The sequence below is a fragment of the Homarus americanus genome, unplaced genomic scaffold, assembly GCF_018991925.1.
Source record: "Homarus americanus isolate GMGI-L3 unplaced genomic scaffold, GMGI_Hamer_2.0 scaffold6317, whole genome shotgun sequence".
Taxonomy (NCBI): domain Eukaryota; kingdom Metazoa; phylum Arthropoda; class Malacostraca; order Decapoda; family Nephropidae; genus Homarus; species Homarus americanus.
This window is the reverse complement of record NW_024730668.1, coordinates 1,192,290-1,253,237: the sequence shown is the minus strand read 5'-3', so window position 1 is coordinate 1,253,237 and position 60,948 is coordinate 1,192,290. Positions and strand designations below refer to the sequence as shown.

General features: G+C 39.4%; 2 protein-coding genes and 1 long non-coding RNA gene across 4 annotated transcripts in view; 1 reads left to right on the top strand and 2 right to left on the bottom strand.

The window, feature by feature from the left end:
- Positions 1-12,484: 12,484 nt before the first annotated feature.
- LOC121867164 (tubulin alpha chain-like) lies at positions 12,485-24,667 on the top strand. Its single transcript, XM_042366929.1, has 9 exons — positions 12,485-12,727; positions 17,967-18,189; positions 18,652-18,824; positions 19,093-19,221; positions 19,847-20,046; positions 22,314-22,440; positions 22,644-22,844; positions 23,655-23,818; positions 24,536-24,667. The coding sequence occupies exons 1-9, from the start codon at positions 12,725-12,727 to the stop codon at positions 24,663-24,665; spliced, it is 1,350 nt and encodes a 449-aa protein (XP_042222863.1). The 5' UTR covers positions 12,485-12,724; the 3' UTR covers positions 24,666-24,667.
- Positions 24,668-26,982: 2,315 nt separating this feature from the next.
- LOC121867165 lies at positions 26,983-27,465 on the bottom strand. Its single transcript, XR_006089094.1, has 3 exons — positions 27,428-27,465; positions 27,053-27,090; positions 26,983-27,012 (listed from the first exon to the last, which is right to left on the bottom strand). It is a non-coding gene; the product is annotated as an uncharacterized LOC121867165 (long non-coding RNA).
- A 17,085-nt stretch (positions 27,466-44,550) lies between these two features.
- The window catches only part of LOC121867162 (serine/threonine-protein kinase grp-like), a 47,375-nt gene continuing 30,977 nt past the window's right edge, over positions 44,551-60,948 (bottom strand). For both annotated transcript variants that reach the window (XM_042366926.1, XM_042366927.1), the window contains exons 7-11: positions 55,929-56,056; positions 52,523-52,610; positions 49,391-49,539; positions 45,782-46,015; positions 44,551-45,369 (exon numbers count right to left, since the gene is read on the bottom strand). In XM_042366926.1, coding sequence (XP_042222860.1) covers positions 45,148-45,369; positions 45,782-46,015; positions 49,391-49,539; positions 52,523-52,610; positions 55,929-56,056 — 821 coding nt within the window. In that variant the 3' untranslated portion in view covers positions 44,551-45,147. The remainder of the gene's footprint in view (positions 45,370-45,781; positions 46,016-49,390; positions 49,540-52,522; positions 52,611-55,928; positions 56,057-60,948) is intronic.

Here is a 60,948-nt window from a genome sequence, read left to right as displayed (position 1 = left end):
TTTCCTTTACCAAGTGATGTTTCAACTGCTTTGTGCCATAATTTCGTTAGTTTTAGCTCAATAGTTCGACATTGATTAATCACAGGTGGTTTGAATAGTGCATTAGCTTTTGTCCATTGATGCAGAAGAGGGACTATCATGTCATTTATGAGTTCTTTATCTGTATAGTTCCTTCTGTCCTTTGCATTTTTTTCTCGAAGGAGTAACCCTAATCTTAGCATGTCTCTCACTGTTGGAAGTTCTGATACAGGAAGCTCCTTCCCTTTACCAACTAGCAGGCTCAAGTGGGTTGACAACTGACTTCTTGTCTTCAATTTTGACATCTTCACACTATCTGACAAATAGAAAAATATTTCAATGTTTCATAATTCAATTGTTGTTTCAAAAAATATCAATTTGTTTATCAAAAATGCTGTAACAGAAATAACATAATAATTTCTTAGAACATAATGTTTTATACAATGATATAAGTAACTGCGACAATCAATATGCCCTACTTACAATAATTAAAATGTAGAATTCGTCTGGTAGAGTAGGTGCAAGTGCAATGAGAGCAAACCACCGTCTATGATATCTAGAAGGAGAGTGAGCCGGGCGCCTTATCCTCACGCTTGGTACAAGTCAAAACAAGAATTAAACTGTCCCACACGGAGAGCCTGTTCATGTTCATGTTCTGACATGCATATTGTACACAAGCTATAGAACCATAAAATACTCCATAATCCATATGCTTACATGAGATTAGTTAATATCAAGTGAATAATTCTAATCAAGTCTCATTAATTTGTTGAAATACTGATATTTGAAACTTTAAGGTATAATTGATGTAGGTGAGGGTTATTTCAATTCATTTTTGTTTGCTAATCTCAAGTTTAGACATAAAGAGGCACAATATTTTGACTACCAAATTTGATTTTTAACATGTTGACAAAATTGACACACCCTACTATAGGGGTGTGGTAAGGTGGGGGGAGGAGTGCTGAGACGGATCATTGGACAATGTACAATGGAGGTAGTCAATGATAATGTGAGGGCAGCTGCGGGGAACCTGCATGTATGTGTTGGCCACCATTCATACCGTGAGAAAGATATTTAAGGACCATGGCTGTGAGGCTGTACTCCTGATAGACTCCTCCAATGTTTTTAATGTGCTCACCCGGAAGGCAGCAGTACACCTCTAATCTTCTTTCACCCCTCCTTTCTCTACACACACACAAAAAATACATAAAAATTGTTACCCTCCTTCCCTACTTCACGGCATGTGTGTAGTAGGGCTTCCCCGACGAGTAACCAGCGGAACTAGATGTTAGACAGACATTTCGGTTCTAGGTATCTGAGGTTGGTTAGGTAAAGTTATTAGATTAAGTAAATAGGTTAAGTGATTAGGTTAAATTAAGTTATTAAGGTAAGTCATTAAGACAGATTAGGAAAATTTGTTAAGTTGGTTTAATAGGTTACTTTATGCTTTCAGGTTCGTTTAGGCTAGATCGAGTTAGAGAATTTGGTTACAGTAAGACACGTCCTGAACTTCCTTAAAGAGCCATAACATCTCCAAAGTTTTTTTTTTCCTACAGAAAGAAATAGAACAGTGCTTCATCTCCCTTTATATCTGACCTCGTAATTCACAACTCTTTCCCAATGAAGACTTCAAAACTGTTCCACGAATGTTGTTTACATACGAAGAGTTGGCGGGTGTCTGGCGTTCCGTACGGAGTTATTCCTAAGGTGTTTCTGCTCGACTCAGGGTAGAAAGTTCGTGTTTCTGGTTTGAGTAAATTATGGTGACAGAGTCCTTTTCGTGTACAGTCAACAACAACAACAACAAAATTCTGCACCTTTATGGGGTTATACAATATGACACACCGGACCAAGAATTCTGAAAACACTCATTTACGTGGGTGATTCCTGTTAATTTCTCTGTATTAATTACAAGTGATATAAAAAAATCATCATACTGGTTATACAATGCATCACACAACCAGAAATACCAACCTTACCAAATTAACATGGCCTCAGTCAGTGATCGTTGCAGAGGCCATCAGACCAAGGGGTGCAGAATAATTTTTTGCTGACTACTCACGTCCCCAGCGGGAGATTATGACAGGTGTTCAGAGGCTTCGTGGGGGTAGTCGATCAATACTTAAGAGTGTTTTTAAATAAATTGCATTGATAAATGTTTATTGCTGGTTTTCTTCATCTATCTATCTATCTATCTATCTATCTATCTATCTATCTATCTATCTATCATCCATCCATCCATCCATCCATCCATCATTATTTATTTACTCGTAATTATTAAGGTGAATCAACAAAATGGCAGTACATCTCCCACATATGCCTTATGAAACCATTTGGTCACGTCGCCAATATGTGCCTCCCTCAGTACATACACACCCCCACTCCCTCACCACCACCCCCCGTTTGGACTCAGTAGCTGACGTGCACAGTATTAACTCCTGTTCTCCTCACAATTTATACAATAGTGATAAGAAATTATAATAAACAATTGGCTATCACTCTACACTGATGTATCATCATCATCTTCACCATCAAGTCCTTCCTGATTGTGAAGCCAGAATACCATGACCGGGCTATAGAGGTGTTCAACGGGAGTGCGTTCAAAATAACAAAGGACGGCCAAAGACACCTAGGTGCGTTAATCAGCATGACTGAGTTCAAGATCGAGTACATAACGGGAAAGGTAAATGAGTGGGTGAAGGGAATCCAAGCTCTGTCGGATGCTGCTAAAACTGAGCCACAGGAGGCGTTTGCAGCATTCACCCATGGCGTCAAGCTTTGCTGAAATTACCTGATGGCACTGCCCTCGATATTGGAACCTTCCTCCACCCTCTGAAAGAAGCCATCAAGGTCGCATTTATACCAACACTAGTGAAAAGCCTTCAATTAACCCCAGCAGAAAGAGACTGGGAGGAATGGAAATGGCTAATCCAGAAGTGCTTGCTGTCACCGAACATCAGAACTCTGTCAAGCTCATGCCAGCCCTCACTGAGCACAAAGTACCTCAGAATGAAGCAAGCGAGGTAGATACTAATGATTTAAACAATATTCGACGTTCCATTACGACATACCGGTAGCCCACATAAAGTGATAAGCTTCAACAACTGATGCAGCAACTGTCAGCGAACTTGAAAAAAGTAGCTATAGCACAGGAGGTGGGCACCTCGAACTGGCTAACAACAGTACCAATAAGGGCAAAAGGCTTCAGCCTTAACAAACAAGAACTTGCAGATGCCATTGCTCAAAGGTATAATTGGCCAATAGAAGGTTTGTCCACCCAATGAGTGTGGCTCATCATGCGACATCAAGCACACCATGGTGTGCAAGAAAGGGGGCTTCGTATGCATGAAGCATGACGAAGTAAGGGATCTCACAGCAAATATACTGACGGAAATCTGCCACGACGTCACGGTGGAACCGTTCATCCTTCAATTGGACGGTGAGAATCTCCTCACAGGATTTCCACCATATCCAATGAAGCCCATATAGACGTTAGCACTCGAGGATTCTGGACACGGGGACAGCGAGCCTTCTTTGACCCTCAGGATATTTGGTTCCATGGCCGCATGTCACTGTAACCTGTCTCTCCATGCTGCACACAAGAGGAGCAAGAACGACAAGAACAGAGCGTAAGCTAGGATAATTCAGAATGTGGATCAAGGCAGCTTTACTCCTCTGGCAGGATGGGACCAAGTGCAAGACGTTTCTATGCAAGACTGGCCGAGGTGTTATCCGAACAGAAGCAGCAGCCGAGAAGCTACGTTGCAGTCTGGTTGAGGTGTCGACTGTCCTCTCTGCTTAGGTCTGCATTGCTTTGCCTCAGGGTAACGAGATCTTCGGCCTCAAAGTGAATAAGTGTCGCAGATATTGACAATGAGGCAGGTCACCGAATTCCACATAGATCTGCAGCTCAACTAGCTCAGCTAGGGTAGCTACATTTGTATTAGGATATTTAATATTAAGGTAATAAAATGGTGGCGAAGGTGTGGCTATTGGGGGAGGCTGGAGGCCACGTATAAAAAAAAAGTAGTAGTAATAGTAGTAGTAGTAGTAGTAGTAGTAGTAGTAGTAGTAGTAGTAGTAGTAGTAGGAGGAGGAGGAGGAGGAGGAGGAGGAGGAGGAGGAGGAGGAGGAGCTCTGAGTGAACGCCAGTGCTTGAGGATTCTGGACGCGGGGACAGAGAACCTTCTTTGATACCAGGATATTCGATCTCATGGGCGCATGTCACCGTGACCTGTCTCTCGAGGCTGCACACAGAGAAACGAGAACGACAGAACAGGGTGTATTAAAAGAGAAATCAGAGCATGGGTCAAGGTATAGTACTTTCACCTTTTAGGGACAGGTCCAAGCACTGTGTGAAATGGTACAACACTTTATCTCTAAATACGATTTTTTTCAGATTGGCTAGCTGTGACATATAAATTAATTATTTTTTCCCTTCAGAGTGTGTTCAAGATAAAAGTAAATATAAATGACATGAGTATTAATAAAAACTAATTTGTTACCAATTGTCATGGTTTTTGGTATATCGTTGGTAGTATGAGTGGATTATATTATATAAAGATAATAATTTGTCGTATTTCATATTTCTTACCGTAGAGTTCGATACCTTCACACTGATTACTTACAGGAGATTATGGTGTATCTACGTAGAAGTTCACTCCACCACTCGACATTCCATGATTTATACTTGATAAATGATGATTTAATGAATTCCATTAAATTTCCAACATCCATCTAAGTTATTGGTTATACTTTGTCATAACCAATCAGTCATTACCTTGAGTAATAATAAGATGGGATCACAGATACGGGCAGATAATTGCACTTACATTTATTTGTCAAGCTTCCATACAATGATTTACAATTTGCATGGATATATGAATCACTCACGTTCACGCTGTAATAAAATTAATCTTCTAAAAGAGAATTTTCAACTTGGGGACACATGTGATTACTCTACTATGGGTATAACTTAACAGAGCCTTAATTCTTCAAGTGACACATTTACTGCCAACCTGGATTGCTCTTGTTGCAACCAGGCTTCCGCACAAGAACTTCTTTCCACGGGCCATAACAACAAAAAGTACTCTTGGGTTACCACACATAATCTCGCGTCACTGACAGTCACTGTAGACGTTTGTGGCGGCAAGGAGAACTGGTAAGCGTGACTTGAATTAACCATTTAGGTGCAATAGACCAGCCTGGATTGCTTTTGCCCAAACCAGGCTTCCACACGTGATATTTCCACGGGGATAACAAACCTAGGTTAACACACTTAGTATCGTGTCGATCACGGTCACTGTAGGCGGGTGTCGTGCAGGAGAACTCTAAGCGTGAATTGATTAACCATTTACTGTAGGTTTGATAGGCCAGCCTGGATTGCTCTTGTTGCAGCCAGGCATCCACACGTGATATTTCCAAGGGGATAACAACCTAGGTTAACACGCTTAATCTCGTGTCGACGACGGCCCACAGGACGGAGTGGCGGTGGAGGACTCTGTGTGGTGTGGTGTCCCGCTCCCTTTCAGGAGGGAGAGGATGGGGACGTTTTGGCTAACCCATGGCCAATGGGTACTACTTAAAAATGAGGTTTTTGGGTGTGAGGTGATGAACAGTTTAACACTGTCTACTGCCCCCCTAAAGGCTGGCTAACATACCACTAATGGAAAATATATGTCCCAGTTATGCCTCGCCGGGTGCCTTATCTCTAGTAAAACAAACTTTGGAGTTGGTTGCATGGGTAAGCCTAACGCAACCCATGACACCAATTACCGAAAATAATTAGTTACTGGTAGACTAAACAGCAACTATTAAGACTGCCCCGATCCCCAAGCTGGGGGATCAACATTACCCAACACCAAGGTCTATTATAGACAGAAACCAACACCAGGAACAATGGCCGCACTTCCTATTGTCAAGTCATAATAACCCCACCTTACCATCCTGACGATATCTGACATATTTTTTTTAGGAAATACGACAAATACAACGATCAAATACAAATAAAATTCAGATCCTCATTATTTAGGATTCTTAATAATTGCCGATTAGCGATAACTCCTATGTATTTAGCCTTATTGGAAACTTCTAACTGGCAATAAACGATCCAAAAATACATGTATATATATATGGAAGTTTAAACGAAACCTAACCTATAACCTAACCTAACCTTACCCAACCTAACCTACTTTAAGTATATGTTTATTTGGTGATAGTAAACGACTCCTTACATGGCGCATCAAATTTTAATATGTGCAACTTAATTTCCATTGATTTAGAATAAAAACAAAACGTTATCCCTATTCGGCAAAAACCTCACTTGCTTTTTAAGTTTTTAAGGCTTACGCGACAGTTTTCTCAATATGTGTGTGTGTGTGTGTGTGTGTGTAGAATGATGTGGCCTTACCGCATACTAAGTGGAACTTGGCAGCACATACACAGTTATGTTTTGGCAGACAAAGGCGGTCACAAAATACCCGAGCCTTGGCAGCGTGGGTGAGGGGCAGCGCGTCACACCAACAGTGTTGTTCCCCACTTTTCTGAATGAATGATTCACCCACACATGCCTTCCTCGTGGGTGTCACCAGTTTTGCCATCTGCCGTTAATACACTAATTCTGAATTTGATTTACTCATCAGTACAAATACAGATTTCAGTATAACATACACGTAACGTAACCTTTATGTGACGGCAGTGATATAGATATGATACCTTAACCCAAATCTTATTACACTTGGCTGTAATCTTCAGCGTCACTTAACCAGTTTTAGCAACAACCACCCACAAAATATTTTCTCAAAAGTCGATCACGTAGACAACAAGAGAACTCGTCATAACAGCGTGAGACAACAGACTATGTGGACCCAGTCAGGATAGGTGACCTACAGCCGCCAGAAACACCACACACTTGCACTACCAGTTGGCTGGTAGTCAGCGGTCTTGAGGCACAACACAGACACGCTGACATGGATCACGTACACTCTGTCAATAGTAAGGTGCAGATGTATACACTACCTGCTCTGCTGCTACGTCAGGAGTCAGGTGTTGTGTGTGACTATGTTACACCACCACTAGGTGCGTCAATACTGTCCGGCGGCAGGTTGTGTCTACTGTCAGTGGTCGCCTCAGTACACCAATACGTATATAGTATTTCTAGCACTTAACATTTTGTGTGTGTGTGTGTGTGTGTGTGTGTATGTAGGTGCGCGTGATCCAAGTATATGCTGATAACCACAAGGAAGCAAGAAAACACGAAGTTCCCAAGCGCTTTCGTGTAATTCACACGAAAGCGCTTGGGAACTTCGTGTTTTCTTGTGGTTATTAGAATATATATATATATATATATATATATATATATATATATATATATATATATATATATATATATATATATATATATACCTTAGCTTTCGTCTTTATTCAAGACGAAAGCCAAGGTCTTCCCTTTCCCGTGTGATTTTATCAAGAATTATCCAATTATGGATATATATATATATATATATATATATATATATATATATATATATATATATATATATATATATATATATATATATATATATATATATATATATAAAGTTGATTAGTATTTTCTGTGCATTGAAGTTAATTGGATAATTTCATTTATAATGTTATTCCAAATTCTAGTCTACGTTAGTTTATATTCATGAATTATGTATATTTGAGATTCCTCCAAGTGGGATGTTGTAATCCCTTCTTGTAAATAGTGAAGTCCATTTCTTTCAAAGGGAAGTGGAAAAACTCTCAGACACGGGAGAGAGCGAGAGAGTTGTGCAAGTTATAAGAAGTTGCTCATATTGCTACTTTTATACTGTTGATCCCTCACCCCAACCCCCCTCGGCCTCTATATTAAATTGGGTTATTGTTGCTGATTACCGGCAACTTCAAATTTTTTTTTTACTTATAACTGGACATAGACGACCATGTAGATAATTATAATGCATCTAAAATTCAAAATGAAGAGCTGCATATTTAGCCTAACTGAACCTGACCTGATCTGAGCTTACCTAACCTAAACTATTTTAATTATAATTTGTCTATCGTATGGTGGTAAATGACGTTTTAAATTATTTTTTTCTATAAATTAATTAATTCATTTAAGTTATAGCAATAAAATAAAAGTTATCCCTAAATGGCAAAATTGTCATTTGAGTTTTTAAAGCTCAGTGAGCGATTATTTCAATTTACCTTCAAATGAGCAGTGATTCGTTTACCAGCACCAGAAATATCTATGTGTCACAGACGAGGACACTGTCACTGGGAACTAAAAACTGCAGAGCCTTTGATTGTCCCGAACCCAACTTAGCATAGTATAAGCAGTACTCAAGAGCTAGTAATGTTGCATCATATCTACTCATCTGTGCTATACTGGCCCGCCCTTATCCAAACATTGTTTTATATCCCTGACAACACTGAATGACTCAAGAGGCGACTGGCACGATATATCATCATCAGCCCCCCACACACGTCTTTCCTAAGCCTTTTGGGAACCACGCATTTATTCCGTTCTCTTTAGTACTCATTATTATTTTTGCTCTCCCTAGTACAGCCGTGCCTATGTTAATATTTTCTTTTCTTCCCTTAATACTACATCTCTTCTCCTCGTCTGCTTTATATTATCTGTTTACTAATCAAATTCCAATATCACCTTCGCTTTTTATTTTCTAAGTTTTCGTCACGGGTTTGGTTTTATGTCCGTAGTACCACGGCAAAGCAGTTTGACCATCCGCTTTACCATCATTGTCCAGTTTCTCTACGTCACATCCTCCTACTCAGTTCACAGGACGTTTAACTTACAATCACTGCGTCACGTCATGGTGTGTATGGAACATTGGTAAGCATCACACACGAGATTAGTGATTATATATCCTATTTCCCACAACACATAGTTTCGATATATGGCTCACAGCGGGGTTGTAGCTCTGTGTTTAATCTCGATCGTGAGACTTTCTTGCTCCTCTCTCCCAGTATTACTACCCCAGGCTTTCTCAAAATCAAGATCTGAGCTTGTCAATGATTTGTATGATAAATTTTCCCTGTAACTGGATGGTGAGAATGCTTCTATTTAAGTTGCTACCCAAAGACGACGTTAAGAAATTGCATCAAAATTCTATTATATCTACCCCTAAAATCAAGGAATTACATTTACTCTCTGAACGTCTTCTATTTAGTGCACCAGAATAACTTTTGGTCATCATATTTATTTTTCGTATTATTTTACCATGTGATTAAAATAAAGTTATCATTAATTAATTTTCTTTTACCTTATTATAAATGTTTTCCACGTGACACGTGGTGTGTGAGAGGCTGGTATAACAACTTGATAGTAACAACGTCTTTAAACAGAAAAGATTGGAGACAATCTAATTCATAAGTTTTTGTAACAACCGAAATACCCGTGTTGTCATTGTGCTAACATTTAACATTGCACCACCTCGTCATTTTTGCTGCGTTTTGCAGCAGTGGTTTATCATGTGGATCTTATCGCATGTTGATCAAACCAACGAAGTTTTGTACAAATCTGCATACCTCGAGTTACTTAAGTGATACAAACACAATACTCTACCCCACCGTACGGGCTGGCCAAATAATAATATTACTAATAATAATAATAATAATAATAATAATAATAATAATAATAATAATAATAATAATAATAATAATAATAATAATAATAATAATAATAATAATAATAATAATAATAATAATAACAATAATAATAATGAGTCAGCTGATCAGGAACATGACAAATGACTGCTGAGTGACAGTAATATATCTGATCGCAATATAGCATGACAGGCCACAGCTAATTTGCCAGGAGACATCTGGTTGTTGATCTGCCCTAAAAGACGAATGTTCGGAGGCTGGCAGATATCCGTCGGTGCCTTGGCATGAGAAATGTTATCGGGGTGATCGGGAAACGCAGATGTCCATTCACTGGCCAAACGTAATGGGCATTAGAAGCTTTAAACCTGATGACGGACTCTCTAAACGGGTCAATAGAGATGGGTCAATAAAGATGGGTCAATAAAGATGAGTCAATCAATCAAAGAATCGTCGTCATATCTGTGGGTTGGTGACCACGGTACTCCACTGTAAACGTTTTTGGGCTATTATTACCAATCATCCGTAATTTTGCAGCCGTCGCAAGGAATCTCGTAAACTATTCTGTTCTTGTTCTTCTTTCTAGTCTTCCTCATTATCACCAGGTCGCCTTTCTTTACACCTAACGTTGTAAAGGTCTCCATTGATATTTGTCTTATTTGTTGTCTATTATAGGTGCGTGTCTGAAGTTGAGGACCATCATATATATACCCCTTTGATGTTTTCGACTCACTTGAAATTTTATGGGATTAGCTATTGTAATTAAGTACGTCCAGAAGAACACAAAAAACACCAGATAATCACTCCGGAAACTAAACGTTGACGAGTACATGTAATTAGCATTGGGAAAAAATGTCATTAATATCTCTCAACCGTTATTCCGACCACAAATTACCCCCCAATCGAACTGTCAACCATAGAGTCGTAATCAGCATGCTCAGGAGTACGGTATTCCGAGTACCTATGAAACTTTAACAAAATCTACGTCATGACCCGAAACGCAAGGTATTAGGTCAGGCGTTTTCAGGGCGACTAACTGCTTTCTTTATTTTTATTTTTTAAGTGAAAACTAACGTGCATAAGCGTAAAGTTAGTTTATTCTTGAGAAAATATATATAAGTAGAATTTAAAACTTACAGGCACAGCGTAATTGAAGTATTAAATATTCCAAAGGTGTTTATTTCTGGCAAGGGTCATTAATTAACACTAATTACTTACAATTTTCAATTATGAACAGATCCTTCAACAGCATGTAAAACAGTTTACATCCATCAAATCGTTAATGGTCCGATATCATAACGTTATCTTCTACCATACGAAATGATTAGCATTACGATACAGGAAAAGTCATGTTGTTAACGTTAATATATCAATAATTAACTATGAAACATCGCCACTAACCTCCAAAAATCGAAACGTTGTCCTTTGTTCTGTGTAATGATACTGCTCGGTGTCACGTGCTCATTCCTCGAATGGTGAAGGAGTCGCGTGACCTATCTGACGAAGGATCAACGAGAGAGATCTAGCCTTGATCAAGTTCCCTCCTCGCCTCAATTAACCTGGAAAACACGTCGTCACTTAGTACTTCCTTGATAAGCTTTACACCTCACACACACACACACACACACACACACACACACACACACACACACACGGCAGTAGTGTAAGTGTATTTCTGTTAACAGATAATGATATGGAACATAATTGCTCCTCTGTTCAACAAATTTTCCTACTCATAACTTGTTCAGTCTGTTCTGTATTTTGTTAGTATTAGTATTAATATTAATATTAGTATTAGTATAAGTATTAGTATTCGTAGTAGTTCATTATAACAAAATTATAGTTTCAAATTTCTGCAAAACTATCTTTTGTTACCTGTTTTACCTACACCTGTAATCTGAACCCCTCCCTTCATCCCCTCTCCACCCATCCCCTCTAACCTCCTCCTCATCCCACTTCCCTCCTCATTCATCCTCTCCCCTTTTACTTCTCCCCTCATTCCCCTTCACACCTTCCCTGTCCCCTCCACCTCCCCCGTCCCCCCTACCTCCTCCCCATCCCCTTTCCCTCCCCTCCATCTCCCCCAACCCTCCCAAATCCCATCGACCCCCCCCCCTTCCTCCTCCCTCGCCTCTGAAATAATAATGTCAAACAGAGATAGTAACAGGTGGGTTAATGGCTATTACAGGTAATTAGGTCATCTTAGCTACCGCAATGCATATGTATTTCTAGTCAAGAATTTCTGTATGTTTGTACCTCCAGAGAAGCTTCTAATTTGTATTCGAATCGAGAAAAAAGACAGAGAGAAGACCAGGAAGACAGATGAGAGACAGAGAGAGAGAGAGAGACCTAGAGGAAGATGGAGATAGAAACAGACACACAGAGAAGAAAAGAGACACAGGGAGAGAGAAAGAGAAACGGGGAGTGAGAAAAAGAGACAGAAATCGACAGAGAAAGAGGAAAAGAGAATCACAGAGAAAGAGAGACAGGGAAGGTTCAAATGAGTGACCAAAGATAGAGAATTACTCTTCAATAAACAATGACAAAGATGGTCAACAGAAACAAATGGTCTTGGCTTGACTTTGTTAGTGTGGTGGAGCGTCGTCAGAACCACTCTAGCAGATGATACGAAAATACTTGGTACTGTAGAACTGTAACAGATGGTACTTAAATACTCAGTACCATGACTGAGAATGGATATTTAAAATTCTCCCCCGTGTTTTGATAGTATTTTCGAGTGATTATTAACATCTAGAGAACTGTACCTGGGTGGGTTTTAGTGGAGGGAGTGACAGGTGAAGAGGATAGTTCCCTCGGCTACTCAGAAGTTGCCATAACCACAGGTGGCGTGAGGCAGCAGGTGGCGGCGGGTCGATGTGTGGCAACAAGGGCAGGTGGCCACTGTTGGACCGGGCGTCGAGAGAGCACCATCACCTAGCTCCCGCGACCTCTGCCATCCTGTTCCTACCTCTTCGCCGTCCCTCCCGCCTACCATTCACCTGACACTTGCCTGCCATCCACGTGTCACCTTCCCCTCACACTGTCTGCCACCGAGTGAGGTCATCGTCTGCAGCCCAAAATGGTATTTTCTGTGTAGAGTATTTTATTACAATGACCCACAGGTGTATCTTAATTGGTAAAGTTTTTCGTTGTCTTGAAAAGTGTGTTCACTCATACAACACCTGTAAATGCATAGAAAATACTGCATCCAGGAGTGTAGCTGTGTACTGGGTATTGCTGTGTAATGAGTGTGTCTGTCTAACCGAGTGTAGCTGTGTACCGAGTGGCTGTTTACTGAGTGTAGCTGTGTACTGAGTGTAGCTGTGTACTGAGTGTAGCTGTGTACTGAATGTAGCTGTGTACTGAGTGTAGCTGTTTACTGAGTGTAGCTGTTTACTGAGTGTAGCTGTGTACTGAGTGTAGCTGTGTACTGAGTGTAGCTGTGTACTGAGTGTAGCTGTGTACTGAGTGTAGCTGTGTACTGAGTGTAGCTGTGTACTGAGTGTAGCTGTGTACTGGGTGTGGCTGTGTACTGGTGTGGCTGTGCATGGGTGTGTGGCTGTGTGGTGTGCTGTGTACTGGGTGAGTGTGGCTGTGTGGAGGTGCTGCCTGAGTGAATGTGGCTGCACTGAGCGTGGCTGTGTACTGGGCATGTGGGTGTGGCTGCTGAGTGTGGCTGTGTGTGTGTACTGGGTGTGGCTGTGTACTGAGTGTGGCTGTACTGGGTGTAGCTGTGCTGAGGTGTTGTTTACTGAGTGCAGCTGTGTACTGAGCTCTGTACTGTACTGGTGTGGCTCTGTACTGAGTGTGGCTGTACTGTGTACTGGGTGCAGCTGTGCACCGAGTGCAGCTGTGTACTGTGTACTGAGTGTGGCTCTGTACTGAGTGTGGCTGTGTACTGGGTGTAGCTGTGTACTGGGTGTGGCTGTGTACTGAGTGTGGCTGTGTACTGGGTGTAGCTGTGTACTGAGTGTGGCTGTTTACTGAGTGCAGCTGTGTACTGAGTGTGGCTCTGTACTGAGTGTGGCTGTGTACTGGGTGTAGCTGTGTACTGAGTGTGGCTGTGTACTGGGTGCAGCTGTGTACCGAGTGTGGCTGTGTATTGAGTATATCAGTGTAGTGGATCCATTATCAACTATTCCCGTCTCTCCCCCACTACCCGAAGCCCTCTTCAGTTAGCGCATTATACCTCAATATAGTATAGGAGAAACTATTACCACCTGTATTTTAGGAACAAGATCCGGTTCACAAATTAAAGGTTTCTATTACACTCCTCGCCTCCAGGGGTTAATAACCTAACTCGGGGCTCAGTATAGCGTATTTTGCTCACCCGGATTGTGTTGAGAAGAGGGACTTGATTTTAGTAGGTTTTTTGGTCGATGTGTAATGGTCCTTGAAGTTTTTGATCAAGAAGTGTCGTAGGCTGGATATTTCCTTGACTGGAAGCGCCCTGAACTGGAAACGCCCTTGATTGGAAGCGCCCCTGACTGGAAACGTCCTTGACTGGAAACGTCCTTGACTGGAAACGCCCTTAGCCTGTGATAACTCGCTTAACTTAACCTAACCTAACCAAGTGAACGATGACAAGTCACTTATTAGTAAATAATCAGAGACTGGATAAGAATAACAATAGTAGTGATTTCGTGTGATGATAGGAATAAAATAAAAAGAAGAATAAGAACGCTTTGAAAACAAAAAAATTTTAAAAAAACAATTTCTGAGGTGTAAACAATTCCCTTGCGGTTACCACATCATTTCCACGTTGGATCTGGAGAAGAACTTTGGTCAATGGGTGTAATTTGGAATACTGTACTTCACCGTAAAGGAATGACTGTTTACCAAAGTTCGATTTTGTGTTCCTAAGTTTACGTAAGGTTCCCTAGCTTTACGCCGTTCAGTCGTTGGCGCCCACGTTCACTGCCTTTCAATCCACGACCTCAGTGGAACAGCCAGCTAGCGCCAACGTTCTCTGCCGCTCTTAGACAAAACTATTGTAATAATGCCCAGTACTCGAGGGGATAACTAACGATTGCCGATAATAGACGTTAAGTGGGGCAGTGTAGTCAACGGGGAAGTGGGTCTCCCCTCTTCCACCCTCGGTCAACACCAATTAACTTTCTCTCTCTCTCTCTCCCGGCACTCACCCACCCACACACACACACACATGTAGACATTCACGAACTAATAAACGTTAAACATAAACATCCAGTACAAAACATATTCCTTGAATGAAATTGGAAGAAGTCAGTGTATTTTGAACACTGAGGAGGGAAGGTTCAGTCATCTGGGGCATATACTTGTCATTAAAGAACACAACATATTTTCTGAGGGAGGACGATAACAATTTACTGATAACAATGATTGACAGCAATATAGTTAAACTGTCAAGTGTCCGTCAATATCTCATTCTAGGCTAAATCTATACACACACACACACACAGTCACCTGCACGAACACACACAATCCTAGACAATAAAAACCATAGACTTCAGTTTGCATGTCTACGCATTCTGAGGTCGTATCTCACGGCCTTGTAAATCTTATATGTTTTCTTTATTATTGAATTCCTTTTCTCCTGTGAATATATTTTGTTTCTATGTGATTTTCATGTCGTCCATTGTCTCAGAGGCGGATGAAAAACAAAAACAAAATAGCAACATGAGGTTTGTTCTCATCCTAACTCAATCCCTGAAGAGAGGGGATTCAGATCTCTTCAGTGACCTGAAGTCCTAAACCATCGAATACGATACAGTCAAGTCATGGGGTCTGATAAGCCCTCGAGTACAATAGATTAAGAATAATGACTTCGTTCCTTATGTGACAATATAGTAATCCTTTGAATACAATTACAAAACCTAGAGTAGGATCAATTAGGACTAGATTACGATAATATACAATCCTACGAGTACGATAACTTAATCCTTGGAGTATGTTGACCTTCGAGGATGATAACGTTATGTAGTTGAATCACGACCTGTCCCCATCAAAGTACCATAGGTTCAGCCTTGAAATCCAACGACTTTACTGGAATACGATAATTACACTTCCCTCATTACTCGACCACACCGTCTCCCTCAACTCTAGCCTTGGGGTACGATGACCTTCCTTACGGCAGAAACACATGTCAAGTGTCAACACCCTCAGCAACATCGATGCTAACCTTCAACTGACAGTACCGCTCCTTATTGACACCCTGGCACCGTGCGTAATAGCGGATCGGTGGATTAAAACACGTTATATGTAAACCACAAACCCATAAACCAATTTTTTGTCTATCTTGTCGATTTTTTTACTCGACGACTACAAAATCCCGCACTAATTATCAACGTGAAACAGATTTTATGATAAGTTGATTTAAAAGAGCCCGAGGTAAAATGTTACGTACAAACGATGTTATCGCTCGAATCAATGGTTGTGAATATTGTATGAGTGCGGGCGTGAAGGTGAGGTAGAGCGCACGAGGCTGGTGTGTGTGTGTGTGTGTGTGTGTGTGTGTGTACCCGGATTTTCATATTTCATAACTTTTTTCTCACTAATTATAGCCAACAGAACGAATCTACACAATGTTAAGTCCCAATTCAATTTCAACGGCACTATGGGGAAACTGTTACCATCACCGTAAGTTTCTTGTATCACCAATTCACAGGAACAAATAACTCACGTCCATTCTATAATAATCTAAACCGTGATTCATGGCGTCAAGTCCTCCCAAACGTGCTGGACCTTCGAGAAACGATCGGACACGCAATGAGCAATTCACGGTGCCTCGTACAATTACAAGGTAACCTAAATATTAATGTGTAATGTTGTCTCAGTAAGTAAGTAAGTAAGTAAGTAAGTAATTATAAGAGTGAGTAATCAAGTAAGAAAGTAAAAAAAAATCCACTTTCTTGCCAACTTCTGTCATCAAAGCCCCAACACATTAAAGTTCTTACCTTTATGAGTAATTAATTCACTTCACCTATCGTGCACTTTCCTCAGTGGGTGGTAAGAGTGTGTTGGGTGTGTGTGTGTGTGTGTGTGTGTGTGTGTGTGTGTGTGTGTGTGTGTGTGTGTGTGTGGCTCTCTGTGACCTAGTGTCATTGTCATTTCATAGTAGTAGTAGTAAGATATTTAATTTTAAGGCAATAAAATGGTGGCGAAGGTGTGGCTATTGGGGGAGGCTGGAGGCCACGTTAAAAAAAGTAGTAGTAGCTGTAGTAGTAGTAGTAGTACTATAGGTAGTAGTAGGTAGCATCAGCAGCAGTGGTGGCGGTGGTAATACGTGGTAATAGTAATGGGTACATCAACAACACATCAGGTTCTTGTTTACTCCAACAATGTAAACAACTCAAGAACAGTCAATAATGGCCTCACCTCCCTTATATTAGTGCCCTCTTATTGTTTATCCCCTTCCCTTATATTTACATACATATCTACCGGAAATACAATGAAATGATAATACACAACGAATTACCATAACTAAAGGTATTTTATAGACACGGGCGGTAATAATTATTCCCTTCACACCCGACTACTGCGATATAGCGGGACCGAACACAGGTTAGGTTAGGTTAGGTTAGGTTCAGGGTGTTTACTCATCAGGTGAAATAAAATAGGGTTCTTAATCTTCATGTGACTCTAAGGTAGTGTAACTTGACTATCACCACCTGAACCACGATAGTCGAGGACCCAACCAAGTAACCAACAGATCCTTCATAGAGATAACGAGATGACACAACTGCCCCCTCCCCTTCCAAGGCTGGTCATGAATAGTTGATGGCAGTAGAGGGGTGTGGTGGAGGAGGTCGAGGGGTAGAAGGAGGGGGGTGGAGGCGTGTCAGGGGAAGAGTGGAAAGGGGGGCGGAGGTTAAGGGATAGCCGAAGGAGGGATCGTGGGTTGAGAGGCATTAACACCCACCCCTTCACACACACCCACTGCCCCATTATCGACTCCCTCCCTGACAATACCAATATAACTGCCACACCTTGTATACTTGGTCTATTGCAAAGTTTCATCCTTGTGTTATTTGCTGGAATATTTTGTGTCTGTTAGTAGGACCATAAGTTCTGTGAGCGACCCCCCTCCCCCTTCTAAGTGAATGTGGAAAATATTCCTCATTCACCTATGAAACGTAACTTAATAACGCTTAGTGTATACCTGAGGGTGGAAGTGAGTGTGTGTGTGTGTGTGTGTGTGTGTGGCGTCATACAGTGTGCTATCAAAACATTCCTGCCCTAACAACCCTCCAGCACGCCGACTCATAGCCACACTTTTGATTCCTTCATTCTTTTCATTCTTACCTTCCTTCCTCTCACGCCTTCCTTCTTTACTTCGTCAGCGTGAGTGTATGAGTATCCACATAGGACAGGCTGGGGTGCAGATCGGCAACGCCTGCTGGGAGCTGTACTGCCTGGAGCACGGCATCACCCCTGACGGTTTCATGCCTTCTGACGACACCCTGGGCTACGGCGCTGACGCTTACAACACCTTCTTCAGCGAGATGGAGAGTGGCCTCCACGTTCCCCGCGCCGTCTTCGTCGACCTGGAACCCACCGTCATTGGTAAGGTATCGACTATTAAAATGTACAGTCGCCTGCACTTATATCTGGCACAGTGGCTGGCGGGTTTTGTGAGAGGTGGCAGTAAATGTGTTTGTTGACGTCGTAGTACAGTATATTAAGGCGACTGGGCAGAATAATTCCTGAATGGTTTGTTTAAGATTAACCACCTTAACGCTAACCTAGGCTAATGTAGCCTAATCTAACCTATCCTAAGTCCATAAAATTTTGCTCAATGATTATGGCGTGAAACTTTACATTACACCGTAGTGTAGTATACGACGACACAGTTTCAAACCATGGCATCAAAATTACACTGAGACTACCATAGCTAATACGTCTTCCCGTATCTCCATATATGAGTAAAAAATAATAATAATAATGTAAGAATCAATGATAATCTGGACACAGAGGTTAGAGCCATTGTTGTCGAGAGTACAGGCAGGATTCTCTTTCTCTGACCAGACGAGATCCGGACTGGAATGTACCGCGGCATGTACCACCCGCAGCAACTGGTGACTGGCAAGGAGGACGCCGCCAACAACTTCGCCCGCGGCCACTACACCATCGGCAAGGAGATGATTGATGTCACTTTAGACCAGATCCGGAGGATGACCGACCAGGCCTCTAGCCTTCAGGTACGACAGTGAGATTCATAAAGAAACTATACAGGTACACTTGTCACTATCATGGGTTTTGTATGAAAATCTTGTTAGGCCATATATATGCAGTCTGCATTGCTTACAAGTAGTACACTGAGGCATACCTTTGCTGAAGATACTAAACAGTTATTGTTAAATTTGATATGGATCAAGAAAATATATTGCGTTAAGGAAATTCGCGTGGATCTATTGTAAACGCCCTTTCATCTGGGTGCCCGTGTCTTAACCATTCGGTGCCTCTCAGGGTTTCCTTGTGTTCCATTCCTTCGGCGGTGGCACTGGCTCCGGCTTCACCTCGCTGCTAATGGAACACCTCTCAGTTGACTACGGCAAGAAGACCAAACTAGAGTTCGCCATCTACCCGGCACCACAGGCGAGTTAAAGCATCACTATATGAACACCACCCACGCACCACAACAATGTACAGGCTTCAGTCACAACAATATCCAAGGGTCAAACACACACGACAATGTAAAACTGTCAGTCACAACACAACTCCAACAATCACATGACACAAATGACAAGTGTTTTATGACAACTTAAGAACAAAGTATCAATATCCCTCTAGTAAGACACTGAGGTACAGCAAAAGATTGACTTTTCACGTAATTAGGATCATATAACCTGGAGGTAAAAAAAACGAGTATGGTTTTTGTGTCCTGTTTGCCATTCATTCGTCATATCAGAGTTGATTAAAATTCAGCTGGCATAGTTTTTTTTCCGTAAGAAACCTTGAACATAACCATCTACCATGAAATTTAGCATACAGTATATGTTGTGATGATGTAGAATAAAGGTATCTTATCTAAACTAATACCCCGGTGTGAACGATGATCAGGTGGGTACCTTGTGTCTCTTCGGATAACTTCTCAACAGCAAAGTCTATATCCTGGTGGCATTACTAAGCAAAATTCATAAGACCCCAATAAAGGGCTACTGACATCAAGTGCTGTCGTAAATATTCAGACGAGAGTTAGAAATAATAATGGTGTTTTCAGGTGTCGACGGCGATGGTGGAGCCTTACAACTCCATCCTGACTACACACACGTCGATGGAACACAGTGACGTGGCCTTCATGGTGGACAATGAGGCCATCTACGAGCTGTGCCACAAGAAACTCAACGTCAATCGACCCACCTACCATAACCTCAACCGACTCATCAGTCAAATCGTCTCCTCCATCACCGCTTCCCTCAGGTAGAGAATCGTCCACCTAAAAGACACTGAAGAATCTCGCCTCACATTGCATGGCTGGCCTCTCAAGCAGTGCATGGTTCACTAAGTTTCTTCATCATGTGTTACTTGTAGGGACAGTGCCAAGGGGCCTCGTTGGGTTTCTTTTCTCTGCTGGTATCATACAGCGTCTGGCTAGCTCCCTGTCTTCTGAGTCCAGGCGTCTGCTGTCATCCTATCGTGTACATTAACTCCCTTTACTTCAAAAGCACTGGGCTCACGACTGTGGAATGAAAAACTCCTCCCAGAAGAAAATCATGGTCTTGCTCTGTTTAGAAATGGCATACTCTAGCCAAAACATAATACATTATTTTCTTTTTTCACCATATTTTTATCTCTCGATTTGTGTCGGTCATACAGGTACAGGGAATATAAATAATAATAATTAACGATTTATTGAAAAAGTTCTGCAGCCCGAAGGCTGAAAATATATATTGGACATAAATGACTTATTACATATTGGTGGTTTAACAAAAGCCTTCATTAGATAAAGTTTTTTTTTCTTTTTTTTTAACGGGAATTAGCCCACACGGGCACAAGTAATGACCCACGTCAGGGCCTGGGGGGCGAAAATATAATAATAATAATAATAATAATAATAATAATAATAATAATAATAATAATAATAATAATAATAATAATAATAATAATAATAATAATAATAATAATAATAATAATAATAATAATAATAATAATAATAATAATAATAATAATAATAATAATATAATAATAATAATAATTAATAATAATAATAATAATAATAATAATAATAATAATAATAATAATAATAATAATAATAATAATAATAATAATAATAATAATAATAATAATAATAATAATAATAATAATAATAATAATAATAATAATAATAATAATAATAATAATAATAATAATAATAATAATAATATCTATTGTTATTATTATTACAACAATTAATAAAATTAATAGCAAATTAATACAAATAAAATAATAAAAATATTAAAAATAATAACCATAAATAAATACAAACTTGAAAAAATTAATCAAGAGTGAGAAATTATATACAGTATATATGTTGTGTTGTCCAAGTAAGAGAAACACTTGAGACCCTGCAATTGTGTGTAAATGAGGCAGAAAGTCAGATCAGCAACCTGGGACTTGGTCACAATTTTCGTGATGCCATATGGCAGCAGTGTAGTAACTCCCTCCCAGATGGTGTTAGGAGGGACCTCAAGTGGTGTAGTAATTCCCTCACAGATGGTGTTATGAGGGACCTCACGTGGTGTAGTAATTCCCTCACAGATGGTGTTATGAGGGGCCTGACGTGTTGTATTAATTCCCTCACATATGGTGTTATGAGGGGCCTCACGTGGTGTAGTAACTCCCCACAGATGGTGTTATGAGGGACCTCACGTGGTGTACGAATTCCCTCACAGATGGTGTTATGAGGGCCTGACGTGGTGTAGTAATACCCTCACAGATGATGTTATGAGGGACCTCGCGTGGTGTAGTAATTCCCTCACAGATGGTGTTATGAGGGACCTCACGTGGTTTAGTAATTCCCTCACAGATGGTGTTATGAGGGACCTGACGTGGTGTATAATTCCCTCACACATGGTGTTATATGAGTGAGGTGTGGTCCCAGGCCTTCCTATCGTAGACGGATTAACACATCGCTGGTTGTTGTTGGGTCTCACGGGCAGTTATCACTGGGTACCTGGGACCTCACTGTGTGAAGGTTAACTTGGGCTGTTACTGTCGAGTTGTTCTCACTGACTTAAGCACTGTTCACCACTGTTCACCTCTGTTCAACACTGGTTCCATTCCTTTCCTAAATGAAATTGTAACTTCTGGCGAGAACTTGTTAATATTCCGGTGGGGAGGAGGGTTCAGGGGAGGGAGTTGGTATGGGCCAACTTAACAGTTGACCTGGCTACTCCCAGAGGAGCGCCAGGTACGTCTTGACCCTTCGGTGATCAAGGATGTAGTGTACATGTGTATATCCAGGTAAATCGATGTATAATTTGAAAGTCATTTTCGCAGAGTAATACAAATGTATACAGGTTAGCCACCTGTTATTATGCAAGACACGTTTATGTAAACTTCGCCAGTCGAATATACCCCCCCACCACTTCCCACCTTCTGCTAACAGAGGGGCTCCTTTTATGATAAGATCAGTACATGTAGAATAGGCGTCATTTGAGATCGTGGTGGCGACTCTTATAAGAACACCAGCACTCCTTCTGCCATAGGTTCGAGGGGGCCCTCAACGTGGACTTGACCGAATTCCAGACCAACTTGGTACCTTACCCGAGGATCCACTTCCCTCTGGCTAACTACGCTCCTGTCTACGCCGCTGAAGCGGTTAACCACATGCAGGTATGGCATTTGATGCATGGTGTGCCAGTAGGCATGGCACTGTAGCATGTAAAGTACGTATTCAAGGTATCCCAACAAATATGAATCTCGACACCAAAACTAGTGTATATAATGTAGAATTTTAGATAAGAATATTATTGTTGCCTGTGTGTAGCACAAACTCCCAGAGAGCAGCTGACAACCCCTTACTTCCCCTTCCACAGATCACTACAGCGGATCTGACCAACGAGTGTTTTGTTCCTGGGATGCAGATGGTGAAGTGTAACCCACGCAACGGTAAGTATATGGCCGTCACCCTCCTGTACCGCGGCGACGTCGTGCCCAAGGACGTCAACTCCGCCATACAGACTATCAAGAGCAAAAAGTCGATCGAGTTCGTTGACTGGTGTCCTACGGGCTTCAAGGTCAGTCGACGCTGATGACACACGTTACCTGTTCTTTCAAGCACCTTCAAACTATATCACATACTGTACATACCAACAAAATATATATATATATATATATATATATATATATATATATATATATATATATATATATATATATATATATATATATATATATATATACTGTACAGTGTCAAAAAATAGTGCCTTACAAATTTTCGTAATGAAAGCGTGACTGCTCTCATTGTCCTAACTTATGGATGACCTCACTCATTCACGTGATCGCTACGAAAATCTGTAAAGCTACAGTTTGAAGATAGAGAGTTGAAATTTGTGGGTTGAACCAGTGTTAGGCCCCACCCGGAAAGTCGGAACTTCCTTATTAGTAAAACAAAATTTGGGGCTAACCCCCGTCTAAAATCCCCGGCCCCCTCTTGCTGAAATTTGATGTTACAGTTTTGCATGTGCACCTAATTTTATCTAAGGATAGTGAAGTATAAATAGTGTAGGTAATGGTGTAGTGGATGTGGTTAGATGGCAGTGTCGTCACGGATACCCCGGATAAGCCATGTACTATATTTAAACCAGGAAAAATCAAAATTATTTATGAAAAATAGAAGGTGGTTGAAATTTTAGACTTTCAATGAAATTAAATGACAAAATTAAACAAAAACAAAGCATTAAATGGACAATTTACTCCCTAATCAGTATAGTTCAGGAATTTAATCACAAAGAAGATGTACTCTAAGATAAAGAAGTATTTTTTGAAACACTGATATTTACATTAGATCACCAAAGGACTTGACACATACACTCCCTCTCCTTCAGGTTGGTATAAACTACATGCCACCTACAGTAGTGCCTGGTGGAGACTTGGCGTCAGTGCCCAGGTCGCTCTGTATGTTATCCAATACCACTGCCATTGCAGAGGCCTGGGCGCGTCTCGACTTCAAGTTCGACCTGCTGTTTGCTAAGAGAGCCTTCGTCCACTGGTAACTGTATTTGTAATGTATACCGTTGGGGATCACCTGAGTATTAGACATCCCAGCTTATTTCACCTGAATATTAGACATCCCAGCTTATTTCACCGGAAGATTAAACATCCCAGCTTTTTACACCTGAAGAGTAAACAAACAAGCTTATTTCACCTGAATATTAGACAAGCCAGCTTATTTCACCACAAAAATAGACTTCCCATCTTATTTCACCTGAAGAATAGACACCCTATCTTATTTCACCTGAAGATTAGACATCCCAGCTTATTTCACCTGAACTTTAGACATCTCAGCTTATTTCACCTGAAGATTAGACAAACCAGCTTATTTCTCCTGAATATTAAACACCCCAGTTTATTTCACCTCAACAATAGACTTCACATCTTATTTCACCTGAAGAATAGACACCCTATCTTATTTCACCTGACGATTAGACAAACCATCTTATTTCACCTGAAGATTAGACAAACCAGCTTACTCGTATTTCACCTGAAGATTAACTACCCTAACGCTAACCTATTCTAATCTTACCCCCAGGTAGCGCTAAAGTGGTTAATCTTCAGGTGAAATAAACTGGAGTGTCTAATCTTCAGGTGATCCCCTTTGGTTTATACATTAAGTAACTCTTTGACTTTACCACTTAGTTGAGTGGCTGAGTGTGTCTACCGCCCCCCTCCCTAAGTACATGGTTATAAATCTTTCCTCCCCCCGTAGGTATGTAGGTGAGGGTATGGAAGAGGGTGAGTTTGCGGAGGCTCGGGAAGACTTGGCGGCGCTGGAGAAGGACTACGAGGAGATCGCTGAGGACCCCGACGAATCTGAGGAGGAGAACGAGAACTACTAACTGAGAAGGGGGAGGAGGACGACGAGGATGATTAAGGAAGACAGAGGATTGAGAAGGACAAGAAGCAGGAGGATGGATGATCAGTGTGATGAGGATTGAGGAGGAGGAGGAATAAACAGTGTGTAGAAGATAAGGAAGAGGACGAGAAGAACAAAAAGGAAGATTAAGGACCAATAAGAAAACACAAACAAAATAATCAAGAGAAAATGTAATAATTATCAAGTCAAGTGAAGAAGACGATGATAAATAAACGACCAATAAGACGAGGAAGGAAGAGATAAATAGCGAAGAAAGACGACGGAGGATATATACAGTATAAAGAAACTGAAGAAGCCATATTGACCCATACTAGGCAGCCATGTTTATACCCAACCCTTATTTGTTCCACCATCTAACTGTTTCAACGTCTAAATCCAAATTCGTTTAATTTAAAACCATTGCTATGTGTTCACTCCTGGCTTAACTGTTTAAGCACCTTCGTTATATCACCTTTATTGATCCCTGACTTCCATTTATACACTTCAATCATATCGCCCCTCACTCTACGTCTATCAAGAGAATGCAAATTCAGACTTTTTAATCTGTCTTTATACTCAAAGTTCCCAATGCCCGGGATTAATTTTGCAATTCTCCTCTGATATGAAAGCTTTCTAGGGAATCGATATCCATTCTATAGTACAGTGACTAAATTTGCATCACTGCACCAAGCGAGGTCTCACATGCGTCGTTAGTTAATTATATGACCTATTTTTGTGTCGTCAGCAAATTTACTCATGCTGCTGTCAACGCTTACAGTATATGCCGTTAATGTATATATTAAATAGTAACGGTCCAAGTACTGAGTCTTGGGGTACGCCGCTAGTGGCGTTACCCCAGTCAGATAACAGTACAGTTTATGCCATTATTGCTAACTGTTTCTTCTCCGTGAACCAAGCCCTAATCCAATTCAGAATTTTTTCCTCAATACTATCTGCCTTTACCTTACGTATTAGTCTTTCCTGAGGGACCCTGTCAAAGTAAAGAAAGACTCGAGTGTACAATAAATAAATAACTCAAGCTGCCTTATTAAGTATTTATAAGTACAGTACATTAAGCTGTGCAATGCATTCAGAATTCTCTTAATAGTATTTGTAAATAGTTTTGAATTATTTTTTGGTATTATGTTGATGTTTGTAAATAATATTGAAGAGGACAGCGTTCTGTGGTCGCCTTACCCGACCTTTATAAAAAAACTGTGGTACCCAAGCCGGAAAATGGTGAAATCAGTATGAGGGAGGATGATGATGGTGATAATAATGATAATGATTTAAAATCATAACGATGATGATTGTTTATGGTCATTGTGGTTCGGTGTATATTCAATATAATGATCATCGTTCGTTAAGATTATAATGATGGTATATTAATTAAGAGAATGACAGTCATTATTTTAAAGAATGATTGTAATTATTTTAAAGAATGATTGTGATTATTTAAAAAAAACTATAGTGATTATTTAACATGATAATGATAGTTTAAGAAAAAGATTACCATTATTTACGCCAAATTTAGTGAATATTAAACAAAGATTGTGAATGCCCAAGATAATGGCAGTGATTATTTCAGATGATAATGATGGAGCACCTGATCATTGTGTGCGTGTGCGCGTGCGTGTGCGTGTGTGTGTGTGTGTAATAGAATATCAGTGTTCCATTTTCGAAACCTTGAACTAAACTACACACTATTAGAATCTTCACCCCTGAGCCCATGACATGTCAGCTTACCTGTACCCATGACCTGTCCCCTTACCTGTACCCATGACATGTCAGCTTACCTGTACCCATGACCTGTCCCCTTATCTGTACCCATGACCGGTCTCCTTACCTGTACCCATGATCTGTCCCCTTTCCTGTACCCATGACCTGTCCCCTTACCTGTACCCATGACCTGTCCCCTTTCCTGTACCCATGATCTGTCTCCTTACCTGTACCCATGACCTGTCCCCTTTCCTGTACCCATGATCTGTCTCCTTACCTGTACCCATGATCTGTCCCCTTACCCATGACCTGTCCCCTTACCTGTTCCCCCTGTCCCTTACCTGTACCCATGACCTGTCCCCTTTCCTGTACCCCATGACCTGTCCCTTACCTGTACCCATGACCTGTCCCCTTTCCTGTACCCATGACCTGTCCCTTACCTGTACCCATGACCTGTCCCTTACCTGTTCCCATGACCTGTCCCTTACCTGTACCTGTCCCTTACCTGTACCCATGACCTGTCTCCTTACCTGTACCCGTGACCTGTCCCCTTTCCTGTACCCACTGTCCCCTCTGTCCCCCTTACCTGTACCCATGATCTGTCCCCTTACCTGTACCCATGACTGTCCCCTGACCTCCCTGTCCCCTTACCTGTACCCATGATCTGTCCCCTTACCTGTTCCCATGACCTGTCCCTTACCTGTTCCCATGACCTGTCCCTTACCTGTACCCATGATCTGTCCCCTTACCTGACCTCTGTCCCCATGACCTGTACCCATGATCTGTCCCTTACCTGTACCCATGATCTGCCTCCTTACCTGTTCCCATGACCTGTCCTCTTACCTGTACCCATGACCTGTCCCTTACCTGTACCCATGATCTGTCCCTTACCTGTACCCATGATCTGCCTCCTTACCTGTACCCATGACCTGTCCTCTTACCTGTACCCATGACCTGTCCCTTACCTGTACCCATGATCTGTCCCTTACCTGTACCCATGATCTGTCCCTTACCTGTTCCCATGACCTGTCCCCTTACCTGTACCCATGACCTGTCCCCTTTCCTGTCCCTTACCTGTACCCACCTGTCCCCACCTGTACCCGTGACCTGTCCCTTTCCTGTACCCATGATCTGTCCCTTACCTGTTCCCATGACCTGTCCCCTTACCTGTACCCGTGACCTGTCCCTTTCCCTACATGATCTGTCCCTTACCTGTTCCCATGATCTGTCCCTTACCTGTACCCATGACCTGTCCCCTTACCTGTACCCATGACCTGTCCCCCTGTCCCCTGTCCCCTTCCTGTCCCCTTACCTGTACCCATGATCTGTCCCTTACCTGTACCCGTGACCTGTCCCTTTCCTGTACCCATGATCTGTCCCTTACCTGTTCCCATGATCTGTCCCTTACCTGTACCCATGACCTGTCCCTGTTCCCATGACCTGTCCCCTTTCCTGTACCCATGACCTGTACCCATGACCTGTCCCTTTCCTGTCCCCCTGTACCCATGTCCCTTTCCTGTCCCTTACCTGTACCTGTACCTGTACCAATGACCTGTCCCCTTACCTGTACCCATGATCTGTCCCTTACCTGTTCCCATGACCTGTCCCTTACCTGTACCCATGATCTGTCCTCTTACCTGTACCCATGACCTGTCCCTTACCCGTACCCATGACCTGTCCCCTTACCTGTACCCATGATCTGTCCTCTTTACCTGTACCCATGACCTGTCCCCTTACCTGTACCCATTATCTGTCCCCTTACCTGTACCCATGATCTGTCCCCTTACCTGTTCCCATGACCTGTCCCCTTACCTGTACCCATGATCTGTCCCCATGACCTGTCACCTTATCTGTACCCATGACCTGTCCCGTTACCTGTACCCATGAACTGTCACCTTACCTGTACCCATGACCTATCACCGTACCTGTACCCATGATCTGTCCCCTTACCTGCACCCATGACCTGTCACCTTACCTGTACCCATGATTTGCTCCCTTACCTGTACCCATGACCTGTCCCCTTACCTCTACCCATGACTTGTCCCCTTACCTCTACCCATGACTTGTCCCCTTACCTCTACCCATGATCTAATTCTAAACCCTTACCTGTTCCCCTAAATCCTTAATGTTAATCACTTCAGTAACGTGTAAGGTCATGTAGGTTTATGTCTCATGAATGGAGAGTCTGATAATTTCTGTAAGATAAGAAATAGATGGGTGTATTGTATAGTAACGAGAAGACAGAGAGGTGAAGAAAAGCTGAAACTGTTGTCAAGAATATTTAATATATACTGTATATCAAGTTTAAGACTATTTATTATTATTATTATTATTATTATTATTATTATTATTATTATTATTATTAAAATTTCGTAATAATAGTTGCGTTATCATTTTATTTATAGTAAATTAGAAAGTGTGATGTAAAATTTTACTTTGGAGCTAATCTTTACTGATTGGTCTATAGTTATAGTAAAATTTCTGTCTGCCAAAATATGTTTCTGCTACTTACATCTCCATGGTAGTGAATCACAATAAAGCTTGTGTATAATAATGAAAATGATAAATAATGAATATGAATAACAATAAACACTGATTGACGTAATGACCAACCAGAAATGACAATGACAAACGTTCACTGTAACTCCAGGATATAATTTCTTATTGTTTCTGGATAAGTTTGTTTCGTTACCTATAATGAAATTTTATGGAAAAGTAAGGAAAAACAAGTTTAAAGCCCTTTTAGTAGATCGAGACAACAACAAAAATATTGACGTTCTCTAAATCAAACTTTCCTCTTGGAGAAACAAAAACATGCACTAAGTATTTATCGTCTTTTTATAACCTTCTAGTCAATGTCGTTCGTGTGCACGACACCTGCTGACAAACCTCCCGTGCCCAGAGGTCGATCTACAACAGTGCAACTTTTACTTCTATGATTTATCCTCTTCACCACTGATCGGCTCATTAACCGCTTGGGCGATCGGTCACGTCTCTGTTAGGCACTGTTGGCTAGTACTGGGCATGCATTGGCTCCTGAATGTATCTGAACCTGCTCCAGTGCTTGTCAAGTCTGGTCTTGAAAGAATTCACACTCGGTGCTGTCACAACACTCTCACCATGATGAATTTAGAGCCTACCTACAAAACAGACAGCAAAATGAGCTGTTCTTATCCCCTGTCACAGCAGATGAATTACTGGCCATCATGAAAATGTCCAAAGATGCAACAGCAGGCGAAGACAATATGCCGATGAGCATCATTAAGAAAGTAGCCCACTTATTACTACCTGTTCTCCTACACATTTGTAACTCCTTCTTCACTAGTGGGGTCTTTCCGATTAAACTGAAAATTGTTAAAGTTCACCCAGTATATAAAAAATCTGGGGACAAAGGTCTCTTCAAGAATTACTGCCCCATATCAGTCCTCCCAGTTTTGAGTAAGATACTGGAAAAGCTAGCATGCAGTAGACTAAATTCCTTCTGCAGTGCCAATAACATCTTTACAGACTCCCAGTTTGAATTTAGAGCTAGAAGGTCGACTGAGAGTGCTCTGCTATCCTTTACTAATGACATCTTAAATTCCTTTGATGACAGTCAGTTCACAGTCGGTATATTCTTGGACCTTTCTAAAGCCTTCGATACTGTCTACCATACCATCCTCCTTTCAAAGCTTGAACATTACGGCGTTAGGGGCCTGTCCCACAATTGGTTTACCTCATATCTGTCCAACAGGATGCAGTATGTCTGCTATAATAATCACCAATCTGACTACTCGCCAATCTTGTATGGCGTCCCCCAGGGTTCCATTCTCGGTCCAGTATTGTTTTTGTTGTACATAAACGACATAGTCCACGCCAGCACACTCATAAAATACAACTTATTTGCAGACGATAGTAATCTCTATGCCAGCAACTCAGACCTCCATTCCTTGATGAGAACTATGAACACTGAATTGACTAAAGTCAGGACCTGGTTAATACGTAATAAAATAACCTTAAACCTTGAGAAAACCCACTACACGATCTTTCACAGAAGGAAAAACTTACCCCCAGACTTGGACCCCCTGTACCTTGGTAATACAGTCCTCAAACGCGAACAAAATACTAAATTCCTCGGAGTTATTGTTGATGGGAAACTTAACTGGAGAAACCACATACAAGCCATTCATAGCAAAGTCAATAAACAGTGCAGTATCATGTATCACATTCGACAGTCACTCACTCTCACAGCAATGAAAGAAATCTATCATGATCTTGTTTACCAACACCTGATACACTGTCACACACTATGGGGGGGGGGGGCCTCTGGCTCTTCAAAAACACAATCTCTGGTTACTGCATAAAAGAGAGTTGTACGGACAATGACCTACTTGAAAAAACAGATCACACAAACGAAAAATTTGCTATATTGAAAATTTTATAATTCGAAGATATTAACACCTACTGCTGTGCCCTCTTTGTTTACAAATCTATCAATCACTTGCCTGACAATAATTATTTCCAGTTCCGGAATAATCAGATACAACTTAGGGCACCCAGAGCTACTAAGACCACCTCCCCCCCCCCATGCGCTCCTCTCAGTCCCAGACCTCCATAAAATATCACGGTGTGAAGGTGTAGAACAACTTACCCCCACCCATCCGAGTCAAGACTACGCTCCCTTCCTTTAAAATTTAAATTATCCCTTAAAAAGTAAATATTGTCTAAGTATTAATATTTCTTGTAATATCTACTATATATATACAGTACCTGCTTTTATTTTACTATCAAAATCGTTTTATCGGAAATTATCATGTAAATAGATTAGTAATTACCATTGCAATAAATATAATTGCCAACTAGACATAATCCTGACAGCTCTGTCCTCTTGTTCAACCTTAATACTGTACAACCCATGTTGTACTGCTCCCCCATTATATTTACGTTTTTCAATTTCACTGTAATTTATGTATATATTTATAATATAAATAAAAACAAAAAATAAAAAAATAATAAATAAATGAAATAAATAAATATTGAAGTGATAACCGTGGTAACATTCTGAGATGTTCTTATTACCACCAAGCTATTGTACTATTCCAGATGTTACTAAATGTTACATAATACTTCCTCGAGATAAATGTGAAAGGGTTAAAACCTATCTCGAGTAACCCTTTCACGGCATGTCACGCACTTACCATTTTATTCTGGTTACCGCCAGACGATTTTATTCAGCTTAAGGTAACCTCCGCTGTGAAAGGGTTAAAACCTATATAGATTAAACCCAGAGCTTCATTATTTATTTTTTTTTAGGGGGTAGTCGATCTTGGTCCTATGAAATATAAATTATGTATTATTTCACGTATCAACTTATTTTATTATCTAACATACTATAGGACTAGCCGTGTGTGTATCTGTTCTGGGCAGCCGAAACGGCACAATCGTTTTCCATCAAACTTGGTGGAAAAATTGCAAAAAATTCGTAAAGTGGAACAAACTTGGTCCCATGTCGATGGTTTCTTTAGGAAGGCATTAATTAACCATTTTATTTACGCTGGCAAAAGATGTCGCTGTTTGCTGTCTGCCGGCTGGACAATTGCAGTTATCGTACGGCTCCCTCCTCCTCCCCCCACTTTTTTCTTACCCTACTTTTTTTTTATGTTGTTTGGATTAGTAAAGGAAGGAAGATGAGTAAATAGAAGAATAACGAAGGGGGAAACAGATAATATTTAGAGATAAGTTAGATAACAGGTGGGGAGGGGAGCTGAGTTTCATCATGCGTCTGGATGCGCAGTTTCAACGTTACCAGACGACCTTACAGCTACAGTGTATACTTATTCCTGTGGTTGACTGTACATGGAAATAGAGAAGAGATAAAAAGATAATAACAGGAATGCATGGAGAAGATGACTACAATAGACACAGGGTGAATATAGACAGTGAAACAGACAGGAGGTTGACAAAAATAGACAGATTCATACATGCACACATAGACAATATGGCAACTAACATGACAGACAGACAGCTGACTGACTGGTTCACATTAGACAAACAGACAGACACACGCCAACAACGGATAAGACAGACAGATTTGACGACACAAAGAGTACAGACGGGCTTACATTCAAATACCACGCAGACGAACAGACAGTTGGGATGGCAATAGACAGGACGGATAGACTTGAGGCAGATTAGAAGGCATTTATAAACAAGAATAACACCAAATTGACCATAGCTGCGTCAGTGAGGGTAGGAGGTCTTACATCCACCAGCGTAAATAATAAGACGCATTGAAAACTAACACCCTCGCGCGGAAAGAGATGGTCAGTCAGTCATGTGAGATGGGCCTAAAACTGAGTAACGTAGATGGTGACTATAATGACATAACACAGGTGATGACTTGAGCAAATGGTGACTAATCTAACCAGAATCAAGGTCACTTCTCTTCATAATATAATTTATCTCGGAATGATCATTGGTAATACATAATAATTTTTTTTTTAATTTTAACCTCTCCTTATGGCGAATATTTCTTTAACTAATTATTCTAACCTTTAATCTATTCCTTCCTATAGTATACTAGATACTTACAGTACCTAATAACCACGAACATGATTATAACAACCACGACCATGATTATAACAACCACGACCATGATTATAACAACCACGACCATGATTATAACAACCACGACCATGATTATAACAACCACGACCATGATTATATGATTATAACAACACGACCATGATTATAACAACCGAATGATTATAACAACACGACCATGATTATAACAACCAGACCATGATTATTAACCAGGACCATGATTATAACAACCACGACTATGATTATAACAACCACGACTATGATTATAACAACCACGACTATGATTATAACAACCACGACCATGATTATAACAACCACGACATGATTATAACGACTATGATGACCATGATTATAACAACCACGACTATGATTATAACAACCACGACATGAATATAACAACCACGACCATGATCAAACTCACGACCATGATTATAACAACCACGACGATATGATTATAACAACCACGACCATGATTATAAATAACTACGACCATGATTATAACAACCACGACCATGATTATAACAACCACGACTATGATTGTAAATAACCACGATCTAATGAATATAACAAGCAATGACCATGAATATAACAACTAATGACTATGATTACACCAACCACGACCATGATTATAATAACCACGACTATGATTATAACAACCACGACCATGATTATAACAACCACGACCATGATTATAACGACCACGACCATGATTATAACAACCATGAATATGATTATAACAACCACGACCATGATTATAACACTCACGACCATGATTATAACAACCACGACTATGATTATAACAACCACTACTATGATCATAACCACGACTATGATTATAACAGCCACGACCATGATTATAACATCCACGACCATGATTATAACAACCACGACCATGATTATAACAACCACGACCATGATTATAACTACGACCATGATTATAACAACCACGACCATGATTATAACAACCATGACCATCTGGAAAATGATATCGCTGTACGCTGTCAACCGGACGGCGGTTGTGCGCTAGCCAAGCAGGAGCGTTCGAACTTTCACGCCTTGGTAAACTGTACCACCGGACTCGCCACCGGGCACGAAGGGCCCACGATCACTTGTCTAATATACTATAGGACTAGGCATGTGTGTGTGTGTGTGTCTGTTCTGGGCAGCCGAAACGGCACAATCGTTTTTCATCAAACTTGGTGGAAAGGTCGCAAAAAATTCGTAGAGTGGAACAAACCTGGTCCCATGTCGATGGTTTCTTTAGGAAGGCATTAGTTAACAATTTTATTTACGATGGAAAACAATGCAAGTCTACGGACTTGGCGCACCCTCATTCGCTGTACGCTGTCACGAGCGTTCAAACTTCACAAGGGCACGAACATGCCCGCGATCACTTGTATTCCTACTGTACAGCTTGCCGGGAAGTCTCCTATTTTACTCATTCATTTTGTTGAACAAAGAATACACTTTACACGTTGTACAACTACGGTAGAGGCTCTCGCGACATCGCGAAAACTCATCACTAGGTTCATTTTATAAATATTAAGGTTTTCGGTACTTTGCAAATATTAATATTTTCGTTACTTTACAAATTTAATTCGCTCATTACTTTAGCAACATTAATATTTTCGTTGCTTACAAAATATCTATCTCGTCAGAATCCACAAGTGAGGTGTAAGGGGCGAGGGGTTGTTATAGTGATATTACTGCTCTTCAACAACGAAGGTCTTTAAACGCTTATCATTGTTAGAAATACACTAGTCCAACAACAATAGAAATATGAAAGATAGAACTCTATGTTATGAGGAGAGAGGGAGACTAGGTGAGGGGAAGGGAACGACTGGGTGAGGGGGGAGAGGGAGACTGGGTAAGGGGGGAGAGGAGACTGGGTGAGGGGGGAGACTGAGTGGGGAGAGGAAGACTGGGTAAGGGGGGAGAGGGAGACTAGGTGAGGGGGGAGGAGGGGGGGGGGAGAGGAAGACTGGGTAAGGAGGGGAGAGGGAGGGGTGAGGGGAGAGGGAGAGGGGGAGGGGGAGAGGGAGAGGGTGGAGGGGGGGAGAGGAGAGGGGTGAGGGGGAGGAGAGTGGGGTGAGGGGAGAAAAGGAGACTGGGTGGGGGGAGAGAGAGACTGGGTGGGGAGAGGGAGACTGGGGGGAGAGGGAGATGAGGGGGAGGAGACTGGGGGGGGAGAGGAGACAGGTGAGAGGGAGACTGGGTGAGGGGGGGAGGGAGACTGGGTAAGGGGGAGAGGGAGAGTGGGTGAGGGGAGAAAAGGAGACTGGGTGAGGGGAAGGGAACGACTGGGTGAGAGAGGGGTAACACGTTTAAGTCTAGTTTGTTAATATTACGGGAGAAAACTTCTTAAAAAATGGAATATATAGTTTGATGATGAGTCTGAATATTCCCCACAAAGACAAGCCCTTAAAAAAAAAAAAAAAAAAAAAAAAAAATAATATATATATATATATATATATATATATATATATATATATATATATATATATATATATATATATATATATATATATATATATATATTGATAAAATCACAGAGGGAAAAAGGAAACAAATCTACAACGATTGCTACTAATAATAATGGTCGAACTGATAGTGGGTGTCGAAACGTGCAATCAATCAGTCACGGAGTATGGAGACTTATAAACTAGAGTTACTAGAGGAATGTAGAGAAGAACTATGGGAGGCGAAGAAGGCTTTGAGGAAATGTAAATAAGTGTAGTTAAGGAATGGGACTGCATAAAATGGGAAAGTAAGTGTGGAGTTGGGTAAAGTTTAAGGAAGAAGGAGGACCTAGCCTGAGCCATTATAAGATAGATAAGATAACTGGCCACTCGCTTCTTTTTATCTAACACCCTCCTACAAGTCTCGCTGTCTCTTGACACACAAACGTCATAATATTCCTTCACTTCACAGTAGAGAGTTCGTATATCTATTCATTTTAAAACGACCAGTTCTCAGAGACGTGACGTGTACGCTTCAGGTGTGTTGGGCAGAAGTAAATTATATACTTTTACCAGGAAGCAATTATGGTATTGATTGTTTTATGTAATATCCCCTGACGTACTGTATTCCCCCCTTGCCTTTCTTGTTAACGCTTATCTTAATGTGTTCTGAAGTGTTTGTTTTACTAACGCTGTATTTATCAAAAGATATATATATATATATATATATATATATATATATATATATATATATATATATATTTTTTTTTTTTTTTTTTTTTTTTTTTTCATATATATATATATATATATATATATATATATATATATATATATATATATATATATATATATATATATATATATATATATATATATATATATATATATATATATATATATATATATATACCTGGATCACGCGCAACTACAGTGATTTACTTGCTTATATATGTGTGTATATATATATATATATATATATATATATATATATATATATATATATATATATATATATACACACAAGGTCGTTATCTTAAAGTTTTTTCTTGTACGTGTGGTAACCGAATATAGGTTTTATCGAGCCAAATTACACTTTTTTCTATAAGTTTGTTCATTAGTCCCAATGCAGCACGTTCCTTTTCCATGAATGTTATCCTTCTACAACGGAGATAATATATTCAATAATGGAACAAAATATGACTATATGTAACCGAGATTTCCATTTCTTAAGAGTTACTTTTACAAATAATTTAAGTGAATCTAAGGACACTTGGTTTTTTTGTTCCGTTTTGTTTTAATAACAATTTACCTATTTGAATTAATGGTATTATTTTACTTTCGGTCATCCCTGTATTTAGATATCCAAACTATGTGATTTCCAACAGATGTAGAAGGTCCAAATCGTTCCAAACACAAAAAAATCATCGTAAAAACATAGTTTGGGTATCTAACCTAACCTAACCTATTTCCTAAGATTCCCGGATGACCAAAATTAAAATAATACCGCAAAATTTAACTGAAATTGTGTTTCACTTACCTAGATAAAGTTCCCTGGTCTGGTTATGATCACTGTATATCTCGTGAATAACTATATATCCATATTCTTTTGGTGGTTGATCAACCAGCACTGCGTTTTGTTTAGTTCTTTCCACAATTAATTTATAAATAACTTTCCACTTTCGTGATTACGAATGATCAATCTGGTCCGGGGTAGCTATAATAAGCGTCTGCCACTGGCTGGTGAAAACCCCTACTGGTTTACCCTAATCCCTTCCTGAACCAACCAATCAAACTGCACGAGACAGAGTGACGTCACAGTGGGGTGGGCTGCACGCAGCCAATACCAAGGACCAATACTGTCAAACTACCTAACTACATTCTTACAAGATAAGTTACTTAGTTCGTTCACTCTCAATTGTTCTCTAATGATTCAAATTAGTTGAATTCCATCATGTTAGGTTTATATACATGAAAACATACAGTATTATTATACGGTGTGAGGGAATTACAAACAAGTCGAATACAGGTAATGAGAAATAACAGAAAGACGTAACCATATGAGAGAGACAAATAACAAGAGAAGAGAGAGAAATATTCAATGTGGTGTTATTAGAAGTTTGAATAACGAGACAAGAAACAAGATAACGAGCCGTGAATATTCATTTAATGAGTGCTCAACTGAAAAGTGTTCTACACCTCTGAAACGCAATGCAAGGAAGTTTATTTTAATTATATGGTTATTCTTATATGCCATATTCTATTCACTTACAATAGATTATGCCAATTTATTTTATTAAAATTATTATCAATGGATCAAAATCAGGTACTGACGAAGTATTGTTAAGTTCCTTCCTGAAATAATCGTAATTGTTTATAGAACTCCCTTTCAGATGAAAGACAATGGACACAACTATAAATTACCATTTGAGTACTTTTATCATAATTTGAATAAAAAAAGCCGTCCGCTGCACTCAAGAGACTATTAAGAATTTTAACAGCGTGGAGCTGTAAAGTGAAGTAACCTATCATTGGTCATAAAATTGTGGTGGCTATGTGACAAAGAGGTCGTGTGTTCCGCTAGAAAGATGTAAAGGAAGGGTACTGTAAGTGAATGTTTGAATATTTTTTAAGTGATGTGACCGTATGACAAGCTTTGAGGCTACCATCAAATGAAGAATTAATGAGAACTTATGGAATTAAACTACTGAATATATTTCATATTTAAGGGAAAGCGTGTGATTCATTTATGGATATGAAGAAAGAATATTCAATACATTAAAATTTTGGCGCCTACAGTTGTGCTGCATGAAACACTGGTGACAGCTGTGGTATACTGCATATGAAACAATGGTAATATGAAATGCATAACATGCCAGAAGCTATATAGTACACTTCTCCATACAAATGTTTGCGGACGATGCCAAATTATTTGAGGAAAATTAAGAACCAAACTGACTGTGAAGAGTTACAGAAATATTTTTTATCAGCTTGAACAGTGGTCGAAGGAATGGCTGTTACGATTCGATGTCACGAAATGTAACCTTATTCTGCCGTGCCTCAGTTATGGTTTATCCTGAGTGGCGTGCTATCTCTTAACAGAATACGAATCCATCTAAGATTATGAGGACGGAGTTTTGTACTGCTGTGCACCACTTTCTCAGGACCATATCGTTTTACAGCTCTCTATGCTGTACACTGCAGTCTCTTGCAATTTCTCGTCAGGTTCCTACCTCGAATGTCATTCTTGGCCTATCCCTACCTCTCCTCCCTTCCATATTATACTCAACACCTCATGACCCAAATGGTCTCATCCATTCTCACGAAATGCCCAAACCATCTAAACCTGCCTCTACAGTACACAGGACTTTGCCAATGCTGTCAATACCGATTGCCATCTTAGCTCTGAACACAGCTTCCTGTCTTTCAATGTCATATTGCACATTCACTTCATTTTCATTTCAGTCCACTCAAGTCTACTCATGTTATCCTCTTTAACTCCCCATGTTTAGCTGTCATACAACATCATACTTCTCACACCAGCCACATACATTTTCCTTTCACTTGGAGGATGGTCCTCTTGCCGTTAAAATAGTCAGCAGCTCCCTAAACTTCCTCCAGCCACTTATAACATCTTTCAACTGAGCAAGTTTCATCACCCCACCGGCACTATCATGTTACCCAGGTAACGGAACTCCTCGGTGCAGTCCAGGGATATATCCCTGACATTCACTTCTCCAGCCTTGCTGTGGACATGGTTACCTACACATCAATCAACCAGAGTACTGTCCTCAAACTATCTGAGGGTTGGCGACCACAGTCCTCCACTCTTAAACGTTCTCGAGATGTTTTTACCTACACATACAGAACACTTAGTCAGCAACACCGTGTAATATAACATATATTCCACTGCACCCCTTGTGCATCACACTCATTGCACATTTGAGTTGCTGTCAACACCTTTCTTGCAGACAACACAAGACCATTTTCCACTACAGGTCCCTCTTCCACACCACTAATCAATATTTTTGTTTTTTGCCACACTCATTTTCAGGGCTTTTACCTCTATTCCAATCCTTAAATTTATCCACTGCCTCTTCAATAGTAAGCCATCAGCATGCACCACCACCCAGTGTAGGCCAGTTCTAAAGTCCCGTGATATTGCCCCCGCCACCATTATAAATAGAAGTGGGCTCAAGACACCCCTGATGGACTCCTACTTTTACAGTACAGTACTTCAAGTTCCTCATTGATTCTCACAAAGGTTTTAGAACCCTCACATAATGCCATAGCCACTCTAACAAGACACTCCTTGATGCCTTCTTTATAACTTCACATGGTACCTTGTCAATAACTATTGCCTCTGTAGTCCACCTAGCATAAACCCAAGCTACATTTTGTTTGTCTACTTTTATCAATTTCTCAAATCACTCTTTCTACACCTTCCATTAGCCTGACCTAGCATCTTCAGGCCCCCGTAGGTCCCACATTCAACATCTTTACCTTAGTATTCACAATCATTCTCTTTCTCCAGTAGTCTTAAATGGCACATTCCATCTTGGTTGCATAAGTCAATTCAGTCACCACTGACGCACCTACTTCCTGCTATGTTTTCAGTATTTCTGCAACTATCTTATGAGTTTCCAGCTGTCTTTCCATTCATTTTTATAATATTGCTCTCTGCCAGGCTGCCCATTTGCTTTTAATCCTTGGGCATGGTCTCTGCAATGGTTCTACTACCCCTAGGCTGTCACTACCATTCGTACTCTTCATTCAGTAATCGATCATAGTACTTACAAGTATTTTCTCCAGGAATCCTTTATTTCTTCGTTAACAACAACCACGTTACCATGGTGATAGTCCACACACACTGTTCAACAAAATTCTACCCATTATTTACCTAGCTATCCTGAAAACATCTCTTGCATCTGCTCTCTTCAACATGTGTTTTTAAGAAGAAACCAAGCATTTTCCATGAAAAGAATTAAAACTAACTAAAATAAACCATTTTTCATCTAAAACGAGTGTTTTCCGTGAAAAGATGTAAAACTAACTACATGAAAAGAAGTAAAACTACACTATTTTTGAGCAGAAAACAAGCTAATATGTGAAAAGAAATAAAACTGACAATACGTCATATGATGTGAACCCTGTAAACATGGGGTTAAATTTCACTAATAACTTGACAACTACCAACTGTAAGAACCTAAATTTCTATTGTCAAAATACCTTACAGATATACAGTACTATGAATTATTCTTCCAGTTCAATTAAGGGCCCCAGATACTCATTGAATTTAGTACTTAAGTAACACCCACAAAATTGGGGAGGTTGTAAATTTTGGACTGAATAATTATGCTAAAATGTCTATCTTGTGTGTGTGTGTGTGTGTTTTTCTTCCAAATGACAACACACCGAATTTCAGGTAAACTGAAGATGATGTGGTGTGTCAAGCAAAGCAAGATTTCTCCTGGAATGAGCCACCGGTCATTGATTGTACAGGTAGGCCCGCAAATTAGTTATATTTGGTCTCCCACCATTGCCGAATTTTCAAAGGGCAAGGATTTGTAGAATAAGCATTAAAAACAGGAAAATTTGCTTATCATTAGCGCTACTGATATTCATTAGCCAAAAAACTGCTAATCCTTAGTTAAAAAAAATAATTAAATCTTTGTTTTAAAGTTACACTCCAATGCCAAATTTATTGAACAGTTCAACATTTATTCCAATCTATATAAACTGTAGTTCAGCTAAATGATTTAGTGAACACATGGTTGGCCTAATTTGAAGTTTCAAAATGCATATAAAAAATTGCTGCCAAGATAAACAATAAAATTGATACATAGCATACTTCATAAAATACTACAGCACATAGTTCATGTACAAAATATAGCGCCTTCCACACTCAAACCATCCTCTGGGTGACATGACAGTTCAGCCAGGCAGACACCCAACTGACTCGAGAGATGTATGGCTGCTGCTGCATTGCAGTGTGTGTCTACCATGACATCTTATCAGGGGAGGGAACACAACTGTTATAGCCCACTGCCTCCACATATTTTAGTTTTGTACTATACAGTATTTTCATTTCTAAGCCACATTTACAGTGGAATAAACATTATAGTAATAATTTTTTCCACATATCCATGCACTTTCATTTGTTTAAATTTCAAGACTCTCCTTTCTCAAATGAGCACGGACTAGCAATAAACACTAATTAAGGAAAGCTGAAAAGAAATCGGATTTATGGAAAAACATGCTTCCGATACATGAATTTGCGAGATCAGTCTGCATTTTAAACATTTCAAGGTATTGTTGAAACACAACCAAATAAATATGTTGATGTTTATCCATACACTGATGCTGTTAGTCATCTTACATAAAAGTATGATCCAAAATTTCCCAGACTGGCTTCATAAAACCTCTTAGCAGATATCGAATTCGAATCATCAGCAGTTACTCACCTTGGATATAAGTCGTTTACTGCGCCGATTTAGCGGGAATCTGCGGCGCCAACCAGCCATAGTGTAGCTTTTTTAAAGTGTGTACCAACCCATCTGCTAAGTCGAGCCAGTTGCCACTCAACCCTCAACAGGGAAGGAAGTATTGAGCAATGCTGTGCCATCATATTAGGAAAAAATGACGCAGAACCCCGTGAAATGATCAAGGAAGCCTACAAAAATGAAGCAATGTCCAGTGCTCAAGTTTTTAGGTGGCACAAGAGCTCCAAAGAAGGGTACACCACCTTTGAAAATAAGAATCGTTCTGTACGGCCTTCGACCGAGATAAATGATATGTCCAGAAAAATGACCAGCTTGTTCATGAAGATCGTAGGGTAACCATCCACAAGATTGCCGAGCAATTGGACCTCTCATATGTAAAGTTAACCAGATTCCGATTGACAACCAGCAATTAGTTGCTTCACCCGGACAACTCGCCTGCACACACTGCCCTCTCCAAACGATTTTCTGGCGAAGCACGGCATCCCAGTGGTCCCCCACCCTCCATACACTGAAGGACAGAATGGAGATGGAGGAAAATTTGCAGAAGGTGCTCTCCAACCCCATCAAAGAGGACTACCAGATCTGCTTCCAGAAGTGGGAGGAGCAGATTCAGCACTGCAACAAGGCCTCTGGAGAATATTTTGAGGGCGACTGAAGTTTCACTGTACAGTAGAAGTCCAAAAATCCGGACTGCTTGGGGATTGGGTCGGTCCGGAAATTCGGATTTTCCGGATTCTCAGGCAGTACTTTTAAAATTCAAATTTCAGGAGGAATAAAGAACAGATGAACAGGTACATTTTGATAGTTTATTCATTTGCAAATATAGCATGCTTCATTTATCTAAACGAGCAGTTTTAAAGATAAAGCTGTGAATTCTAAAATTTTATTCTTTGCCTTTTTTATATCATAAATTGTAGACTTTCCAATGTCATGTTTCCATTAGAACAGTATTGCTCACACCACGTTCTAGTTTCTTAATTATTTCAAGTTTGTCACTCAATTTCAACGTGTTCTTTTTCTTCACACAACGAAGTTTATCTACTTTAGGAGCCATTATTATGGACTTGTACAGTTGTAAATGGAAAGAGTAGGACACAAAATATTGTTCTATTCATACTGTGCTTGATATAATACATTCACGGAAATGTAATATTTTTGCTAAAATGACGTACGTATTACAGTGGAAAGTGGGATCAAATCGTGACGAAAACAATGACTTGCGCTTTCTTTCGGTCAAAAGATGTTACCGTAATCACTTTTCGAATGGTTTAGTTAAAAAACTATTGTATTACAATAATATCCTAATTGACTTGAATAAATATTACGATACCATATTTCTGAATATTTTCATTAAAACCATCAAAATCTCATTTTCCCTTGTCACTGCCTGGCACCAAAACAGCCTCCCAGTCCCTCTCCTTAAACAGGGTTAGAGAGGGCACGGTTTTTCGAATCGTTTCTAGTTAAAAACCAATATTACATCACACGAGTTTTACCTAAACTGCGCCTGAATGAATATATTCTCGGAAATAAATAGTAGTTTTGCTGAAACGTGATGTATTTCAATGTAAAATAGGATAAAATACATGACGAAAACAAAAGACTTTACCTAAGCTTCCGATGTTCTTGAGATGTTACTCGTTTTTTTAATAGTTTTCGGTTAAAATTCTGTTGTATTACAATGATATTTTATTCATACTGTGCTTGATATAATACATTCACGGAAATGTAATATTTTTGCTGAAATTACGTACATATACAGTGGAAAGTGGGCTAAAATCGTGACGAAAACAATGACTTTCGCTTTCTTTCGTTCAAAAGATGTTACCGTAATCGCTTCTCGAATGGTTTAGTTAAACAACTGTTGTATTACAATAATATTCCCTCCTAATTGACTTGAATAAATACTTGAATGGAAATCTACAATATTTTTGTTGAAACTACACGCGTTTCAGTGTAAAGTGTCGTAATAATAAATGGTAAACAATTTGCCTTCGGCACTCGTGTTTCAGTTTATAGGACGTAGAGCGTTTTTACTGAAGGTTTTGTTGTTCCCTTACCCTCAAAAATGTGGGTCGAACTATAAACGAGGAATATCATAAATTAACGATTTCTTGGTCAAAAAATCAGGGTCGACCGATAAACGAGGGGGGGTTATAGATGAGTACTGTATATACAGTATGTTGTCACAGTTTGATTGCTCGTTTTAAAGTGGCGACCACGTGGTCACTTGTTGTCGCTGTGCAGCTGTGGCGCTCACGCATGCGCACATACACACAAAAGCCCGCTAAAAAAAAATATATATATAATAATAATCATAGTAATTAGTTTTCCAAAAGTCCGGATTCTCGGGTGGTCCGTATTTCTGGCATCCGGATTTTTGGACTTTTACCGTACTTAGTCTATTGATTGTGGTACTAGACATTTTTACTGCCAAGATGAACTCTAAGCAAAAGATCCTACCCAATTCTAGATAATTTAAATATTACGGTTACCTTTTTCATCTAGTTTCAAACACAATTTTCTTGGATATGAAAGCGACCATTGTTTCAATGCTGTAAGAGTAACCAGAGATGAATTCAAACACCAAGTTAAAGAAACCAGGAAGATAAAATAAAATTTATTTTTCAAGCCAGCCAATATTAAGTAGTAAAACTTAAGTAATACCACTAGTGTCTACACAAAAATGGAATGTAAAACAAAATCAATTTTGATGAAAACACCCATGAAAAAGAAAGCACCCATCAGTGAAAGACTAGAATTCTGCCTGCAAGAGTATAGAGTGGCCTGGACTGAGCAAGGCTCTTCTTACAACTGCAGCACAACCATGTGATGGGCACTCCCATTTATCTTGCAGGGCAATGTGAACACTAATTCCTACCACAGCTGGACATGAATGTTCATTAATCTATTGGTAAGTTTTTAACTTTCCTTAAGTCTATTAAAAAAAAAATTATAGCCCAAAAACTTTGGCTTTTGTTCCATGCTAAAGGTAACTTCATCAATTTAAATTTATTATTTATTCTAATCTTGCTTTCCCGATTTATTAAAACTAAAATGTTAGCTGGATCTTGTCAAAACTACTGTATATGCACACACTCAGTCACACGCACATGCATGCACTTACACACACACACAAAACTTCGCTATTTAAAAAAGTTAACTGAATAATTGATCATGAAGATAAGGTAACAATCACTGGTAATCATGCAGGAAGCATATTGGTGGCCAAAGCCCTGTTACATGCCACTGATCCTTTCACAATGATGTGTGAGAGGCCTTCTTTAATGCGTAGAAAATGACGCTTGAAATCTAAACCACATCCTTTAGACAAGCGAAAGTCAACAAGGATATGCTGTCCCATATCTAGTACACTGGCCTTCAGGACTAGCTGGGCTCCACGACGGTCTAATGTTGTAACAGTCAACTGCAAGGGGGAAAATAAATTCTTTTATTCCAATTCAATGAAATCATTACATGGCATTTCATTCTCTCAACTTCCAAAATTAAAGGCTTATAGTGCATGTGCACTGATTAATGTTATGCTTCTTTGCTTTCAATTATGGAAAATACTCAATTAAAAAATTTTGTAAACAAGATATCCATACAAATGCCAGATTCAAACTACGAGTACAAGGTAAAGTAAACTAAGAAATTATATGGAGAAAATATTGAATATTGATTTAACCATAGATACAGGGAGTGACGAGATGCACCAGACAATCATGCTAACAGTATATAACCTATAAAAAGGACTATATGAGGCATCTTTACACAATGAAAGTCAAGACAAATTAAAGCACATTCAATGAATAAGCTGAAGACTTCATTAAACTCACAACGTTAGCAGTAAGACAGCGGTAGGTATAATTCATTTTGTTGAAGAGCGCCTCCAGATGAGTTATGGTGTCTTCAAGAGTAGTTCTCACCAGTATTCTGGTCATTCGTTTAACCAAGCGTTGTAGTGGAGTTTGACTGGCCTGTGTTCCTTGGGTTAATTGTGATAGCAGCAATTGGTCAGGCTGTGCAGGCTGAGAAAAGCTTACTACTCCCAAATCCATATTTGCTCCAACCTGCAAAGGTTAAAAATTAAATTAAATTCATAGCATCTCCTAGACCTACAGTTGGATTTTAGTTTATTTCCCTGAATAGTGGAATAAAATTCTTGTTCTGAATATGCACATTATCAAAATCTAATGAAAAGTTATGGCTTTACAATAATACTATGGACAATCAACTAAAATGAATTATTACTAACTGGATCTTAACTGTGGTTGCTATTATGCAAAGAGATGGATGGTCAAACTCAACTAACCAAGACACTCAAGAGTTTAAGCAGTAACAAAATGAACCCTCCACATTTTCTAAATATAATGTAATATATTTACAAATTAATTTGTCAGCAGGTATGTGCATGGTTTATATAACTCTCCAGTTGATTAAAAAGTCACAAACTAATATGACACCAGTTGTACTATAACTATATAATCTATTTCATCTGTTTCTTGGTGGTGGTGCTGTGACTGACAGCTGCATGACGTTTTCAACATTTCATTGTTCGTTATGTTATTTGACTAATTTCAGCATCATTTTACAGCCATTCTCCACACTTGTGTGAGCTAGTCATTGTTACCTGGTGGCAGTTCTCCTTGCTACACAGACTCTTGCAGTCTCTCCTGTCAGGTTTCTAACTCTAATGTCATTTCTTACACCTCTCCCCAATGTCACGTCTTGGCCTACACCTAGCTCGCCTCCCCTCCACATTTAGACTCCTGCATCTCTTGGTCCAATTGGTCTTCATTCTCTCCACATGCCAAAACCATCCTAACCTGTCACTACACAGGATTTCTCCAGTGCTGTCAATACCCAATTAAACTCTTAGTGCTGAACAGGGTGAGCCTCTTGTCTTTCAGTATCACAATGTACATCCACCACACCACTCTCATTCCAACTCACTCAAGTCGACTTATGTCCACCTCTAACTGCCCATGTTTTGCTGCCACACTTCCTTTCATTCAGGGTAAGGTCCTCTTGCTGTCAATAAAGGCAGAAGCTCCCTAAATTTCCTATAGACACAGCTATAATAACTTTTTACATCTTAACATTATCAATGGAAGTGAAGTCGGGGATTATTGGGTCTTGTGTTACTGACCTGATGCAATGTCAGGTCACCCATTATATAATCTCTTCTCTCATTTGCTGTGGAAGTAGGGTGGGGGATTAGAGGTCTCATATTACTGACCTTCTGATGCAATGTCAGGTCACCCAATATTAGGGTGGAGCATCGGTGGTCTCATGACCTGAAGATGTCTTGAATAAATACAAAAGCTAAGGTGCTCCAGTGTTTCCCACTTACTAAATGTACAGCACAGTAATATGTAATTATAATAACTTTTTATGTCTTAACACTGCTTTAACACTATTGTCAGCCAATTGTGTCCTGGTACAGTAATACACAACACAAATTGTAGGCAAAAACAGCAGCTAGCATAGGAACAACCTACTACAACAGCAGCAGAATTTGAACTAAGCAATCCATGCAGCTAAGCCACCCTCACGCATGGCATGTGGACACACATTGGAGCATGATGCAATCTTTCAGTACTCCTGCAATATTTATTCCCAGGCCTAGAAAAGAGAGGGTTGGAGATATTTTCTCAGAAAATGCGCCTGCTTTCATCCTCACTCATTCGCAGACCTGGAATGGACGGAGTTATCCCAGATTTTTTCCAAGCAGATTTCAATTCCAACTATTGGAGAGTTCCAGGGATTGGGGATTCTGGCTAATAGGGAGATTACTGCCATATGGCATCACAAAAATTGTGACCAAGTACCAGGTTGCTGATCTGACTTTCTGCCTCATTTACACACAATTACAGGGTCTCACTTGTTTCTCTTACTATTGACAACACAACATACATATATTGTTTCTCACTTGATTTTTTTTTTGGGGGGATGTCTATTATTATCATCATTATTAATATTATAATTATTATTATTATTATTTTTTATTACAATAGAAAGTTGATTTAGAGCGATTCAATTGAAGATTATGGATTTAAAGCGACACCCACAATTAAGTATAATGTTTTAATTTAAAGCGAATCTTTCCTATTTTGCGCGAGCCTGATGTTTCTCTGGGCACGCTACACTGTCCTAAGGGCAAAGCTGTATTGTACATGTACTCAAATAATGTACTTAATGATTACCAAAATTTTTGTCAAGTGCAAACTATAGCATGATTATATTCAAATTAATCACTATCTTATAAGAATACCAGCAATGTAAATTATATTCTCCCCGGTCACTTCTGTGACATTTTATAAGGAAAAAAAAAAACTCAATCTAAAGGACATAAATAAACACTTCACTAGACCTTCGGCGCCAACTGTCAAACATGTCACTGTCACGTCACTTCCCTCTCCAGCCAGGGTTTGGTGGTTATAGGCTTTAAATTCTTATCTTATATAATATCACAGACTAAGGTTAGAATATAATTTGCATTGCTAGAATCCTTGCAATTAATTTGAATATAAACTTCATATATTTTGCACGAGATAATTTTTTTTAGCCCTTTGTAATAAAATTAATTAGAACTAAAATTTGTATGTCTAATGCGAACTATAGCGATTACATTCAAACTAATCACTATCTTATAAGAATTCCAGCAATGTTAATTATATCCTCCCATGTCAGTTCCGTGACATCTTATAAGAGAAAAACTTAAAGTCACTCTTAAGGACAGATAAATAAGCATTAGACCTTTGGCATAAACTGTCAAAAATAACACCTCACCTCACCCTCCCTCCCCATCAGCAGATTGCCAGTAAACAGAAAATTTCACATCCAATAATTTCAGCCTTCAACATAATACTACAAAAAACAATGTTTTGTTTATTCTAGATGGGCTGAGGTGCATCTGGGTAGACTCTCAGCCTTTTTAGTATTTTGTGTTTCTCTGAAGTACCAATCTAAATTATTCCACTGAAACAACACTTCGATTTAGTGCGAACTCGGTTTAAAGCGACTTATCTTGGAATGTTCTACTGTATAAATTTCATTTATTATGAATTATTATTACATTATAACTACAGTATTACATTTTCGCCCCCCAGGCCTCGATGTGGGTCAGTAACCTGTGCCCCAGGTGGGATAATCCCCGTAAAAAAATAAATAAATAAATAAATAAATAAAATACTGTACCAGTAATCTGAGGGGAGTGAAAAAAATTAAAATAAAAAATACTGCCTTGTCATCTGGCAATCTTGTCACTACACAAGGGGCACGGGACAGCGTTCCGAGATCCCCCATGCCTTCAGATCTGAGGACGGTATTCTGATTGAAATGTCAGATGAAATTGTCAATCTGGTGTGCAACTAGCTGAATATAAATCCCTCACATTGTCTTCTGATTATACCCTTAATGGTTGTTTAATGCAATTAACTTACAACAACAGTATCTATAGTAGCAGGGGTTGTCGCCTCAGGCTGTGAACATGCCAAACGCAAGGAGATGTCATCAAAAGCTGTATTGGTCCGTTCTAACTCGCTGCACACTCTTTTGCTAGATGGAGTAGTGTTTTCATTTTGCACTGAACCTGCAAATAAAATATAATCTGGATTATAGGCATCAAGAAATCTAATTTCAAAATAAAGAAAAAAAAGGGGGGGGGAGGGTGTTTACCCAACAAAGTATATCACTTACAACTGCAACTGAATTATGTGATGATTGATGATTACAAGAGCAGCAATGCCCCATGGTGTTCCAGCTATATGACATTAAATCCCTCATACAGCTAGATCACCAAAGATATTGCCATTCTCTTCACTTGGAGTTCCAATAGTTTCAAGCCTTCACTTACAAATCAAATTCATTCTTGATTAGCACAGCTCCCATAGGAAACTTTCATATCTTCCATCCAAACCCTGCACGGATTAAACATGTCTGTTGGTGCAAGATCCATCTGCTGAATTAAATGCTTGCTTGTAGCTGACTTAGCCCACATCCATGCTTTGGTAATCTAGCTTTATGGACTCATAACCCCCATCATAATGCTAAACCACCAAAGCAGAGCCATAGGCTTTACTAAGTAGGAAAGGGAATCCATCCCCAAAAAGTGTGCAGTTCTCCATTCCATCTATTATTCAATCTGCAGCATTTTGGAAGTGATATAAATCTAAGCAACTAAAGGTTTGTTATTAGGTAAACATGCATGTCCCTTCCGTGTGCTAAATATGGTTCCCAATGCCTAATAATTAACACGAGAGAATTATAAGCCAATAATTAACACAGATGGAAAGGTTATTTTAAGCCGAATAATTAACATATACAGGGAAAGATTATAAGCCAATAATTAAGTTAACAAATTAAAACATGCAGAACAGTAATAATTTTATACCTTTATGAGAAATGAAATGAGATTTAAAAAGGTGAAGAAAAAGAAACCTAGCCAATATCCAAGTAAATCATATCAGCCTAATACACCGATTCCCAGTAATGTACAAGTATACAGTATAAAGAGAGAAATTCTCTAGGAGGAGGCTGCTGCATCTAGACAATGAGGGGTGTGGCTGTCACCCCAACTCCTTAACCTTGAGTGTGTTAAGTGATGACTATTACCTGGACAGTAGAAAGTCATTTAATGTATACTGTCCCATACATCAAATCAATCGGCATGTATGTTTATTGCTAAAGAAACAGGAACCTGTTCATTTGTATATTCAACTACATGAAGGTTGCCGGAGACCTCCACAGGCCACCAGAATGCGGGTTCCTCCTGTTTTCTTTAACTATACACTCTCGTCTTAAGAAAAAACAAATAAAACTGTGCCTGTCACAGCTCCACAGGAAGGTTCATTAATATATGATGAGGTAGAAAGTTGAAATAAATCACTTTCCTGTATTCCTGTCCGAACATTCAATATTACACCTGTAAAACTTAGAATTAACACTTAATCCTTTTCTACCAATGATGCACATCTGCTGTCGGATAATGTGAGGGAGATCACAGACACTGTGAAACTCTGCACTTAATAATTTGCAGAGTCACATAGTACCTGAAAGCTCCTCCCACTCGTTCAGCTCCCCTTTCCTGCCAAAATACACATGACATGAAACAATGGTGAAATATTGCAAATGTGTGTGTGCGCACGCATAATGTGGCGACCTGTGATGTAATGGTCAGCATGCTCGCCCCACAAGCAAGCGGACCCGGGTTTGATACCCGGGCAGGAAACTATGAGCAAGTTTCTTTACTCCGTTTGCCTCTGTCTACCCAGCAGTAATTGAGAACCTGAATGTTAATCAACTTGCAGATTGTGTTCCAGGGTAATGGTTAGCCACTGCAGTTGGCGAGTTGTCCAGTCTTCTCAGACTATTCCTTGTCACTGGGTCATGCAACTCGCCAACTTAGGGTGTTGTTGTTGTGTTGGTGATAGCTTCTACACCTTAAGCAAATTCACGTCTAGGCGGCCCTTGGGCCAGCCATCCTCGTTACACGAGGGGCAACCATTATTATTATTGTTGTTGTTATGCATAATGTGTGTGGAAAAAAGCGACCATTTATCTCGCATCCCGGTATATGGAACTCCAAAAAACGGCTATGTTCTCCAATGATTTACAGACATTTAATATGAACGCAAAATAGTTTCTAGCCTGAGTGGGGAAATTTCCAACCATTACCCACCCGTGAGTTATGTTAGTTATTTTTCAACTGTAATTTTGTATAGATATACATAATTATCTTTTTTTTTATTCAATTGCACACACACACACTCCCATGTATGTACTTTGTTGGATGTCTTGCCTTTTATATAGGGATGCAATAGCTACTAGTACATCCCTTGACAAAACATTGTAATCACTCATTATTCTGCAAGACAACAGAATGCTTGCACAAGTGCTTAAAAGCCTGGGTCACAGGTGGGGAGGTCAGCAACAGGGGTGCTCACTGTAGAAAGCCGCGTAGACTACTAACCTACATTTTCTCGCCTATCCCTGCCTCCCTGATCCCAAATGCAGTCGCCAGAAGAAATAAAAAAAGAAAAGAAAAAATTTGAAGGCAACTAGACTAAACATATTGGGTCAATTACAACTACAAACACTGTATGTATGTATGTATGTGTATACATACATACACACACACACAAAAGGCTCTACATCATAACAGTTGAAAAACACTACAACACAACATAAGTATAATTCTAGTGCACATTAGGGATTGGTGAATAAGGAAGGTTGAGATTAGTGGAAACAATGATGTATAAAGTTGGTGCAGGCAAATTAGAAATTTATAACAAATGTATATATAAGTTGTTCACTCCATATCAGTGACATTTTCATCCTAACACACCGAGTATGTAATGCTAAGTCAGTACTGTACCCATTTAAGCTCATACACAATCACACAATTCATTCTGACCGTACAACCAATAAATGTACTTGGAAGAAAACTACTAGCCATATGTAGTGGAAACTGAAAGATTATGAAATATACAAAAATATTTAGCACCAGATAACTACTGTACATGTTTACACTTCTTTTACAGCCATAACAGACTAGTTATCAAGACATGCCTTACCTGTAATCTTGTGGAAATTTTTGGTAAACCACTGATGAACCTTCACCTGACTTATGGTTGCTCTGTGTCTTGGTACAGTGTTAAGTACCTGTAAAAAAAAAAAATATATATATAATAATAATAATATACAGTACATACAAACCATACAGTAAATTCTCACCAACTCAGACTAATTAGGGAAATGGGCAGTCCAAGAAGGCCAGAATCCGATCTCCAAGATCCAAAGGCAATAAAGTCTGAGATGGAAGGGAAAGTCCGTGTTAAGTACCTTGAAAGATATCAATATAGAGAACAATACCTGTACATAGAAACAAGCTAACTAGCCAAATTTGTTGACAATATTCAGCAGCTGATTATGTGAACACAACAGCCATATCACATGTTCTGTCTCGGTTACATTACGGAAGGACAACAATACAATGTGTAAAGTAAACATATAATTTGTTAAAATGTGTTTTGAAATGATTGAATTAGTGCTGAAGCGAATAAGGTAATGTCTAAAGAATTTATTATTTTATTCTATTCCTCATTGGTCGTCTGTCTAACACAGTATACCTATGTTACTGGAGTATATGCTCATCGCCTTTGCCGTAAAGACAATAAAAATTACTAACATTTAATTTCGTGAGAAAAGCATTAACTATATTTAATATTGTATGTTTCAGTAAATAAGATTTAAAAATGTTAATAAATATAAAATGCAGACAGCTGATATGCCGATGAAAACCATGTTCCCCGCCCTCAATAAATGTCAATAGAGCAGTTGCGTTGTTTATTGATCAGGTGGATACTGTTGCCATGTGTGTTGTGACTCGGTTACTCTAAAGATATTATAAATTGCAATACATTGTGTACTATATAATAAACATATTACTGATAATGAATTATGTAATTATAAAATAAGTAAAGCATATCGAAAATTATTTATGAAAAAATAAATAAAACAAAAGTTATGATACACAATTACAATGAGACTTACATGACTGACGCCCGGTGGTGTGGTGATAAAACTAATTCCAATAAAATTAATTTACAATATCGGAAATAGTTAATTTTACTGCCACTCCACCCCGTCACATACTGTACTGCGGTGACCTTCATGACTCAATTTTTTTTAAACTCAGGTTAAAACACAACGACCCTCTTCAACGGAAGAGGGTGTTTAAAACTCCAGGTGCTAGACTACATATCCAGATCCACATCATCTTCACTGAACATTCAAATCATTTTTACTATACATCCACATCATAAATCCTCACTGCACAATCACCCATGCCATATATGTACAGGTGGCCCCACTCCTAAGTTAACCACTCAGCGTTGCCAATCCTCTCTCTCCGAGGTGTGAACCCTGAAGTGTAAAACTGAAGTACAGTACAGTATTCAATAGTGAGCAGGAGGGAGAGGGGAGGGCTGTGTTGGGGTAGGTGTCCTTCTGTGTTTTGGGGGAGGGTTGGGGGTACTAGGGGTAAGGAGGGAGAGCACATACTGTACGAGTTCGGAGATATTACAATGCAAAATAACACTTACACTCTTACACACACTCACATCTATCAAATTTGACCAAAAAATGATTGAGACCCCACTTCAATATAACAGAAAGGGTCACATGATCATTAAAGCGTAAACTACTTTCCAATACTCTACTCTATCCTGGATGACCTTCCCTCTAACCAACCAGCGATGTCTTGACAGGCTGGACAATCAAGCTCGCCAGTTGATCAATAACTGACAAGAGTACTTCCAGCTAAAATACCATTAACATGAAAGCAGCAGCTTAACTGTGTTCTATCAAGTATTCTTTCAGGACAATCGATGATTGTCACCACACCAGCTAAAATGGGCAAGAACACCCTGAAGGTACCTCAAACTTCCATCTGTTACAACTCATTTCTTACACACCTCCCTCAACTATGGAAAAAGCTTGTTGAGTGATACTGTATATACTCGTCTATAACCCTCCCTCGTTTATAGGTCGACCCTGATTTTTTGACCAAGAAATCGTTAATTTATGATATTCCTCGTTTATAGGTCGACCCAAGTTTTTGAGGGTAATGGAACAACAAAACCTTCAGTAAAAACACTCTACGTCCTATAAACTGAGGCTCGCCGTGCCTGAAACACTGAGTGCCGAAGGCAAATTGTTTACCATTTATTATTACGCCACTTTACACTGAAAAGCGGGTAGTTTCAACAAAAATATTGTAGATTTCCATTCAAGTATTTATTCAAGTCAATTAGGAGGGAATATTATTGTAATACAACAGTTTTTAACTGAAAACCATTCGAAAAGTGATTACGGTAACATCTTTTGAACGAAAGAAAGCGAGTCATTGTTTTCATCACGATTTTATCCCAATTTCCACTGTAATACGTACGTCATTTCAGCAAAAATATTACATTTCCGTGAATGTATTATATCAAGCACAGTATGAATAGAATATCATTGTAATATAACAGTATTTTAACCGAAAACTATTAATAAAACGAGTAACATCTCTTGAACATCGGAAGGTTAGGTAAAGTCTTTTGTTTTCGTCATGTATTTTATCCTATTTTACATTAAAATACATCACGTTTCAGCAAAACTACTATTTATTTCCTAGAATATATTCATTCAGGCACAGTTAAGGTAAAATATACGTGTGATGTAACAGTTTTTTAACTGAAAACGATTTGAAAAACACATGTACCGTCTAGCTGATACGCAACAGCTGGTGGCGCGTCATGCATCGTTGTAAACAATAGGAGGTTGAAGTGGATTACCGGGTATTATATAAAGTGTGAAACATCGAAAAGGTTTTTATTACCGGTATTTTTTGTAGAACAATGAGTACTGTGATACCGTATATATGATAAATTAGCCTGTGCTAAGAACTTCAACATAGACTACTGAAAGCACGTTGTAAGGCAATTTAGCCTGAAGGAACTGCACAACTTTTCATTACTAATTGGTACATATTTTACTTTTTCATTGTTTACTGGCAGTAAATGGTAAATATTTTTCATGTCTGAAGCTAAAAGTTGCTCCTCGCCCTTCCCATCATGCACGGGTTCAACCTAACAAAACTATTACCTATGTAGAGGTCAACCCCCAATTTTTTGCCTAAAAATTTGGTCTTAAAAACTCGAGCTACACACGAGTATATACGGTACCCCAAATTTCATTTTATAATAGTCCAGTTGTAATAAATAAATTGCTGCTTTAATATATTCAGGGGTTGAGTGCAAACTCCTAACCCATTCTTTAACCTTAAAAACTACCATATAGAAATATTAGTCTCTTCACTACAGGGATGGCACTTATATTTTTCTTGGCTACTGCCAGACCACTTTATTCAGCACAAGAGACTAATGAACTGCTAATGCATCCAGAAAACAGAAGCAAAAAAAAATAAAATCATACCTTTCTCAAAAGAGAGAGTGCTAAATTATCAATCTTGGTCCAGGGAGTGGTAGTGAACAAGTGACAATCCTTGTCTTTCCAAGCTGTGTATTCAGGACAAGAGAAAGTTGGTTCATCCCAGGGCAATTCTGAAAATGTAGCAGTTCCTTGAAAATATTATCTCGCACAACCATGAAACGGGCCATGGATACCTCTCCAGCTAAGCATTCATGACAAGCATAAGTACTTGCAGAAGTACTTAAAAATATATAGGCCTACTGCTTCCAAAAATAAATGACAATAGTAAAAACAACAATATTTGACACAGCATGTAATTCAAATGAAAGAGTAAGAATGAACCAGGAAAGACAAAGGTATAAAGAAAGAATGAGCATGAACAAACAAGCCAGTGACCATTACTTCATGGGAAATAAACAAAACACGTACAGTCAGTGACAAAAGTTCGCTCCCCGTGGTGAAACCTAGTCATGGTAACGAGTCTCCGAACTGATTTATCCTCGGTTTCATCTCATTTGAGGTCAATGCCGATTCATTTTGAGCGGGAGCAAACTTTTGACCCAGACAGTATAGCCCCTAGTTGCTAGAATGGCAGTTACACAAATTATTTGTACACCCCCCTCCCCCCCAAAAAAGCTCTTAACCAGTAGATTAGAACATATAAGTTAATCATGATGCTGTATTTCGAATGGTTTTGGGTTATGCTGCAGAAACAAAAGTAAGGACAGCTATTTTCTAAATCCCCTACCACCTTCCTGTACTAAACTAAGAGGGCATCACACACAGCTGCATGCTCTCCGATATATTCCGATTTCTCGGGAATTAACGCAGCCAGCTTTTTGCCCCTTACAAGCAAGTGCGTGAAGGTGCACCCAACAATTCTGTGAAGTTTTACTTCAACAATAAGTCCCTGAATGTTAATATCTATAAAATTAGCTGTACCTTGTTTGCCTTTTTGTTTGCATTGGTTGTTCAGAGCTAATCATTTACCAATCTTTTTTTTTCTATTTCTCTACATGCTAAGCTTCTGGATGACCTGCAGAGAAAACTCGACCATGGGTAAATTAACACTGTCGTCCAGCCTCTCAACGTATGCCATACCTCCCCACCAAAATAATGGATGACAACCTGGCAATGCAGTCACTAAAAAGAAGACCTCACCACCGTTGATTACCATTAACTGCATGCACTTGTAAATAATTTGCCATGGTCGATGCAGCTGCAGGTTATGATCTACTTAAAGTGGATTGACGGCATTAGTGGCCACCCCTTGGCTCAATACTACTGTGTGTGATTTATCCACTAAAAATTCCACCGCAGATGACTGTTGCAACTGTGTTGACAGTTTTAAGTTCTCGGGGACAGGACTTCCAGTGTACACAGGTCAGGAAATTAAGGCAACTGCAGGAGATTGATCAAGAGGTCATGTATGAACCTGGCCCTACAGCCAATGTGGTTCTGGAACTAGCCTCTCATGACATTAAAAACAGCCTCAAGAGGTCCTTGACAGAGGACAGTTGCTCCACATGCCCAGCCAGCTGCCTCCAGACAAAGTTTTCACTTGGGTGGACAAAAGAATACCCAATAGGAGCATCAGTGTCCCAGGGATCAGTTATTGGCCTAGTCCGTTAGAATACTGTACTTAGATAAATGAATTGCACCAACAACCACAGCTGTCAGCTTACGCTGATGACTGGACCCTCCCTCACTCTTACAATCGTGAGGACAGTCAACAAGAGGCCAGACACCTAACAACCAAGTCAAGATTATACAAGAATGGGGTCTCTGCTGGCAAGTAAACTGTGCTCCAGATAGAGCACAAGTGATGGTAATACTGTATTTTGCTCCCCTGCTGCAACAGCAGCAATGTAGAACAGAGTTCACCTCTGCGGGGTAACCGTCCCACGCCTCGACTACATCTCAATCCTGGGTGTAGACATTCACATGGAGTACGATTTAATAGACACCAACACTTAACCAAATAGCTTTATTCAGCGCCATAGTCTTGCCAACTAGGGGTCATGAGGCTGTACAACGCACAAGTTCAGTTGTATCTCAAATATGCAGCTCTGACCTGTCAAAAGCTGGACAAAGTTTAAAGATGAGCTCAGTGGCTGGTTGGTAGTGCCTTAAACCCCTCACACCTGAACCACCTGAAGTACCATGACATAGCAGCCTTGACTGTCTTCCACAAAACCCAGGTCCAGCAGGTGCCTCACCTGGCCAACCTACACCTCCCACCACTGATTATACAGTGGAACATGAGGATGATTCAGGCCGACTGCTGATGGAGGTCCCTCAGTCAGCTGCCAGCCAGCACCAGAGGACTTCATCGCCAGAGCAGCCAAGTTATGAAACCTCTTCACCAGCACCACAAATATCAGGCAGATGAACACACATGAAGTGAAGACAGCTCCTCAATGCTGAAGGCAATTTAACTCCTTTCAATCTGTTATACTCATGGATGTAAAACTAATATAATGATGTTCATCTTAATGTGGAGGTTAGATTTTGAAATAGGTTTCTTTTCACAAAGTGACCTTTAACCTGCTAAGCTGAAAACACAGAACTGCATTCTTATTTGTCTCTTACCATTTTGTAAATCAACAATGTAAACAATACATAAAAAAAAGTACATGTATTATCAACCTTCATAAAAAGTGAGGCTTACTTAACTTTAATAGATTCTAAAGATGTTTTATCATCAACTCCCTCTATGTCCCCATTAACTGCCTGACACAATTACAATTACATTGTGTTTTTCAGTCATGGATTTTATCTATGGAAGTTTAGTGAAGAGCAGCAATACTGTACACTACTCTCCAAAACTACTTCCAAACACATTCTATCATATTAAACATTGGGTTCTCTGATTTTCATTTTGTAGTAGCTATCAGAAACCTTGTTGACTCACTGCAAGTCTGGACCAGTTCAAATCCTTCCTCAAACAAAATCTCAATTTGCCTGATAAAAAGAATAACATTTCATAAACAAATTCATCACCTAAATCCTAGGGGTAATGAAGTCCACGGTCTATTTGTTCAATGGTTAACAATACACACGCTAAGGACCTCTTATCTCCAGCATCTTCACAACCTCTTTAGGCCCTCAACTTTGTTAACCCACTTGTTTACTGCATACTCAAATTGAAGCATCTGCATACTAAGACTCTTTATGTGTTCAATAGCTAACTTATGATACACTTAAATAATTTAACATACTAGTTTGAAATGTTGGATTGGGTGCAACTTATGTCTGTACCATCAATCCAGATGATAATAAACTAAATATAAATGGAGAGGGGGATGCTGTGCTCAACTTTTAGATTGTCAAAATAGAACAAATTACTCAAATATGAAGAAATGATGATCATCACTTTTCATGGCTCATGAATATTTTGAAAGTTTTCTTCTTTGCTCGGCTTCTAGGTTTGCATTAGATCATTTAGCAATTTTGTGCAATCACCATGGAAATTCTACCATGAATAAATGCACTACAATTTGACTAATGTTCTAACAAGCAACTCATGGCAAAACAATGTTTCAATCAATCAACTTGTCAGTTTACAAAAAATAAATATTTTATTGGAATTATACTCTGTAGAAAAGGAAAACTTATGCGAGAGGGCCACAGCATGATATAGTTCAATAAAACCTAACCTCAAGCAGTACCAAGAACAAGGTAGATGTATATAAGGACTTAAGCTATGATAGTGGAATTTTAAACATTTTTCTGTAAATACAGTACAGTATGCACATAGCATGTGTTCCAACTCATGTTCAAATCCGACTTCAGAATGTCCTCAGGTTTTAATAACTAAAATACTTATCCTGAAATCCGTTCAATGGTTCGAATTTCCAGGGCTTCAATTTCAACAATGAAAAATAATTATTTAAAAATACAAATATTTTCTTTAAATATGTTAAATAATAATGGGACTTTTCTTTACAACATTTTTGTAAATTGTTATAATTGGGGGAGGAGTTTTATTTATGGCCACGTGCTGTGGCCAACATATAAACTGGCTATTATGGAATCACCACTTCATTTATCTCTACATATTTTGCTTTAAAAAAAAATAAAAACCCATCGAAGAGAAAAATCCTGTGTGAATATATATATATATCGAGATATGAATGGGTTAGGTTCCAAATATAAACATTCTTCAGGTGAATTTTCCTGTTGAACAGAAAAACACTGGAAAACTAGGGTTCGGTTCCCCAATGACAAAATATCCCAATATCAACCCCCAAAACATGAAATCAGTTCACAAACAATAAAAACCTACCTAACTAATGATAAATAGTACACAACTACTGTAAGTTACTACCTAACTCATTAAAAACTTGATTAAAATACTATCAACATGAAAATATTTGGCTAAAACTATTAAGGAAAGGCTAAATCAAAGATTAACACAGCTGCCTGCAGTGCCATTTGCATAGATGCTGGCTACTTCACACATGGCTGCGCTGTAATGTCACCACAACCAGGATAAGCAGTTGAATGTGTGTCATTGCCCAGAAGATGGTTTGAGTGTGGAAGAAGCTATTCTTTGTACATAAAATAATATAAGCTGTACCAGTAAATGAGGAATAAATAAAAATATTAAATAAAAGAAAAATGCAGTACTGTACTGCATTGCAATTTGGAATCTGATCACCAGCATCCGAGACCGCAGAGCCACAAGAGAACACCAGTCCCACTCTCTTGTACTAGCTCCCACACATGCAAAAAATTCTAATCCCTTATGCTTTTGACCTTATGATAGATACCCTATTTTATTTTCACATTGTGTATGAACAGTTGAGTGCACGTAAAGAAAAATATTATCCACCAATGTTTAAGGATGACGACCATCTTTCTTGGTTTGACTTGCACTATCTATACAAAATTATCTCACCTTGACATTTAAATCTATCTCTATCTTCAAAAATGGCTGCAGGTTGCACCTTTAATAAATGGTTTTAGTCCATCTTACCTTACTCACACATCCAGAAAGGAGAATACTGTACCACAAGTA

What these genes read in the sequence shown, in the direction of transcription:
- LOC121867164 (XM_042366929.1), top strand. An exon ending in CCATCTACCCGGCACCACAG is followed by an intron (nt 19,222 to 19,846) that starts GCGAGTTAAAGC and finishes TGGTGTTTTCAG; the next exon opens with GTGTCGACGGCGATGGTGGA. An exon ending in AAGCGGTTAACCACATGCAG is followed by an intron (nt 22,441 to 22,643) that starts GTATGGCATTTG and finishes CCCCTTCCACAG; the next exon opens with ATCACTACAGCGGATCTGAC.